Genomic DNA, 72,089 nt, shown 5'->3' with positions numbered 1-72,089 from the left:
GAGAAAAGAAAAAGAAGAAAAAAGGAAAACTAAAAAGAAGAAAAAAAGAAAAAGAAAAAGGAGAAGAAAAAGGAAAAGGAGAAGGAAAAGAAAAAGAGAAAAAAGAAAAAAAGAAAAAGAAAAAGGAGAAGGAGAAGGGAAAGGGAAATGGAAAGGAAAATGTTCCAGGAAAGTTAAGGAGAAAGAAAAGGAGAAAGGAATGGAAAGGAATGGAAAGGAATGGAATGGAAAGGAAAGGAAAGGAAAGGAAAGGAAAGGAAAGGAAAGGAAAGGAAAGGAAAGGAAAGGAAAGGAAAGGAAAGGAAAGGAAAGGAAAGGAAAGGAAAGGAAAGGAAAGGAAAGGAAAGGAAAGGAAAGGGAAAAATTAAAAAAGCAAAGAAATCTACTGTGTGGAGGGAAGGAGGGAGGGGAATGGGAAGGTGGGGGAGAAAAGAGTAAAAAAAAAGCTGTTTATTAGCAGGTAATTAGATTACCCTAGGAATTTCCAGATGTGCTTGGTCTGGTTTCCAAAACAAAGCACCCCAAGTTCCACCAGGAGAAAACAACTCAGGAAAACAGAGAATTAAAACACATAAATTCTGCATTTCAGATTGCTCATATAAGGACCTTAGACCCCTTTGAACTCTGAGGTCCTGCTTACAAGAACACTTGAGCATTTGCAGGAGCAAGGCTCCAGTCCATCCTATTTTTAACTTTATTTCATCTGTAAAGCCAGTAATTACAAACAAAAAGCCTCAGATTCAAAAAGGCCACCTGACCATAAAGTCACACTACTAGAAACCCATTTCCAAACCAGCAACAAAGTAAAAGCTTCTTCTAATTTTTTTATTTTTTTTTTAATGTAGGCCTTTAATGCCCCACCTATCGACCTAAGCATATTGCTTTTTTAATGTTGCTTTTTCATCTGCCTCCATGTTGATGGTGTAAATCATTAAACTATCTCCCAGGGACACATTCCCAGCTGGGTTAATGGGATATGAACCCCATGGCCAGTAAAACTCTGGTAATTTACGTCAGCAGATGCTCTGGCCCTCGCAATATCCTCTGTTTTTCTACTGCAAAAGGAAAATTAGTGGATTCTTTTGCCACACTGAACAGTGATTTAATCTTATTTACTCTCAGCCATCCTTACAGGGCTCTGGCTTTGGAAAGAGGTGCCCAAGAGAAGTGGAATTTCCAAGGCTCACTGTCTTTGTTCAGCCTCCTGAACCTGCCCTCCTTCTCCATAAAGCCATTCCTCCTTCTCCTGTCCCTCCGTGCCCTTGAGGAAAGTCCCTTTCCAGTCCTTCCTTTAAGGGAAACCTGAATTTTTTTATTTTTTTTTTAATTACAAATCTTAAAAATCTGAAATGTAATTATGTAACATAAAAAAAAATGTAACGTAATTATATAATGTGAAAATGTAATGTAATTCAGTACAAATTATTCCCTGCTTTGGCATGAAGGTCACAGTGTCTTTAAAACTTAAAAAAATAATAAAGGCCTGCTTGGAAAGGCACTTGGGAAAACAACAGCAGCTGAGATATCCATCAGCAAATAAAAGAACTGTTCAGTAATGTCTATTAATCTAAATGTTGGATGGGCTCAGGCCCATCAGTGTGGAGGAAGGTGTCCAAAATAACACACAGGGAACAGATCCCACTGAGGATTTAGTGCTTAGTCCCAAGGGTTTGAGGTTTTCCATCAGGTTTTTGAAGAGAACCTTGTTTCCTAGGAAGTTGCACCAATGGAGGTGATAAATTGAGGTTTGTTGTGGTCCCACAGATCTCTTCAGCCACCTCCACTCCCTCCCCAAGGAATAAAACAGGGGTTTATTAAAAGCATCTCCTCCATGGACCCACCTTGGGCAGCACAAGACCCCAGCCAGGGCTGCACCCAAGATGGACCAAAATGGCCCCAAAATGCAAAACTGCTCCTGGGGGTCTCTGCCTTGGATCAGTTCTGCTCCATTTGCACATTGCAGTTCATTGTCCCATTCCAGCTTTAGCCCCTGCAGTCCCACCCTGCTTGTTTTTCTCTCTCCAACCCACAGTGTTTGTGCTCTTGGGGCTGAGATTTGGATCATTTGTCCTTGGTCCCCTGCTACAGAAAGAATTTTTCAACAGATTTGACTGGAACAGAGGTTTGGCACCCCTAGGATGTTAAGCAGCCTAAGACAGATTGGTCATGCTGAGGAGAAGCAAACTATCCTGCAAACTCCTCCAAATACAGGTAGAAATGAAATAAAAAAATTCACATGAGGAGGAATAAAAATGTTTTATAAGCATCTCAACATAGGGAAAAGTTGTGTGCGGGCTCAATGAGAGCCACAAACCCACATGTAAATCGGGTTTTTATTATTTCTGTCACTCAAGGGACTTCCTGGCAGGTACTGTCAGTCAAAACTCCCATAAAGCCAATTCCTACCTGCATTTTTTCCTACATTTTGCCATAAACAACTAAAGCCACCAGTGCTGAGCCAGTGACAAATGACCCAGCTGTCAAAAATTCAGTTTGAGCATCCCACTATCAAAAAAGGTTTCCCAGAGAACTGAAAACTTTCTGAAGGCACCAAACCTTCACCAAGATCCCCACGAAGGCTCTGCTATCACTTGGGCATGGAAAACCCTCCAGCTTTGTATGAAACGTGATGCTCAAAACCTCCATTTAAGCTGAGAAGTCTCACAAAAAGCCCTGTGGTGGTGTTCACAGGGGTCCCAGGACAAGGGAAGAGACACGAATCTTGACTCCATGTTTCAGAAGGCTGATTTATTATTTTCTAATATATATTGTATTAAAAGAAAATGATATATTAATATTATATTAAAAGAATAGAAGAAAGGATTTCATCAGAAGGCTTGAAAGGAATGGAAAGGAATGGGATGATAATAAAATCTTGTGACTGACCAGAGAGTCTGAGCCAGCTGGACTCTGATTGGACATTAATTAAAAACAACGACATGAGACCAATCAAAGATGCACCTGTTGCACTCCACAGCAGCAGATAATCATTGTTTTTCTTTTCCTCTGAGGCCTCTCGGCTTCTCAGGAGAAAAAGAAATATCCTAGCAAAAGGATTTTTCATAAAATGTGTCCGTGACAAAGCCCCACTTTGGCCAAGGTCGCCCAAGTGATGGTTCCTCTTTCAGGGGCAAGAACATATTGTTCCTCATGTGAGAAAGATTTGCATTATGATCACAGGAGACTTGCAGGGATGAGAGGACAACATAACAATGTCCTTTACACTGCCCTGGACCAGCTGATGTGAATCACACCCCCATTTTTACTCTCTTTTTCTTTTCACAAGGCTAGACCACAGTGAGGTGATCTGGGGGGGCACCTGGGTTATTTTGAGCTGGGAGTTTGTGAAAAACATCCTTCTTGCCTCATTACATCACTTACACCCGGCAAGTCACCATGGAGACTCCACTTATTATCAGACTGACTGCTTCAAAGGCGATCTTCAGCACTGGGTCCGGGATGGAAGAGAAGAAAGCAGATCCAAGGTTTTTAATTTGCTAACACAAATCAGAGAGCCGTGCAGAAAACAGGCACCATGGAAACGAGCCGCTGCATGACAGTGTACAAAAGTCTAAAAAGCAGGCACGTTAATTTTCAGCCTCTCAGGTTATTTTCAGGCATCAAAAGGATTGTTTTCAGTCTGCTCAGGCTCAGATTTGGACAGAGAGTGGGCAAGCAGGCACTCGAAATGCAGTGCCTCCATTCAGGGGAACAGCAAAGTGCCCTCTTGGCCAGAATATTTCTTTCCACATCCACTGCAGTAAGACCTGTTCAATTTGGGTTTGTTCAGGACCCTTTTAGCACTCTGAAATGAGCTCAGGGCTGTGCCTGAGACAGCCCAGCCTGTGCCATTAGAAGGGGGACAGGATTGAGAAGCACCTGCTGCTTTCTACCCCTCAGTTTTCTCTCAGATAAAAAGGTGCTGATGGTATGTAGATGATCTATTAATTTCTGGGGAACAGAAAGAAGAGGTACAAACAACAACTGTTAATTTACTGAACTTCCCAGGGGAAAAGGGGTTAAAAGAATCTAAAAGGAAGTTACAATTTGTGGAACCAGAAGTAAAGGATCTAGGCCATATAATTGGGAAAGGATGTAAGAGATTAGGTGCTGACCAAATTCAGGGAATACTGTCATTGCCCGCACCAAAAACAAAAACAGATGTGAGAAAATTACTAGGATTAATTGGGTATTGTAAATTGTGGATAGATGGACACACAGAATTAGTTAAGTTTCTATATGATAAATTAGTTGAAAATGAGCCCATAAGTTGGGATGAAAATGGTGAGAAAAAGTTAGAAGACCTAAAAGAAAAGTTGGCAAATGCTCCAGTACTAACTTTACCAGATTTAAATAGACTGTTTGAACTATTTGTCAATGTAGAAGAAGGAATAGCTTATGGAGTTATTGTACAAGAATGGTGGGGGGGGTCCTTTGAAGTGAAACAGAGTTTTGGGTACCTCTCTTGGTGCTGTCCCATTCCAGAATGGAAATTCCTCCTCCCACCCCCCAACCTGCTCTTAATAGTTCAGACAAATCCTCAGAGAGGCTTCCAGCTGGAGGTTCCTTGTCACGTTGCCATTTATCAGTGAAAAAGGTGCTTTAGTGGCATGGAGAAGGCAGCTCTGCCTTGAAGGATCAGGGGGATATTTTAGCAAGCACATCCCAAGAAGCTAAATGCATTATTTTCATGGATGAAAGGCAGCTTTGACCTTCTGGCTCCTAAAAGTCTTGATAAACAGGACTGATTTACACCTTGTGGTGTGACAGACTGGCTCAGGATAATGAAAGCCTCATTTTCCTTTTCAGGCAGCTGGAATAAGCAAGTTATAAAACATAGAATCCCAAGAAGATGCAACAGAGTCATGGCACATTTTTTAGTGGCGAAAGACTAATTTTGTTGCAAAATTTTCAGTCCCAGCTGTTAAAAGTAGTGGAAGGCGTTTCCACCTCTTTCTAACTTCCAGCCAAAGGTGAAACTTCATAAAAAAGAAAATTAGTTCTCTTTAGAAATGCCAGGGTGCTACTTCCCTCTGAACCACCAGTGTTAAAAGCTGAACTTAGGTACCCCAACAAATTTATCCCAAGAAAGTAAACGAAGCCATCCTACAGATCCATCACAGCTGTCCCAGAGTGGAAGGAAAGAGCAAGAAGCAGGAGACCAACCCCAAGCAGAAGGCAGGAAGAGAAAACACTGGATTTGTGCATCTGCTTTGTTCCACACCCATCAGAATGGCTGGGAAAACCCAACACACTCTGAAAAAGGAGATTTCCCTGCTTCTCCCAGCAGGATGATTTCAGCAGACGATTTTCAGGTGCTCCCTGAGCTCACTGTGAATTTTCTCCAGCAACTCACCCAAGGGACTCCACAGGTTTTCTCTTCAAGGCAAGCCAGGGGTTCAGGTCACTGAAATCTGTTTGGTATTTGAAATATATTGAAATCTGTTTGGTGTATTGATTTATTCTACTCACTTCTTCCCAGCCCTGGAAGGTTGAACAGGATCCCTGAGCTGTATGAAAAATAAGGGCTTTCCAGTCACATTTTCTATTCACTTTAAAAAACTGGGCAATGTTTTTTTTAAAAAAAGCCATGCGATTAAGGGTTTTTTTGGGGGGGACTTTTGCCTCTTGAAAAAATTTCACAAGCACTAATAGATGCTTTTAGCTGGAGGGGGTGAGGTGGGGAAGCAATGTTTTGGAAATAAACAAATGGGCAGCTGCTTCCACAACAATAAAGGACGTCAGAAAATTTCACAGTAAATAATCCAGGGCATCTATTTTATATGCCAGCTCAGAAAATCCCTCTGTCCAATTCATCATTGGATAAGTCACCTAACTCTTTCTGATTCTGCAAATTCTTTTCTTTGCCTATCAGAACCTAAGGAAGAAATAAATTTAGGCCTAATTTAATTTGTCATGACACCACTGATGGATTTTTAAAGAAGTAACAATGTCAGACAAGTTTGCTTTGTTAATTTCTATAGGTCTGCTTAAAAAATGAGGAGAAGGTGGCAGAATTCAGTATTCAAATGGTGTTTAGGCAGCTTCCACACTTCAAAAAAAGAAAAAAAAAACAAAAGAAAGGGCAGGATATGGAAATTGAGGCCAAGCTTAAGATAGAAGATAAATCCCCACCGGAATGGTAAAGCTGCATGACAAAAATAATTAATTTTGAGGACCTGGATCAGCCAGGGACTTCTGTAGATCTTCATTTATCCTGAGTGAGCCACAGGATTAAATCAGAGCACTCTGGGCTTCAACCAGGCTGGACCTGGAAAGCTCCAAAGGTGGAGACAGCACAACCTGCTCCAATACGTGACTCCAATCTCATTTCATCCTATTAATAACAATGTCCTCCATTACTCAGAAAAGCTGAGACACCACTGAAACTTGGGAAAAAAAAAAAAAAAATCTGTGTGAACAGTGCATCCCCCGCCCCTGCCAGGCTGACCATCAGAAAAACCTAATCAGATTTAATCAGATTCCACCCTTTTGTGGTTCACAGGTGACGGTCAGGGCCGCACAGCCTTTCCACTGCAGCTTAAAGCAGCAGCTAATGACCCTGACAGGACATTGTCCTTCGAGCAGAAGAGAGACAGGATGACACAGACTCTGTCAGGAGCCTTCACAGGCACCTGCTGTCAGCAGAGGACACGGTGCTCCAGACTCTGAGGATCTGTTTCCAGAGTTCAGTGTGCCACAGCCTGGTGATTCGCACCCTGTGATCTGCACAGGCAGCGCCACGAGCTGGGACAAACTGAATTAGGGCATCAATAAAAAATAAAAAAAAAAAAAAAGAAGAAAAAAAATTAGCATCGGCCAAAAGTGAGGAAAAAATGATATTATTAGCAATGGCACTGATGGAGAGCTGAAGTTTTACAAACTTGTAAATGGAGCACCACAGAGTGTCAGCTGCCTTTGTTTTGACTCCAAGTGCCTCAAAAACTGCCTTTTTAACCAAAGCCTGGTGCAATATCTGCTCTCTTGCTTTCCAGTGGTCCAACCTCCAAGCCTACAGATTCCACAGGCTCTAAGCTGTCACAGGAGTCAAGAACCACCAGCTCTCCATGCCTACAATAAAGCAGTGCATGAACAGCAAAACCAGGATATCCAGTACAGCTCAGGTAAATTGTGCACACCTGAATGCACAAAAGAAGCATTAACTTGCTACAGGGAAGCTTCCAGATTTGTTGGCTTGGGCACAAGGGATACAGCCAAGACTTTCAGCATCACAGAAACTCTGCCTGGGCACTTAGCACTGGAAACCAAAGAGAAAAAAAAAAATCAACTCTCATAATTTTTCATCTTCCTGGCCCCATGAACAAATGTGGGGGAGAATAGGACCCATATTCAATAACATTGAGATACCTGGAGCCTCTGCTCAGTGAAAGAAAACTGAAATTTGAAAAAGTAATGTATTCTCCTTGCCCTCAATTCTATTTCCCCCAAAACAGTAAAATCGGTTATTATCGGAAACATTAAAAACAAACAAAGTATCAACCCCCCTCCCCAAAAAAAAAAAAAACACCAAAAAAAAAAAAAACAAATCAAACAACACACAACCCCAAAAAAACCCCAAATAACCCCAAACCAAAACAAAATCACAGGCAGACACCAAGCATGGAAAGTTTCCTTCCAGTTCATTTCCAGCTGCAAACTTAGAAAGAACAGATCAAAAAATCTTAGAATAGAGGATGTAAATAAGGTTGTGTTTAGTTCAATAAAATACCAGAATGGGAAATCTTTCCAAAACCTTCATCCTACCACCTTCACAATCTTTGTGACTTTTTCCAAGTGAAATTAGTAGTCCTTAACAGTGTTTAAACTGTTCATATCTGATGAGCAGACCTGTGATCAAGCACAGGTGTGTCACTGTGATATTTTATGAACAATCCCTTTGCCAGGATCTTTTCTCCTGGGAAGATGGGAAGCTTCAGCTTCTCCCTGTTTTGCTGCTCTGGAATGTGATTTGGAGAATTGTTTACCCAGCCTGGGAATTGTTTTTAATTAATGGCCAATCACAGTCCAGCTGTGTTGGTCTCTCTGGTCAGTCACAAGATTTTATTACTCATTCCTTTCTTTGCTAGCCCTCTGATGTCTCCTTTCTCATTCTTTAGTATAGTTCTAATATCATCATCATCATCATCATCATCATCATCATCATCATCAATAATCATATATAATATATTATAATAATATATAATATAATACACTATATTAATATACAGTACATAATTATATATCTAATATAATATATTATATTAATATATTATATTAGATATATAATATGTAATATGTATTATATAGTAATATAAAATATCATATAATATAATAATTATAGATAAGGTTATAGATAATATAATATAATATAATATAATATAATATATTTACTATAATATTTAATATAAAATTAATATATAATGTATAATATAATTATATCTAGTCTATAATAATAATATCTAATATATCATCATTATTATAATAAAATATATCGTATATTTTATTTTAATTTAATATATACCATTATTATATATATTTTTAAATAAATATATTTATTATATACAATTTTCTTTTTTTTCTTTTCATATAATATATACCATTATATATATGGTGTATATATATATAATATGTACCATAAAATAATAAATCAGCCTTCTGAAACATGGAATCAAGATTCTGATCTCTTCCCTCATCCTGGGGACCCTCAAACACCACCACACCCAGGACCAAACTCAGAGGCCTGCCTTTCCCAGCCCTGCACCAGCTCTCTGAGGTGTTTCTTGCCCCCAGGTTTACAAAGTCAGATTTGGGGTAGCAGTCTCCACCAAGATTCTGGCACACTCAAAGTCTGCCTGGCAGAAGTGACACAGATTTGAGTTGAAATTGCTTAAGCCCAACCCTAATATTGCCAGCTACACATATTTTTTGTATATTTATAAACCCCTCAGGGTTTCTTTGGGCATCTCCCTTCTCCAGACACCTCACTGGTGTGGTTCTAAGACTCTCAAACCTGGGATTTCAGCACTACAGCCCCCACAGAACTCCCTGGACTGGCGAGCATTTTCCCTTCTCTTTCCCCAAATGCAGAATTAATCACTTTTCTCCCTTTTTCCCCTCCTTTTTTTTCCCCAGTTTCCTTGACAGCCAACCATGCAAGGTGCCTGGTCAGCTCCGTGTGACCTCTGCCCACACTTCTCTAAATGCTAATTTAATTTGACAACTGAGCTGCTCATTCTCCATCTCCCCTGAGTGTGGCTCAATTCCTGATTACAAAACCTGAGTGTTAAACAGGAGGACAACCAACACCGTGGCTGGGGTCAGAGGTGAAGGGAGAGCAGGGTTAAAACTAAAAAAAAACCTGTATTTCCACCTGAGTAAGGCCAGTGTAAAATGATGACCCTGCTTCTGTTCCCAGAAAAGAAATAAATAAATTGCGGAGCATAGGGGTGTCCACAAACACACAGAGCTGGGAATTAGCAGAATCCAGGGAAAGGTGAGTGTACACAAAACTTAAATTAAGTGTACAAAAACCTTAAATTTGTCTCAGTGTTCTAATTGGCTTTTCTTCTCCTCACTTCCAGAGCTCAGCTCCAGTCAGCAACTTGCTCACTCCCCTGAGCGGGAGAACAGGGGACAGAATCAGAAGGGTAAGAAGCTGCAAAATTCCTGGGTTGGGATAAAAACAGCCTCAGAGGGACAGCAAAATCCACACACACAAACAAAGCAAACCAAGGAATTCCTTCACCACCTCCCATGGGCGGGCAGGCGTTCAGGCATCCCCAGGAAAGCTGGGCTCCATCACTTGGGAAGACAAAACCCTTGAATGTGAGTGTCCCTTGCCCTTCCTTCGTGTCCTTACTGCTTCCTAAGCTGGCCATGATGTCACACAGTCTGGAATGCCCCCTTGGATCCATTGGGATCAGCTGTCCTGGCTGTGTCCCCTCCCAAATCCTTGAGCACCCTCAGCCCCTCGCTGCCAGGGGTGGTGAGAGGAGAAGAGAAAGGCCTCATTGTGCAAACACTGCTCAGCAATAAAATAAATAAAAATAAAAATAATAAAAATAATTTTAAAAAAAATCCCTGTACTATCAACACTGTTTACAGCACAAATCCAAGCTACATCGTCCCACTGTCATCTCTGTCCCAGACAAAACCAGCACACTCATCATAAAGCAAAACAGGGAGAAGAAAAGGGACAGAATTCCAGTGCCTTGCAAAATAACACTAATTGCTCCATGCAAGCTATGATGATGATGATGATGATGTGACAGCCACACAGAGCGAGTTGTTTTTTGTTTTTTTTTTCAGCTGGAACAAGTAATTTGATGACAGGCTTGCAGCTTCTCCACCTACAGACCACAATCATGCAAATAACATCGTACCACTGAGGCACTTATTTGTGTAAGCACAGGCCTAATCACTCACATCCAAGGCATTCAGAAGGTATTATTTGGGCATGATAAGGCTTATTAGGGAATAACACAGCGTTCTAAAGGCACCACAACCTTCAGCTGTGCAGCAAGGAAACAAAACTGCAGCATCGGAGGCTTCACTTTCAAAATCCAAATATAAAAATGGCAGAATTCTGCACTAGAAGCAGCCACATCAGGCAAACCTATTTTTCTTGCCACCCTACCTTCCAACAGGGTGTTTGTCTCCTCTAAAAACACCAGTTTGTATCTGACACCTGACAACATGAACACCACCATGGCTTCAACTCCCAGCCTCATTTGGCATCAGAATGGTTAAATAACAGGTGTGCTGATTTTGCTGTTAAATTCATTATCCAGCACCCCATGTTCTATCTGGTGTTGGGTGACTTTTGTGATAAGGGTGCTTAGATAAAGTGCAGTCCAATATTTAAACATTTACCAATCAGATTAATAGATTAGCAAGCAGTTTTAACCAGTTTTTTTAGTATGGGAAGATTATCAACCCTATTTTTTCTTTATGCTACGGAATTTTATATCAGTGTTGTTAGTAAAGACACTTTACATATTCCTGTCCTCTTGGGAGGAAAGATTCATGCTTAGAAGGAAAGCAATATGTAGTCCATGAATTTTTGGTTTATGTGGACACCATTTTCTTAGTTCCACTTCTTGGATGGAAATAAATGCCCTAACCACAAACTTCTTTCCAATTATTTTTTTTTATTGCACCCAGTGCAATGTGACTTTTGATATAATAAAGACATTTGGTAAATATCTAAATCATGCCAGGGGATTAAAAAAAATACTTGGCCTAACAAAAGGAAGAATCAAGACACAATGGTGTCCTGAGAGAATGATTGCCAGAGCTTATTTTTAGTTTTTGTGACTCTTCCCAAGAACTGCTTTACCCCTTCATCAGGGATCCTGCACTCTTAGCTCCCAGCTACCCTCCCCTTCAAGCAGGGACTCTCAAGTGACAAAGGCCACACTTTGATAAATCTGGAAAGCAACAGGTCATTTCCCAACAACACTGGAGCAAAGGGAATTCTGAACTGGGATCACAAAGCTCCCTCTTGCCAAGAGCCAGTGGATGAATTTGCAAGCCTCTCCCACAGCAAAGAGTTAATTTCAGCAGTAACAGCTCTCCACCCTGCTGCCCCTGCCTGGGAGCAAAATCACCCTTGTTCATGGCAAAATGAGTGCTTCGGGAATGACCCTTTGCCACAGGTTTTGAGGGAAACATAGGCACCCTTCAACTAGATTTGGAAAATGGCTTTTTCTGTATTCTGCCTCCTTTGTTTGCTTACCAGAGAGCCACTTAGTGCAAATCCTGTGAAATGTGAAAAATACAGCTATGTACACATTTAGCAACAATTTCTTACTGCAGCTGAAAAAGAAATTGCAGCTTCCTTGACTTACAGTCATGTTTAATATATTCCAGTATCTTCTCATCTTAACCCTGCTGCTCTTCCAATAATGAATGTTCCCAGGTTTTTTTCAGCTTTCCACGGGTCACATCTCAGATTTTAGGACACTCATGGATCACAAATTACATCCATGCTCAAAAGGCTCAATCCCATCAGGAGCAGTTGTCCAAATGGACTCTGCAGCTTTGCTCCAACAGTGTCCTGCACAGTCCTGCCCTTTGCCAAAGGGAAATTTGGTATTTTAACATGGAGACAGGGGAAGCAAGCAGCATGTTTGTTAATATGAAATGCATGCTTTTAGGCAGATCATTTCTCTCACCTCAAGCAACACAGAGACTCATAGAAACAAAATTTAGATTACTTTTTTTTTCCTCTCCACATTTAAGCAGGAGGACCTCAGTGCAGACTATCCAAGAGTACTGTATCATGTCTGTGAAGTAAATTGCCAAGGTACACACTGGTTTGTTTCTTTTTACTGCTCTCATTGTTTTGTAAACTCTTCATCATCTCCCTCAGAACTGGTTTTAGAACCAAAGCACTACACAAAAAGCTACTGGGTAAGCTACAAGTAATTTCTTTGCCTTTGAAGTGTCCCTATAGATAAGCATTAGTTCCATTCCCAAATGCTCCATCCATCTCTTATTTATACGTCCAGAGTCCCAGCAAAGATTCACTCCTTCTGACTCCCCATTTGGCCCTGTCACACCACTCCATTCTTTTATCACACTTGTAACTCTCCCAGGCATTTCCTTTCACACACACTGCCAATTCCAGGTCCAGAGTCCTCACCTCAACCTCCCTATGGAGATCTCTATCCCAGATGTTCAGCACTTTTATTGTCCTGGTTCATATCCCACCCTGAAGGCTATTTCCTGCCCCTTTTCCTATTCTGAAATACTGTTCTTCCATCCTCCAACAGAAGCTGGTAGTGCTCCCTTTGCAGCTGGCATGATTTCTTCAATAATGAAAAGAAAGTGAAGAAGAAAAAAAAAAAAGAGATTTAGAGTAAAGACAAGGGAGTGGGGGTGGGAACAAGCTTAATTCAAATATATAATTAAAAATACGTGTCTGACTTTGACAAGACTTTGAGCAATTCTACAGATACAGCCACACAGACATGTGGGAGACATTGCCCTTTTTTTTTTTTTTTTTTTTTTTTTAAATCCTTGGCTGCTGCACATTTAAAGTCAAATGCTTCACATTACAAGGACAGCAACCAACCCTTCCCCTGGGGATGGCAAAGAGCTGCCTGCTGGTGTATCTGGTTACTCCTCGTCTATCACATCTAAAATCTCTTATCTCAGGCAACAAGAATTCCAAGGATGTTGCTCCTAGCCCTCAGCCCCACAGAGTCCTCACATTTATGTGTGGAGCCATATAAAAATAGAGAGAAATCTATTTTGAAGGACACTTTGCACTCCAGGTCTCTGAGGCATAACTGCGTGGAGCACACACACAACACAAAACCTTAAGGACTGTTTTTAGTGCCAGACCTTCAGCAGGTGGAGGCACACAGCAGATAATGCTTTGTAACAGCTCACCAATTTTCCATTTGGAAAATTGCAAAGCAAAGGGGTGACGTGGAGGGAAGATCTTCAGACTCTACAACTATTAAGTTATTCCAGACTACTACCATTATTGAAGAGCAGGTATTTATCTTTATTTTAGTTTCACTGCAGTTTGGACAGGAAATGCCAGATATGCTGGTGTCCTCATGAAAATGTGCTTTGATTAGAAATGGAGTTAAATTGTGCGTGTTTAACATTTATTTCTCTTGCACAGAAGGAAAGAAATTGTGTCCTGATAAAAACCCAAGAAGTTCCATGACCTTTTTTTTTCCTCCCCCTCCTTCCTATATTCTATGAAGAATTATATAATACAAAACTGGCACTTGACAATTACAAGTCAGCAACATCAGCTGCAGTCATGCCTTCAGTAGTAACTGAATACTTAAGTTTTCCCCATACATCACTTAATCACAGGTGGAATAAGCCTGCTTTTCTGGATGGTTTAGTGAAGACACAAAATTTTGTAAATTGTGGCTTCATAACTACATAGTGGTGGTTGTAGCTGTGTCAAAATAATGTTTTCAAAGGATGGTGTGTTGAACACTATTGGCATCCCAAACCAGGCAGGGGAAAACTAAAAAGGTTACTGACAAAGCTGTTCTCCCTACTCCCACCTTATTGTTTCCATTGAATTAGAGAGTATTTTCAAATTCTAGGTTAGTTTTGTGCACAGAGCTGCATTTAAGAGAAATCTGAAAAAAAAAAGAAAGATGTGGCTGCCTCCAAAACTCTATAAAACCAAATGAAATTTCCAATGAAACCACGGGTGACAAATCTGCATGCGTTATTTGAGGACTTGGCTTTGTGTCTCTGCTTGATTCATTCATGCACGTTCTTGAAGTGAAGCTCAACCCAGCACTCCAAAATCAGTCACAATCTGGCTTCAGGAGTGATTATCTCACATTCCTAAAAAGTTCTGTTAGTGTGGGGTAAGAACAGGGCATTTAATCAGTAAAATTGCTTGGGTTTTAGCTGGATTCATCAGGCAGCTCTGGACGAGGTAAATGAACCACAGCATCAAAATGCAGCTGTAGAGAGGACTTAAGAACAGACAACTACAGAATTAATATGACTTCAGAGTAACTTTTTAATCCCAATTAAAAGTGCATCATAAATAGCTTTTGTCTAAGCAGATATTCAGAAGTTTTACAACAAAGGTAAGGACTACAGTACCAAAACTTAGGAAGAAATACTTTTATTTTCTCAGCTACTGTTCAGAAAGCCCTGAGGAAACTGATCCCCAAATCCCTAAGAGATCTGCAGCAGAGAAGCTGAGAAGCACTCTGTGCAGACAGCTCCCGGTAGTACTTGGTAGAAAACGAGGCACAACATACCTAGGCAGCTTGCTCAGGTCACACCTCCTCAACACCACATGAATTCCATGTATTCTTCCCTTTTGGCAGCTACTACAAAGAGAGACATGATTCTCCCTGGCAAGTATCCCGCTATTGGACAGGTAACAGTTTTTGCTAGCATGTAAGGTCAGACACCTGTTGTTCATCAGAAGTCACAAAAACACTGTTTCACTGCTGGAGAAAAACGGGAACAGCATGACTAGTAAGGCTTCAAACACAGCAGCCATAAATCCCTCAGTCACTCAGCATACAAAGTTACAAATGAACAAAGCTACTAGCTTTTTTTTTTTTTTTTTGCCTTATTTTTTTTTACAAAGAACAAGCTCAACAGACTTTAATTCAAATACATTTATAATAAGTAAACATTTCAAAATCAAAATTGGAGGGAGTGGACTGAAACACCCAGACATTCTTGCTTTACTCTCTACCCTCCTAGAGAAGGAATGGTTATTTCTCAGAGCAGTTTGATCAGTACAGAAGACTCCCACAAACTAAAAGCTTTTGTCTTAGTTAGGTATCAGCTATGTAGTAAAAGTACATTCAAGAAGTCCTTGTATCAATTTGGTGTTTTTCAAGTACCTGACAGCTGGTCCTTTTACAGATAACAAACAGCCCCTTTTGGCATGCAGTGTTAAACCAAAATCCATCTCTCCCAGTTCACAGACAAACTGAGAATCCTATTTAGATGATGTTTACTAGCTGACTCAGGTGTTTATGTTAACTTCTTTAAAATGAAAACATTATGAAAGACTTATTTCCTATTTAGCAGTATCACATCTCCTATTGATAGATTTGGGTTGTGCTACTGATCATTTAGACGACATTCACCTCAGAAATTTTAAAAGAATAAAATCTGAATAATTAAAATACACACTATCTGGAAAAATATCACAGATGTATAACAATAGAAAAAAAAAAGTAAAAGGCTTTAATACATTTCATTGTTTTGTGCAGATATTTTTACAGACTATGGCCAATCAATGAAGAAATGAAATACAAATTTTTCAGTCTTTTTAGCTCGTTTTTCAAGACACTTGACTTGTACTTTGAGCTTAAGTAGTAGCTAAGTAGTTAATCCACTGATAAACAAACTCAGCAGAAAATAATTTTTTAGTTGTACCACTAAATCATTAAAATCATTAATATCATTAGTAGTACAGGAATTCAGTGCTGTACCACTAATAATATTTTTTCCTGGTTACTGTAGAGGTAAATTTGTAATCCAGGTAATTGGACTACAACAGTAGAAAAATCAAACTATCCCCATGTTGTGTTCAGGTAACGTTGCACAGAACAGCTTTAGATTAAATTTACATTTGTTTTTATTCGTAGTATTGCAATGATGGGCAAAATTACCTCTAAAAGTAAACATGTATAAAAAAAAAAGTTGTTAACATTTTATGATGACTAAACAAAATAAATGATAAGTAGGTATGGAGAAGTAAGATTCAAAACTCTGTAACCAGAGTTTTATTTTCAATATAAAGTTTCGAGTGTCAATTTTTTTTTACATTGGAATAAATTCATAGTTTGCTTGATATATCAAGTTTTGAACTTCTCATCCTTATAAAGTGAATAAATCCCCAAAAGTCCTTACTTAACAGAAATAGCTTGAACACTACAATCTACTCAAGAGCAACAGAACACTTATAGCTGTACTATAAAAGCTGGTTCAACAGAGTTGGGAAGGTGAAATTTGATTTGATAAATTCTCATTGCAGCAGACAAAAATGAAGCTTGCATTTTGTTTGCTGGCAGAAAAAGAATATTCAACTCACTAGAGTGCATATAACAAAACCAAACATGCAATCTATTGCTTTTAAAACTTTTACTGCAAGATAACATTAAAAGAACAGTAATTAGGTATCTATATTTTTTTTTTTCCCAAAGAGAAAATATGTAAACAGGATAATAATTTTTTTCTGTATGTATATAGTTTCTCAGATCATTTCAGGGGGACAAAGGAGGGGGTGGTGTTTCTCAATAATCAGGACACTTTTAAATGTAATGGGTTTTCATTGCAAAAAAAAAAAGAAAAAAGCCAACACTGTTCTAATTCAGCATTAGACAAAAATACTGTGTTTCTTGCACTACTTTAACACAGCTGAAGAAAAAAAACCCGAATACCCCTATTTTGGCATTCAGGATTACATTTGCTCAGATCTTTTAGATTTCACAAAGCTGCTATCCAGTGTTGCCATGAAATACAGACTGTAAAATCTACGTAGCACAGGCTACTTCCAATGTCAATACTAAGTGGAAAGGAACATGAAGCAGTGCATTACACTACATTTCTGGAACTAGTACAGTAAGAGTGAAAACCTAGAAAAAGTTAACCTACAGTTTACAGAAGGAACTAATTATCTGCAGAAGCTGATTTTTTGGTTGTATATATATATTTTTTTTACACTGTGCGATTTTCTGCTAATTTAAAACAGACATTGAAAACTTGTTGCTTTCTTTGCTTTGTTTCCTATGTTCTCCCTTCCACCCACCCCCTATATTCCATACACCAAGCATTATGAATGTAAGCCCAAATATCCTAGACAATCCAGTGAACAGAGTTAGTGTAATGCACTGGTGTGAGGTGTGAAATAGAAAAAAAAAAAAAAATTTTCTCTCAGTCTTCGTCGAAGTTCTGCTGTAGAAGAAAGTTGGCAGCCAGGTTTTCATTCTTCTCACAAGCGAAATATGCCTGTATCACGAGTCCTTCAGGAAATCCCAATGCCTTTAACTGAAGAAAAGAAACATATTTAGGAAGTGCATTTTGCATGTTAGGCTTCTTTGTATGTCTTTGTGTCTTGAGATGTCACTTAAGCAATTACTGCCTTCTTGAAAATAACACTGCTGCCTAGCTCAATGCAGATTTTAGCAAGTAAAAAATAAGGTGCTGCCTCTGCCTTTAGGATCCTCACTTGAAAAAGTGATTGGATTAAGTCTGATGAACCACCATAAAAACTTGTCACTTCTTTAGAGACACAGTAAGCCTAAAGCAGACCTGGGTCACAGTATTGCCATGAAGTAAAGGCAAGTTGCACTGCTGCAGGGGAAAAAAAAAAAAAAACAACTTCAAACAATGCTCACTTTAAGCAATTATACAAAGCTCCAAAGGACTTTTAACAAAAAATTGCCTGGAACAAAAGCTCCCAGCCTGTGATCTTTAGTAGGCTGTCCAGCACATCACATTAGGCCATATTTTGAATTGTTTATCTTAAAAAATTAACTACACACTGCAGCCAAGACAAGTAAGCTGAGAGCAATCTGGTTTTCAGAAGTCAAGGAATTAATTAACGTCTGGAACACTGCAACAAGAGGGCATGAGAACATCAGAGAAGAACTTATTACTGTGCCAAGGGTTTAGCCAGCACTTGGAGGCACTCAGCAAATGAATTCTTGTTTTAGCCAAAGGCAAATACAGTCCACTATTTGGAGATTTTCTTAAAATCCTCACAGCACCTGCAAGGCATTTCATGTATGGGGCAGATCAAATAACTATGAGAAAAACTGCATCCTATTATCCCTCACAAGCCATTCTTAGATTTTACTTCCAACCCACAGACAACATGAAGGCATCAGCTGCAATACCAAGACACTTAAATTTTGAGGTTTGTCTTTCATGAGAAAGACAAAGAGAAAGAAGCGTACGGATCTCTGCTGGGCTTCAGAAGAGACAGTAGAGGTAATAATAAAGTTCTACTGCATAAAATGACTTTAAAAGGAAATGCAACAGACTAAAGATGATGACCTGTGAATAAGTACATGGACAAATAGTTTTATTAGACTAATTTTATTATTTGCCAATTTCCTCAAGATCTAGAGAACTGACACCTATATTCAAATAGGCATCTTCTAATGATCCTTACTTAAACTTTTGTTTTGCTAGATGAAAAAACATTGTCTTTGGAGTACCAAACCACTACCACAGTATGATAAAACTCGTGCAATCTGTCCTGAAAAAAATCTCAGAGGCATTGCCATCTATGCAAAACCATATTTGGTCAGTTACACAGTATTTATTAATGTAATATACTACCTCAGAGTATATTTTCATGCTTACCAGTACTTTTAGAAAATGGTAAATAACTAATTGTCATGGACAGACAACTGAGCAAAGTTTTGACTTCAACTAATCTACTTAACTATGAGTGTTCTTACTTTCCAACTACTTTGCAAACAGTGCTCAAGCAGCCAGGTCTTTGTACCTGGAGACCTGTCATGGCCTGATCTAGAACAGCACTGGCTGAGGCTTCTGCAAGAGGGATTACTTCCTGAATAATTCCTGAGGGAAACCCATTTCCATCATCAATTATCACAGGATGGTCTCAGATCACTTAAAATGCTCTGGCTCTTCTCGGTAAGACAGATTTAAGATATTTTAGACTCAACTGCTATAAAGCAAGAAAAGATATGATTTGAAACAAGGCTACAACAGCTGTGAAACGCCAAGTATGAAAAAACCAAACATGATGCAAGAACTACTGAGCTCAACAAAGTTTAAGTTAGGTAGGTCTTAAGCATGCACTGGCGTCAACACCCAACAGCAACAAGAATTTCAAAGAAGAAAGGCTCACCCTTTCTATAGCTTCCTTTTCCTGAGGTGTTACTTGAATGTAGTTCATATGAGCATTCCCAACATCTCCTATTCCTCCAGTGCTGGCACCATCATCACTGCCACTTAAACCTTGGCGAGACTCTAGAACTGGCTCATTCAACATGTGAATAAAATGTTCCTGGTGCTGGCTTATTTGCTGTGATGCACAGAACAGTAAAAGAAACACGTATGTTTAAGTAACTGAAGTTTAAGCGTGCCAAGAGACAAGTAAAAATATTTATTTTCAGAGAATTAAGAAGTCAAAGGGACGTGCAAGAAGTGCAGAGAAAAAAATTGTTATATCTGGCTATAAAAAGTGCAATTTTAATGTTTCAATTCAACTGCAGTGATCCTTCCCGCTTCCTCACCCCCCTCTGCACCTCTTATGAAGTCTCAAATTTGTATCCAATGTCACAGAAAATACATTCTGTACAGCAACAACCGCTGAAAAGCCAGCAATAGAATGTTGTAACTGCTAGTAACATATTATCCCAGACAACATCAACATATGACACTCTTGCAAAAGCTAAATCAGAATTAGTGAGCATTATTTTCTTGTTTTAAGGTCCACCTGCAGTAGTTGGGGGTTTTCCCTTCCAATTTGCTGTAGCAATGCTGGCAACAGAGAAGGATTTTGCTGGATAATTTGTCTCATCTGCTGGAACTGAGGCTGATTTCGTAAAAACTCAAGTGGGTGTCCTGAAAAAAAGATCAGTGAAATAACATGTTTTTTTAAAAAGTTATGAGAATCTTAATAAAATGCATACCTACACTGCAATTTTAGATAGAAACAGGACATGAAAGTGGATAACACACCACTCATTGAAGCATAAAAGAATTTGCTTCCTCAGTCTAGCTTTAAGGAAAACTTCTTTATTCTAAGATTAAACAATGCCTTTCCTTTTCACCCAGTCTTCTTTTAAGATCCAATAGCCTGGTCCTTATCTCCAACACTTTCCTCTGGATATCTCATCTCTGGTTCATCTCAATCAGACATCTACCCAATCCACTGCCTTGTCTCCTGTATCTTCAGCACCATTTCCAGACAGACCTTTCCTACCCCTTCATTAGGCTCCTTTCATGTATTTATCCATCTCCCTTTAAGAGGGAGATAAATACATGATAAATACCCTTCTCTTCAGCAGGCACCAGCCACTGTCAAAGTGCTGCACTGCTGAGTGAGGAGTCCTAGGTCATATATAGGTCTCTCCAGTGCTACACTTCATGGCTTAATTTCAGGTTTCTCCCTTGAAATCCCAGCTTCTGTGTGGGAAATATATTAATGCAGTCACAGTGGACAGTCCCCAGTCACTCAACGAGTAGAAAATCAGAGTTTAAGTGAGAGAAAACACAATCTGTGTTTTCTCATCTGTGGTCTTGCACTTCAGAATCCTGAATACTGAATTAAAGAAATTGTGCAAGTTCACTGCATTTTTAGAAAACTCTGCACATGACATACAAGAAGCCACCTCTCCCAAGAAAGTACCCACACCTGGAATTACCGCGTTAACAGCTCTTACCCAATTCCCTTCTGAAGAGCTCACAAGCACCTGGAACTTAAAAACTTACTGAAAAATAGATTGGTTAAGGGCACATTGTTTATCTCATCTTCTCCAATACAGCCTCTCTTACCTCCTAGTGAACTAGTAGTCGTGGGTATGGTTGCTACTGCTGCTGCCACTGCTGAAGACTGAGATGCACCAGTGCTTGGTGGTTGAGGGGGGTCAGCCACAGCCTGATTATCTCCAGGTATCCCCTAAAGCCACAGTTCACATGAGAATTACCCACAGAATGCTGACAGACACGTTTCAACTGCATGCAGTATTTGGGTTTCAGAATGAAGGGAAAAAAATAAAGAACTTAATGCTTTCACTACAAATACAAGGCAAGATTCCTGTGAGTTATGCATTTGTAACTGATAGAAAACACAGTGAAAAGATTAATTTTATTTTTTTGCAGGAAAAATGTGTGGTTTGTATAAAAAGGCAGAAAAGCATGCCCTACATCATTTTAAAACACACTTTGCCTGATTAAAAATACTTGCTTTGAATCCTGTTTAAAGATATTTGATGTGAATGAAAAAGTCAAACTAAATACACTGTTATACTATGCTATATTGTTGTGCAAAAGTGACATTACAGCAACAAACTGCAGTATAAAATGCTAACTAAGATTAACAATTCCATACAACTGGCAAGGAACTGAGAAGACATAGAACACAGCTCTTGGGACCTTTTTCCTCAATGAAAACCTGTAATTCATTATATCTTAAAGGTGAAAAGGTCTGTATATCACCCAACTTTAGGAAGTTTTAAAAAAATAGTTAACTTTTGCTTTTTGTTTATTTTTTATGTGCAAGCAACTTTATATAGGAACTGACTGCTCAGAGGCCTGAAATGGACAAAGCTAAAACACAATATTACAATAAACTAGAATGCTGGCTATACAACAATGATACCTCACTCTGCTACTTTTCTCCTGCATGGAAATCCTTCCTACCCTAATCCTGCCTTCCTCACTGGCACTGAACTCCTGTACCAAGTTTGTCCTTTTAATCTACCTTTCTGAAGCCTGGAAACTTACTCATGGGACAGACACAAAGAATATTATAACAAACCCTGTTGGAACAGCCCAGAGAAGTTACCCAAATGAGTGTCACCCAGTTGTGTTGGGGAACCACAAAATGTAAGGAACTGGGTGGGTGAAAATATTACAGAGCTACAGGGTAACCAGACAATGAAGAGGTTTGTCAAGCCTACCATAAAAATCACTGGTAGGTAATGTAGATTAAAAGTTCTGCTGTAACATGATCTTCACATGGTATGTTCATCATTACACCTGAACAGAAAGGATAAATATACAGGTAATATAGAGGGCACATCTGGAAAGGGAGAGTTGGACAGTGCTCCAAGCAATGCTCTTTGCCTTACCTGTTAATTAAGAAGCACATCAAGGTATAAATCACCTGATCATCAAGTGCACATTTAAGCCACTCAGGGGCATAAAAGCAAGATTTCCCTGTCATACACTTCATTACCTTCACATGGCTCAGTAAGCTCAGCACACATCCCTCCCTCTTCTGAGGGGGAGGAGGATTCCATTCATGGTATAATTCTGATGTAACCCTCCCTTATCAGTGGCTTACAGAGCACTGATTAAATACTTTTCCCATCAAAACAGTCATTTCTGGCAATCCAAGTATAATGTAACAATTTGGGTTAATCTTATGAAATTACTAGTTGATTTCACCTATTCACAGGCACACGTCATCACTGCAATCTCTGTCCAGATCAAACAACATGTGCTTGTTTAAACTCCTAAGTTTGCTCTTGAATGGAAGGACTGTGTAAACTAGTTCAAACAAATTTACTTAGAAATTATTTGTCATCTTGAACATCATCTTAACTCTTGAACACAAGCTTGAAGTACCCCTCTCCAAATAACAGAGACTGTGTACAGTTGCAATCAGACAATGCCAGTGAAGCATATGGACCTTGCTCACACGGCCACACAACAGAATAAAGCATGGCATTAAACCACACACAAGCCACTCTGAATGCAAACTCTGCTTGGACAGCAAAAAAGGCCACTGTTGCCTTATGGTGGATGAGACAATTGTTTACTGTTTAATGGAGCAGTACAGCGGTTTTTAGCTGACATTGCTCTCTGCAGGGCAATAATCACATCAGATCCAGCTTCTGCACAGAAAAGAGAACAAAATAGTTCCAGTTGGGAGGTACTTAAAATGATCATCTAGTCTCACTGACTGACCAATTCATGGCTGACCAAAAGTTAAAACCTTAAAGGGCATTGTCTAAGTGCCGCTGAAACACTGACAGATACAGGACGTTGACCACGTCTCTAGGAATTATGTTAAATATTTGACTATACTCACACTAAAGAAATGTTCCCTAAAAATAACCAAATAAGGTTACTGAAGAGATGACAAAACTCCTTCTTAACCAGAGGTTAGTAAATCCTTGGCCAAAAGAGAGATCTGAATGGAAATATCCCCAAAGATGAATCTGGTGCATAGAAAAAAAAAAAGATAATCTTTTGCAAGTCCTTCCACAAATGTAAGGATTACACCTATAATCCTCAGTGATCACGCCATGAAAACTGAAGAACTTGCCATCTGAATCATGGACAACAAGTGGACTCTTCAGGGCTCACTTGAGGAACAGCTGTGCTTTAATTAAGGTTTAAGCCCTTTCCAACACCTTACCCTCGCTGTACCCAGGTTCTTTAAACCTGGACAGTGTTGCTACACTTACAGATCTCAATGTCTTAATCCTAATCTGCAGATTATCTAAAAGATAGTGCTCATGGTAGTTTGGATGCAAGTAATGTAGAGAGAGGGTCAGAGAACAGTGTCCTCAACAGATCAGATCAATAGTAGCTAAAAAGAAACGTTTTGTGAAGCAGCAGGAGAGTAAGGAACATCTTCAGACCCCAGCAGATCCAGGGCAGTTATAAAGATCATTTACAGCAAAAGGATTCTTCTAGAAGGACAGCAAAAAGTCTGCCATCTAATACAGTCTCCAAGAGCAAGACCATTCCTCCCTACTCCCTTTTCCAGCAGGAGGAAGAAAAAAGAAAAGGTGTTTTCCAGGGAAGGATAACATGACACATAAAGGGACATCTTATATAACACAAGGACCCACTTTAGATACAGGACCTACTGAAGGACTAAAACTTAAGGAGTTAATTATAAGGGTATTATAATAAGGATAAAAATGCAAGGACTGCTCATAGGAGTCAATGCATTTGGCAGATATGCCATGTAGCTCCATCATGGGGATACTCTATCTCTATTCTGGAGCTCCTGAACAGAAATAAACAGAAATAAACTAGAGGAGGGGAATGCCAGAAACTGAGTGCACAAGAACTGCACGCTGTGTAGGACTACCACACACACAGCAGGCCAAACACTTAGGGGAGGCACTGAATTCGTGGTGTATTTACAGACCAGATGAACAGTAAACCCAACATTTCTACAACATGAAAAACAAATGTTTGAACTTGAGGACTTATGACAGAGAGTTGGGAGCTATTGCATTCACCCTTGTTTGGCCTAATGCTAGTTGGGAATTAAACTTTTCCTATCTTGAACTGAAAACATTTGTTGTCAATTTAAAATCTGAAGATTACAGTCTTGGGAACATTAACATAAGTAGGAAGCATGCCAGGGACTTGAAATTGTAACTACTGAAGGAAAACTTCATTAACAAAATTGAAGTTTTATAATTGGAGGGTAAAGATGCCAAATTTCTCATCGATCAATCAGAAATTCAATCCACATGTATTTTGCAAGGATTAGGTCAAGATACCTGGTTGCCAGATTTTAATAAAGTTCAGATCTGCTAAAAGGAAAAATCTCATCAGGGGAAAAATGGTGTGCCAGAGCAAAAATTAAATGTACCGGAAATACTGATTAAGCAACAAAATTAGACAGATTCTACGTGGTTACAATTCATCTGTCAGATTAAGGTATACAATAAGAAAAAATCCAAAAAGTCCAGGGTTTTCATTGAAGTGAAACTACACTTTTATTTCCTCTCTTGCCCATGAAGTTTGTTTAACCCTTCAAGCTTTATTTATCAAATGAAAATTCTTTATTTTCTAAAACACTGCTGAAATGAAAATGCCAGTTAAATTAAGCACAGTTCAAAAAAAAACCCTCTCAAACCTTTCTGTTTGTGAAGTATATTAAGAACACTGCATCATTAACAAAAACAGTGAACTGGAACCTAAGAATGGTGATGATATAGATACAAAAGTACAACTAATCAACTAATGCTGTCACTAAGAGGTGACACAAAACCATTGGCAGTTAAATCTATGTAACTGGACATACTTTACAGACATATCCATATCGATCAACAAAAAATGAAAGCAAAGTGGTAGAGGTGGTTAGGGATTACTTCAGTGTTTTCTATGACACACCACGTCTGTCAAAATGTCAATGTCATCTTTCCAGATGGCAAATGTCACAGTCAGTGACTGAGCAACGTTCAAAATAACACCAAAATCAAAGTGAAAGGTATTAAGTGGAAAAACAAAGGCACAGGTAAGGTAAGTGCTCACCATCAGAAGGTATTCCACTGCTCTGTCAGGGTTGTTGAAGCTGGCCCGCAGTGCTGCAATCACCTGCTCCCGCTCGTAGCCCATGGACATGATCTCAGTCACCATGTTCTCATAGGACTGACCAGTCACTAGAAGTCACAGGACCACCATTTTAAGGGAATAAGATGAAAATAATCACACACACACACAAAAAAAAAGTTTCAATGAGCAAGTGTAATTTCCACCTGAATTTCAGTTGTTCATTGAAAAGAGTACTTCATATTAAACAAGCCTTGGTTCTGTGGCTTTAATTCCAAATATATTCAGTGGTTTCATTATGAATTTGATTGGAAATAGTGAAGGGTAATGAAGATAATGTAAACTTCTACTGACAAAAGCAGTACTTGTGATACTTCTGTACTTGTAATTGAAATAATGTTCTCTCTTCAAGTTTTCATTTAAGGTCAAGGGCATCCTCACAGCTAATATTCAATTCCTGATGTAATCAAGATAAGTCTCCTGCAGCTCACATTTGGAAATGTATTAATTTGAAATCTGCCTGTCAAATTATTAGCCATTGAGGATTTTCCAAATAAAGACTTTCTGCTATGCTGTTGTTAGATAGATGACAATTAGTGATTAGATATTGCTATATATTGCTACATGTTGGTGATGATGATCACAGTAATTTAATCAACTTAATATGGACCAACTCAAATCATGCAGAAGACTTAAAAGTTGTATCTAGGAAACTCACTCAGGACTTCAATGGGGGTTCAGGAAATCAAGTTATCTCATTTAATTTTTCTCACTCAATTTAACATTTGACTAGACATCCATCACATCAAATCCCCCACCTCTTACAGCAAAAATGGATGAAAACTGTCCCACACCTGCAGCAATCAAGACAAAAGGCACACACACAATATATGGAACTATTTAAGGGCAAATGTTCACTACACTAATGTCACCGTAAGGACAATCAATATCTCTTTTCATAATCCCTTTAATATTCCTGCCACAAATGCAGACAGCAAATAGTACAATTACACCAAAAAAAAGTAGCTATTCTACCATACATTGTAATTGGGCAAATCATCAAGGTTATCTTCCTGGCAGGAAAAAAGCCACAAACAAACCTAGGCATTAAAATACCATCTCCTTCCTTGGATAAAGGTATTCCTGATCTCAGTGAAATCCTACTACTGACTGACTCTGCAACTAGCAAGTTAGTGACAGGAAAGCTAAACAATTAACAGCCATCATAAAAAACAACTAATTAATAATAATATTTAAAAAAAAAAACAGAGGAAATAAATACAAGAGCTACTCTGTTAAAGCAAGTAAGTTTTAATTAAAAGAACCAAAGAAAACATGATATTTTATTCCCTTAGGGAGAAGGTGTTTAACTCAAGCCAACATTAAAACAGACCCACTGTCTATTTCTTAACATGTGCTTCTAAACACTCAGTGGGTGTATGACTTAGGGCAGTATGCTCAAGAACAAGCAATAAAAACAGCCCTAGCCCAAGGGTACTTGTGCATTATCCATAAATAAAGGCTTTAAAAGCCTTGACTAATTTGACTATTTATTATTTGGGCTTCCAAGTAATAGTGCCAACCTGAGTTTAAGGAATGGTAAGTTCTTCATGTCTTCATAGAGAACTACAAGATCATTCATTTCACATCTACCTGCACTTTTTCAAATGTGAAATAAAAAAATCACCTAAACTTTTCTCTTAAGATACATACTTCTATACTTCTATCTTCAGGGAAGCAAAAAAGCCAAGCCAATAATTGTCCCAACACAATGATTTTGCTACTTTTGCTCACATTCTTCCTTACACAGCACTAGTTTACCCTTACTACTCCTAAAAAACTAACCAAGCAGACAGAACACCTGTTGATCTAATTAGTTACTACTTGAACACTTCTGTATTGCTTTTTCAATATAAGCATGGTAGAGGCTAGAAGATTTGACACAGGAGAAAGATGCAAAAAGGCTGGCTAGCTCCTGTAGCACAGGCTGCTACATAAGGCATAATTAAAAGCCAAAGGAGGAAAACAGAATTACTGAAAATGTAGGTGCATGTACTCCATACAGTCTACTTCATAAGCTGTGCAAGAGCGAGACCAAGAATAATAATTCAGAAGTTGCACACCAGCAATGTCATGATACAGAGTCAGGCCTATCTGTCCCTAGTGCTAGTGGAAATGTTTGAGGTCAATGCTGAATTGATTCTGCTCTTTCCTTTTATCTTTCAAGCAACGTTTTAAAGCTGGATTAACTCTCAAATCCAGTTCATCACACTCCCCACAATAATTCTCGTCCTATGCCCTAAAGAAATCTTAGGCTGCTCCTGTGAAAGATGTGGTTGCACAAGGACTGCAAGACATGCAGATCTTCATGGAGCACACAAAGCCACATCACTTTTCAGCATTTAACTGAAAACAACAGCAAATCATAGAAAACAATCCCTGTTTTTAAAGCAGAGTCAATTAATTTCAGACAATGTAATTGAGAAGCCACAGTTAGAATATGTGTCGGATCCAACTTAGGATGTGAAAACATACTCCATCAATTTGTGCAAGCAAATTCCCTTCAGGACAGTTTTTAAAGAAAAAGAACAACGGAGTTCATGCCTATTGTCCTTGAAAATTTATTGGTTGACAACACTCACAGTATGCTTACCCAGAAAATCACACTCAATACCTCTTATTCCCAAACACGTTAGGTACACATGGGTTTACTCCATCAGACACCAACCAAAGAACTCCAATACAAAATGGATCATGAGGTGATGCTCTTGAAATATTTTGGGTTTCTTTTCCCCAACTTTGAAGAGATTTTAATCAAGACCACCAGCTTCATTTAACTTGCTGATCAACACTGTTAACATGAGTGTTGGTGATGACATCATCTTGGCCACTAAGATAATATGAATGGTTAAGGAACCATCTTTGGGAACACCAATCACTTCAGCCAGTTTAGTTTTAGTGTTACATTTTTGTCTCCTGTCTCCTCTATCAGCTATTTTGGATCATGCAATTTAAAACAGTATGTCACACCTAAGATCTAAGCTGCAGCTGGACAGACTAAATCTAGTAGCTACCACTAAGTCATGTAAAATATTACTGCTGCTTCTAAATCACCCTGAGCTGCTTAATTTACAGCACCTGCCTCCAATATATCCACATGAAAATGTAAGTGAAACTCTTTACTTGGTTTCACTCTTTGTACCAAATTGGAGCTTCATATTTAAAGACAAAAGACAGAATAAAAACCCCACCTCCTCCTTATTTCTGTACCTGAATTTGTTACACTCCAAAACAACCCAAAAATTTCAGTAGGAGTAAGGAGTTGTGGGTTTGCCTAATAATTTCCTAGCTACCCAAATCAGCATAAATGATGGGCAGAGCTTCCTGTTGTCTTTATTCTGTCTATTTCACTGAGAAACAAAGATAATTTAAACTGTCAAAATAAGAGTAAGTTGACTGTAAATACATGGAGGCATGTATTTTATTCTCAGCAGCAGATCTGGTGAATTTATCTAATCTTAATGTGTCAAAAGCAAAGTACTTTCAAAGCTGAAACAAGTGAATAATAAAGGCAGCCATTCTACCAGCCCTGCACGCTGGTGTGCCAAAATGAAAAGCACACACATATTTACATCTAGTCTCCTATTCAAGCTGCTTCTAAGTGAATAGTTAGAAGAGAAATTAAAGCAAAGGGGGGAAAAAAGCAGGAGTGCAAGGATCTTCCTTTTACACAATAAAAATATATAAAGGGAAATATTCTTCAGTAAAGAAGAATATTGAAGCTGGTTCCAAGATATCAACCTCAGGTCTTGAAGCTGGTTCCAAGATATCAACTTCAGGTCTTAGAGAAGAGTACTTTGATTACAACTTTAACAATGACAGATACAGAAGAAAATGTCAACATCTGCTAATCCGTCATGTTTCTGCTGCACCAAAATAATGTCTACATTAAAAAAAAAAAACTCTCCACTTACCAAGTGCACTTATAGCATCCTCAAAAAGATTTGATCGAGATGTATCACCTGTTGTACTGTAAGATGAAGACAAGTGCAATGGTAATTACAAAACTTTGGAAAACTTCCTGTTTTTCAAAAAAAAACAAGAAAAAGAAAAAAAAAAAAAAGCAGCAGCAGCTGTAACTCTAATAGCCCCTTTTGTTTCTAAAAAACCAACAGAGCTTTCCAAAGAGCTCGCTTTTGGTCCTATAGTGAGAATAGATTTTTACAAACTTACAATGCTAGCATTTTTAAAACAAGGCCAACCTTCCCCCGCTACCCCCCAGAAGTTTGGCTCTTGCCCATCTGCTCAGGGATTAGCCATCTGCTTGCTTGAATGCTTTAAAGGGTGGGAGAACAAGGTGGATTTTCAAAAGCACACAGCAGTCTCACTAACTGCTTCCCCACAGCCACCAGCTTGACCTCAATGAGGACCCAAGGAGGCTGGTGGCAAGCACTTATTAAAACCTCAGTATACTGCTTTCTCAGGAATATAAACTGCTAACATTTGCAATTACTCCATCTCAAGTTATCAAAGTTGTAAAATTACGGGATTAAAGGCTCACCTCCATGAACAGCAAGGAACACAGAGGCACAACACTAGGCAGAGGAATACTAATTTTAATCAGCTACAGCCAAAGCTGCCCAGTTCCCAGGGCAGCAAAATTAAAGCATCAGCCCCCTGATCTCAGGGTGACACCCAGGGTGGGTCAGCAGGACTCCTTCAAGGGCATTACAGCCCATAGGGTGGTGCAACTCACTGTGGGGTGCCAGGAAAAAGTGCTGGGGGAAGAAATCCAGAGGAGGAACCAAAGGCAGGGAAAGGAAAGCTTAAGGCACCATGCAGAAGAAAAGGATGGGTCAAGAGAGCAAAAAGAGGAGAAAAAGGGCCAGTCATACATAAGAAACACTTGCCTGGCCGTGCTCTGCACCTCATCACCCACCCATCCTGTCTTTTTATTAAGTTCTGCTTCTAAAAATTTTTCATAGTGTGGGGTGTGTGTGTCTCCATTCTATATGCACGTATGTGGAATTCCAAGTGTTCACAGGGACAGGGAATTGTGAGATAGAGGGATCCAGACACCTGTGGAGCCAGCAACTGCTGAGACCAGTGTGGAAGTCTGAAGGCCAAGGACTGCAGCCAGTTCCTGGGTGAGCTCTCTGTGCGTGTGGGTGTGTGTGTGTGTGCGCATGTGCAGTGGGAATCTGAGTATCAGGGCCTGGAATGGGGTGGCAGGGCTCAGGCAGTCCCCATGCCCTGGTACCAAAAACTTGGCAACCTCTAAGGGGCCAGCTATCAAAAGAGAAATTCATATTTTTCATTTGAGTTTTGTACATTTTCATTTTGCAGTAGTGGGCTTGGCTCTAAACAGCCAGAGGGGGAGAGGATGTGGCTGATGTATCTTGCATGAGTGCTGGGATTTTTCCTGCCTGAGCTGACCTAAGCAGGCAGACATATATTTATAGGTATATCCATATTGTGTGTATATTTTGGGAATACACAGTCTTGATAACATGATAGACTTGAGGACTTGGAGCTGCAGAAGCCTCACATTTATCAGGCTACCAGAGCTGGCAACTCCTACCAGCAAGTGAAAGATCATCAGATTGATCTGAATGTTTTCAGAAGATGCCACTAAAAATCCAGCAAGGAACTTAGCAAGATCTCTGTAAGATCTGTGCAAGAAATAATTTGTTCCAACAAGAATGCTTCATTAGAATCTGTCAGTAGTTAAGATTTACAATCAAAAAAAGATCAAAGACAAAGCAGGACGCCAGCTGGCCTGGCCTTGGGTCAATAAATCTTGCCTTAGTAATTTAGCTTCTAAAGCAAATCAGAAGAAAACAGTATTCACTGTTTCAAGGCAGGTAATAACTTTGATGTCTATGTTAAATTATTTTGTTTCTCCCTGTCAAGTGTGTACACTGAGGGTCCCTTACTGCAGTTTTACAAAACTGCAATCTCTACATGAAAAACACTATTTCAGTACGACAGATTGATCTTTGAACCCACTGGACAAACTGAGCAGGGAAAAAAAAAAAAAGAAAATAACCCCACTCATTAGTATTTTTTAACAACTAAGTTAATTTGACTGATAAATGAAACTTCATTTGCATTCCATTTCTAAGAGATACCCGTTTCTCAGAACTGCAAAATTAAAACATCAATGTCTGTATTTAGTGCAAGAAATTTGTGATCAGTTTTTCAAGACATTAGGCAATTGCAAGTTTTGCTTTGTTATCATCAAATCAGTATTCATTGGTGGTTAAATACAATCACTTTAAAAATACTGTATTGTGCACCAGTATTCCCAGAAAAAACACATAAATAATTAAAAGCCAGAGCATGAAAAATGAAGATTTGATACTATGCAGCACTTCAGGGGCCATTAAATTCCAGTTAACAACATTTTAATCCCACACAGTACTTCAGCAACTTAAGCAAAAAAAGGCAACAGCATACAACAGGGATGAAACCTCTAAATTCCACTTGATTTTCTCAACTGTAGAAAATTGAGGTGATAAGTTTTCCCAGGTTTCACAATTAATTACCTGCAGATGGGTCAAAGAACATTCAGGGGAAAAAAAAAACCCAACCTTGTAGCTTTAAGGCATTACATGATTAAGAGCAATACCACATCCTACATTTTGGAAGAAAAAGCTCTTTGCAAAAATTAAGAGACTCATACAGCAATAAGGAATTTATGGTTTGACTCTGACCAACATCATCAAAAGCACAATCAGGTTATGAGCATGACAGGACACATTTCTCTTCAGAATTCAAGAGCTTTGTGAGCAGTAGACGCCCGCTGCAGGTGAATATCCTCAGCCTGAAAAGAAACTTGCACGATAGCAACTCTGAAATGCCTAACAAGAGCTCAAATCTTGTGTCATTTAACTCTCCCCTCCACAGGTTTGTTCCCAAGACCACACTTCCCACAGAAGGCACAAGCAAGAAGAGGTGCTTCTCACAATCAGTAATATCATACTTGAGTCAGAGACTGAAATTACAGTCAAGAAAGAAGAAAAATTATATAGAATGGAGAGAGTGACTGGCCTAACACCGTAATAAAAACTTAAAATCAAAACTAGAAGCAACAGAAAGAGGAACCCATTTTTGGAGGCTTATCCATACCTGTCAATTGATGATGGACTGAGAGCAGCTGGTGCCTCAGGTGGTTTTTCTTCTGGCTTCTCCTCTTTCGGAGCACTCACAGGTGCTGGTTCACAAGCCACTGCATCTGGTACTGGTGATGGAGGGACAGGAGCTGGCACAGGGGCAGGAACAGGGATTGGTGCAGCAACTGCTGTGGGAGCTGCAGTTGTTGAGCCAACAGTGGAAGTGGCATTTGACGGCTGAGTCACTCCAGCTGCTGCTTTGGGCTACAGGAGGACAAAAGAGTTCAGGCACAGAACAAAGATCATAAATCCACGGCTCTCTGAGTTCTGCTAAGACCATTTGTGTTTGCTGTCGCTGCCTCAACATCAAGCACAACATTAAAATGTTGCAAGACATTAATTCTCTCTCGCCCTTCACTGTGTTTAAACAAGCAACTGAGAGCGTCACTGAGGTACTCACACACCTGAGCGCTCACACTCTGAGGATAAAGTGAAATGCAAAGATCTAAATATTTACAGGCAACAATATTTTAAATACAAAAACAATCCTGTGTTTTACAAAAGCACATTTTCCAGAAGAAACCAAGAGAGTTGCCAAAAAACATCTGCAGAACAAGCATAAGCTTTTCTCACCACTCAGATGTGGAAAAAAGTGATTAGGACAGAAATCACATTTCATTATGTTTGCTGGAACACAAGATGAGAAAAAAAATTAAACTTCACCTGCAACATGTTTCGGTTATGCAATCTTTGCATTCAGAGCACTAAAATAACATCTCAAATACTTCAGTTCATGAAGTAAGCATCAAGGATACAGCAGAATGAAGGACTACCAAATTTACAGCAGAATATTTGGAGTGAATAATACTTGTATGCAATTGTGAAATAATCTTCACATCTCTAATGGCAACCTGAATTTTTCTTGGATGCAGTATTAATCCCATTATACAGAAATAGCCCCAAGGGCTTACAAAGCTGACCCCAATCTTTGCCTTTCCAAGAGAAATAGCTGAACTTTAACAAAACTACTTATTCAAGGTGCACCACCACTTTCAGACATTGCCTGCTTGAAGAAGAAAACATTTACTTCCTCCTTTTGTCTGCAAGGAGAGGTAAAGCTCAAGAATTAATAGCTTCCAACATGATGGGCAGAGCAAATAACATTTTAATAGGCACTCAGAGAAAAACACTGACACAGTAGGAATGCAAGGGGGGTTATTTTCTGCTGGATTCCTAAACCCTTAATGCAACAACGCCTGAGCATCAGACAAAGTTAGCAATCTCTGCCTACATGACTGGGCATGTCTTACCCACAACAGAATCAGGAAAGGGCAATTGAGCTCCAAGACTAGCAAAAAGATTGTAAGACTGAAGAAATGCCCAAAGTACAGGTCCTTTATTATCAGAATATACTGAATTTAGCAGTTCTTCACAGAGATCTGCCTTTAGAATCATAGAATTGTTGAGGAGACCTCTAAAATGATTGAAACTAACCCAGTACTGCCACACACACCACTAAACAGTGTCCCTAAGTATCACAGCCACACATTTTGTGAACACTTCCAGGAGTGGCAGTTGCACAACTTCTCTTCTGGAGCCTTCTGCTATCAAGAAAATGAAAAACTGGACTCTGACAACTCATCTGCACCTGTTTTCTTGTACTGATAAATGTCCCTGCAGCAAACCACAAATTAGGAAGCTGTTCATTCAGGAAGACAGCAACAACAGTTATTTTTAACAAGCCCACTGGTTTAATTATGTTTACTATTACTAGATAGAAATAAGGGCCATCAGAAAACATGTTTTCGTTGTTAGGAGGAGGAACTCGAGCTTCAAAATTAATTTAATATTCCAAAACACAAATGAAGCCAGTTTGATTCAGATCGCAATGGTCTGGAATGCCTGGAAAAGCAGTGGCTTGATTCCTGGAAGCAGCCTGACAAGTGGTTCAGAAAAGAAATACTTCAAACACGTGTCACAGTCATTCCCTATAAATTGCACTTGCAGGCTTTCAAAACCCACAGGTTTGTTTACTGCCAGATGTATCCTGTCTCTACTGGTTTATGCTGTTGAGTTTGACAGGAGAAAAAGCCATGAACTAAGAAAAGCAACATGGCAAGGCTGGAAGAGCTCCATACAGAAGATTCAACCACAAACTACCTAGGTTGCCTTCGTCCTTTTAATAATAAAAGGGAAAAAAATAACAGAGAGACATGAAAGAATAAACAGTAAAATGAACCATTGGCAATTTTTTTCTTTAATACAAACATTCAGCTCAGAGCAAAAGTAAAAATCAGCCTAGGCAAACCAAGACTATGAAGCAATATTTTTTATCTATTCACACAAGCTTTTTACTGTTGATCTGAATTTGCTTATGATGAAATTCCACTGGTTTTTAGAATGGATATATACAACTACTCATCACAAGAAAAAATTAGAATTAAATTAATGAAGATTCCTACTCAAAAGAAGTGATTACTCACTTTTGTCACCATAACCACCACAAAGTTCTTCTCATCTATCTTGTATTCTTTAAGAGCAGTTTCATCATTAAGGATTTTACCTGGGAAATTAAACAGGCAGAAATTAAGAAGCTGTTTAACAAATCAATAAATGATCTTGGGATTCCCTCAAGAAAACATGTTTTATGCAGATTACAAATAACTGTTAATTCAACGAAAAGCAGTGTGGCCATTAAGCTTTGGCAGCAGAGCTACAGTTTTCCTCATGTGATGTACAGAGTAGTGGATAGCTTGAGGGCTGCTGCCCTAAGTGTTGCAGATGCTTTAAAGCCATTTAAAATAAAAGCATGAAGTCTGGAAAGATTCACTGGAATCTGGAAAGATCTGTAACAAAGATACACGTAATACAGAGGAAAAGCATTAACAGACAAAAAGCTTAACCAAGTAACTTATGTCTGCTTACACAGTAAGGGAAATTCCTTTCTACTTATCTTCCATTTGCTCTTCAGATAAGAGCATTACCGGCAATAACAAGTGTGTGACCTTGCAACTTTAACAATTTGCAAGGCTAAAACATTAGAAAAAGCTAGAACCATTCCATAACTTGCCACCTGGACAGAAGGATGAAAAAGTTATCAGACAAACCCAGAAACTTCTGTTATACTACGACTTTTGATGTTTCCTACGCAGAGGTGGTACTGTGACAAAATAGATTTGCATCACTTCTACAAGAACTTAGGAACACAGTCAACCACACACTCTTTGCCTTTTCTTAGAATAAGCTGACTTAGAGATAGCACCACAAATCAGAAAAGCAAGTCTGTATTTCAGTGAGTTTTATAGCACTGATTTCTACTACAGAATTTTCAGGGAATATTTTACAATTTAAACTGATTAATTTTCTGAAGATGTGCCACAGACTACTTCCATTTCATAACCTCTCTGGTGGACTGCAACCAGAAGGACACATCCTGATGATTGCAGGGAAATCAAGCAACACATACACTTTATGGCACTCAGAACACAAACGACTGGTTCCACCAGTCTTGCAGGTCAAATATTCAAGGAAGTATTACACATAGTGCAGTAATAGCAATACCTGTAGCATCTGACTCAGAACCTACAAGGGTTTACTCACAATTTTTATAGGCACTTCAGGGAAGGCTTTAATGAATGTGTTTGCAATATAATATATATATACTTTATGAAAATATATATACAGACATCCTGTCTTCTCAGAACCCACCACTCTCAGGATTTCTAGAGCTCACCCTAATTCAGATGTCAACACAATGGACAATCAGAGCCCCTCTAATCAAAGTCAGCTGGGGGTATCACTTTGCTTTACCAAACTATGAAAATTCTACAGTTCATTTTAATAAAAGTAAAAATGTCATCAATATACCCTCGTATCTCTTGTCCAAGAAAAAGAAAAAAAAGAGAATCTGTCTTTGTATAATGTTATATTCTCAATCTTATTTCCTATATTTCCTACTGCTTGTGAGGGTTATTCAATGCTGCAGGTACATTCTGACTTCACAAAACACTCGAGTCATGTCACAGAATCTTATGCAATCTCTGATTTTTGCAATCACAGTAACACAATATTAAGACTGCCACGCAGTCACACACATTGCACAAAGCCTTCTGCCTGGTTCACATTTCTTGGTTGTGCATGAGACTTCCACGTTCATGCTCCTGGCATGCACTGCCCCCACTGAAGTACCAGGGACATAAAACTTGCTATGAGATGTGGTCCAGAGGAGCTATACAAACACAGAGACTCACAACTTCTCTCCCATCAGCATCTCTCCACTGTTAACAGTGGCTTTGGCTTATCACAAGTGAAAGAGACAACACTTGTTACACAGCAGTACATGACAAAAGTGAAAAGTCCACCAAAGCTTCTTTCAAACCCGGTTTTAGAGAAAAAAAAAACACCAGACGGGGTACTGGAATAGCACCAAAGTTCTGACATGAAGTAAGAACAAAAAAAATGGATTTCTGTATTAGCACCAGAATGAACAAGGCAAGTAAAATAAAGCTCAAATAAAGTTAATTTCATGTTTTTAACTGACATTAGCCTGCTTTTTGCTAGTACATAATGCACATTTCTAGTGACAGAGCTTAAAACTATTGAAAGTACCTTTGTACAGCAAGGATTTGGTGGTGGGTTTGTTTTGTCAATCCAAAAGAAATAATCTAGTTTTTGATTCTCTGTGGTATATACAGCAATGCTTCAGCTATACACAGTATAAATTGAAAAATAAAAGAATTAAACCAGAACAGCAGCTTTTACCTGCTTAAATCCTGAATTTTTGTAAAAAAAAAGCTATTTCTTCTTCACCCAGCATATCCCTAAGACATCATGTTACAAGAGAAAAGATGACACACATGCATTAAAACCTAAAAAATTCTAATTCAAAATCAAGAGTTCCCTTTGAGTTAATTTTTGTGTTAGTGAGGTTTTTTATCCTGTCTGTACTTCAGTTCTTAGAATTCTTAGAAGACTTAACATTCACATCCAAGTCAAACAACAACATAAAATAAAGCATGTTCAGATAAGTTATCTTCAGAATATTCATTACCTGCATAAATTAGTTTTTGGCCAGCTACTGGAAAGGCATCTTTCCCCCTTTCTGATTCAATCTTCTCTTTCAGTGCCTTCACCTAAAGCACAAAAACAGTCTTAATGAAAACAAAGTTCACAGTACAAACCTAATTAAGTATACTTCAAGTTTTAAATACTGAAGAGTAGTTTCAATCATGCCTTGATTATGTCAAGTTTATCAGCCTTCAGAATGTCACTGTAACCACTTTGCAGAGCAACATGCCCCTTTCCCAAATAGTCTCCTGTGCAGAATCAAATCAGCTAATTAATTCTTCCATGTGAAGTTATTTGTATGAGTGTACAACACAGTGAAAAAGTAAATTAAGAAATTTGGGGAGCAAAAATGTTTTCATCTCTTGACCCATTTGCCCTGTTCTTTCCCTGAATGCAGAGGATACAGCTGCTACAAACAGAGAGGAAGGTTTTCATCATCATAACCACTCTTCAGGGAATGCCTGGGTTGTTTTTTTTTTTTTTTTTTTTTTGTAAGATCACCATGACATCCAACCTTGAACTCCCCATATGCAAAGACTTGTGCAAAATGTTCAGAAGCTTATCTTACATAAATTGTTTTCAACTCCTTCCTCTCCACCACAATTTCTGGAGCTTCACACAGCAATTCTAAGCCTATACATTTACTTGCTTGCACTGATGCATCACCCACACTTTCACAGCACCAATAGCTCAAGTGGCCCTGCTAGTTGCTGTCATACATGAGAATGGTCTCAGTTCTCCAGGAAGGCTCTGTAATGCTACCCTGAGGAGGTAAAGCAAGCTCCTGTAAGAGCATTCCTGCACTGACACATCTGCAGTCATGTTTTAAGACAAACTACCTGCACACACAGTCAATTCTTCTTGCTTTTTTTGCAGACACTCCCAGCACAGAGAAAACAAAGACAACCAATCTGCTATGAGCTTATTACTACAAGCTAACACCACCTTCCAAAGGTTGGGTTTGGTTTTTTTTCCTGAACGTTCAAAAAATCTATTTCATAAAGCTCTTCAAGGATACAGAATGCAACATATTGCTTCCCTCTATGGTACTAAACAAAAATAGGGAGCCAGCTCTTTTTCCCCAGCAGATGAAGAAAGGATGCTTTTGGTATTTTGTACCATGCATGCCATCCCAGCACCTGCCAAATGCTTTGGAATTAGTCTCCAACCAGGCAGTTGCTCTCCCACAGCAAAACTGAGAGCAGCTCACTGCCACCCATAAGTCCTGAGGATAATCAAACTTGACAGTAGTTTGCTGAAATAATCAGCATTCTCACGCACTTACTTTACAACAATCTGTCCCATCCTTGGATTTACATTTATTTTTAAAGCATATTTTCTTGAAAATTAAAAATATGAGCTTGTTAATTCCTCCCCAGTTTTAAGGATGGAAGTGACTCACGCTGCTACTGAACAATCTCCTTCACCACAGATAAGCCATCAAGGATTTTTTCCCTAAACTTTAATAATGTCTAATACTTCACATAACTTCAGTTAAAGTCCTGCATGCACTAGGGCAAATCCCTTGAATCATGTTAAAAGCCTGTTATGTGTGCAAATGTCTACTTTTTAACACTCTCCTTATGTATTCTTATGCTCTTATACCAATCACTTAAAGATAATGACTCCAGACTACTTCTTTTATACCCAGGTACCAGGTTTGCCATAGATTTGTAAGAAATATTGCAATGTGACTAACGTGCATAATCTATTTTCAGGGAGAAAATTAAAGTTTGTTTCATGTCCACTGCATAAATCAAGGTACTGGCTTCAAATGTCTAGTTAGTCTCCTTTGTTTTCTATTGTTTTATTCCAGACAACAGTCTTTTTCCCACAGAGAACAAAACCAAGATGTGTTCTTTCAAACATAAATGTTTGAACAGCAAACAGTCCAGGTCAGGATACACTGAATACACACGTTGATTTACTACACAATAATTGGATCCATGAAAAGGAGTTAAGATATTTACTGTAGGAGGATCCAACAATTTATTTGCCTTTGCTGACCACCTGCATGTAGCATTTCCCCTTGTTATTACTGTGCTGTGATTGATGTACTGCAAGCGACCTGAGGCACTGCCCTCTTCCAAAACCTCCCAAAACATCCCCCCTTCCTTAAAGTCTGCAACAAACAGGACTATGCTTTCATCCCTCTGGCAGGTGGCATTCATCTCCAGACATAGGCAAACTTCCATTTACACCATAGAGCCAAGGGAAATGAGAAAAAAAAAAAATTTCTGGGAATCTGTTCCAGTGTTTCACCATCCTCACTGTACAAAATTCCTTCCTTACATCTACTCTTAACAGGCCTGCTAAGAAGTCTGTTCCCATCTTTCTTATAAAGAACCTTCTGTTTGGCACTGGCAGGTTCTCCAAGATCTCCCCAGAGCCTTCCCTTCTCCAGCCCGGACAAGCACAGCTCTCTCAGCCTGTCTCCATAGAAGAGGTGTTCCACCCTCTGAAGACCTTCATGGCCTCCTCTGGACCTAAAGGTCCACATCCTTCATGTGCTGAGCACCACCAAGAGCACACAGTCCCATAATATCCCACAGGATTACACCTAGGAAAACTAACTCAGCACCCACGGGCAGTTTTAGCCTTGTTGGATATTCAGGTGGCTGTGCTTCAGCTGTACAGGCCCCTTCCACAACCCAAAAACCCTCTCTGCATACTAATACTGACATAATTTTTATTATTGTGGTGGTCTAGGTCAGGACAGACTAAAGACATGTGCTAATTACTATGCAGTAACTGAATCCACGTGAAGGAGTTTGGTATTTATTGCCTCAGAGAAATGGTTATCAATGCAAATAACACCATGAGGTTACAGAACCACAGTGGTTCTGAACATAAAAACAGACTAGAGATTTTCTCCTAGAGAACAGATATAATCTTTGGCTAAAGCTTGCCAATACAGGGGCCACCATTAACTTCTTAATTCTTGAAAAGACTGGAAATCCTGAGGAGAAAAGTCTGTTACAGTTTTCAGTGCTGGTCTTTATTCTCTGCCTGTATTCTTGCCACATGCATCAATCAGTTTAAGAACAGATTATATCCTAAATTACTTCTGTTCTCTGGCTGACAGCTTACAGAAATCTAAAAGAAATTTAAGCTTAACATAACTGAGCCAATTTACAGTATTTTGCCATCTATGCCCAGGGACACTGCCATTTGCAAAGGGGAAGATCATTTACATGGGTCTCTCATTTAAATGGACATTCACTCTACTGTGAACTTTTGCCATCCAAAGATACTCAATATCTTATGGTGACTGACAGTACTCTACCATGGGCTCCTAATCACAAATTTAAAATTCTGTCATGTCATTCAAGTTGCTCCTTTAAAACTGAAAATACCATCAAATAGTCAAGTAATTTCAAGATTACATTCAAAAACATTTCAGAGCATTGCTTAACTGCTTTATAAAGAACAGTGATTTAGATAAGGGAATCTGTCCTGTCTCAAATGAATACAATTAACTGATTGGATCACAACTATTCAAAGGAACAAACAAAAGGACTTAAACCAACTCTTAACTACTAGAGCCTGAACCTGCAAGAAAATACAGTCAGCTGCAGACTTCATCATTCTCCTATTAGAGACAGGTTCAAGAAAACACTCGGGCTAAAATAATGCTTTCCTATCTTCTGGCTTTCATCACTGCCTAGCCTAGGAGGCCAGAAACACATCATTTGCAGAGGATACAATACTAATTCTCAGGGAAAAAAGAAAGGAATAGATAAGATCAGATACATCAATTTTAGCAGTAACATTCCAGTGGCAGAGAATTTCCCCTTGCAGTTCCAACTGGAGTGATTAAAGGCATAGTGAGAAATAACTGTGCCATTAATTCTGCTAAGAGAGGAAAATGCGTAACGGTGCAGCAACCTGTATGTCAGACAGTAGTATGATCCACTTTAATTTAGATTTAAACTATAGATGCCCCATTTTCAAGGAGGAATTAAAAAACAGAGAGAAAGAGAGAGAGAGAGGCCCTCTCAATGCTTTTCAGAAAATACAACTGCATCTTCCAGCTGCTGGTGCAGTGAAAGGCTGAAAAAAGTAACATCCTAAACTTTGCCTCTAGCAAATTAGGTTGCTGAGAACCTAACTCCAGCACCACCATTGGTTATTAAGTGAAAATTAATTTTGGGGAAGCACACCCAGCACACTGATCCATCAAACTGAGAAATAATTCATAGATTATGATTTATTTTACTCATAAATACAGATCCATAAACCAAACCTTCAGGCTTTGTAGCTTTAGTCAACCTGATTAGGGTTCAAAATGTATTTCAGACCTCACCAAATCCCATTTTTCCTCTACGCTTATAAAATTTCACAGCACAATAAACAGAGCCTCTACTTCATGGCAATAACTTTAAGAATGAGCATCAATTCATCTACAAACACTTTACCCAGAAGATTCAGAAACAGCACACTTACAAGCCAAGATGACTTTCTTCTGTCCCCCTACGAACTCAGAGGTGAAACTCTCCCTACTACTCAGAAACTGAACGCAACGTCCCCGAGAATCCATTATGCCCTGCAATCTGTTTAATAAAGAGCTAGAGCTGACTGACTCCTAACTGAAAAACTGAGGTCTTCCAAAGAAATACCAGTCATCAACTGCATCTAAAAATGGGTTTCTTCATGAAATCACCAGTGCTGAGTTTCCCAGTTGCTCTTTGCAGTCACTTTTTGCCAGCTAAGCAAGCAGGGCATGCTGGGTTCCACCCAGGCAAGCAGCTCCCATTGATCACACACCCTCCCCCCTTCCCTCTCACACACCGATTTTCATTTCTCCCACCTCATTTAAATGCTAACACAGAAGAGGCAAGAATCATCAGTTTATTCAGAGACTCATTTCATAAATCCTAATGAAAGGGTGAACAGTGTACTTTCATCAGTTTTAATGTATAATTACACGGGCAAGACAAATTGCTGAATTTCTTGAGATGTTGGGAGAAACTGAATATAAAGCTGGAATGGATCTCTTTTGACATCAAGCCACAAACCCATCTTCCACACCATGATCTCCATCAGGAATCTGATGCACCCACAGACAAGGTTGCCTGCTACCTCTACCACGAGGCTGCTACAAAGTTTACTCTGATATTGGAAGTCTTTTGCTAGATTCCACCCCAAGTTAACTCATAGACTATTAATACTGATTTGTTCTTGTCGTGATGATATCATTCAAGCATGAGTAGCCTTCCCACATCCACTGATGCTTGCCAGTGTAAAACATTTACATAATTTCACCAAAACTTTGAGCTAAACCAAGCAGGTCTATTTAGTTTCATGTCAGAGTCACAGTTTTCCACAGGCTCCAGGCACCTCTTTCCAAAGGTAGAAATTCACTGTCCTTGGGAACAGGTGGCCAGCACACTTGAAGAAGAGCATCACTACTCTCCCTGGATGTTTCGGGATCTATGATCTTCAGGGCTTCACCTTTTAATGAACCAAATTACAATTAATCCATGCTGCTCATTTGAGAGCTGTTTACCAAAGTCTGACCCTCAATTAGGCAGACCAATAGGTACCAATATTCAACCTTGTGTTTTTCAGTGACATCATGCTTCTGTTAATTTGTAATCAAATTCTCATCAAATGAATTGAAGAACTGTGAAGAGACCAACTCTGAAAGAACCTCACTGCCAACCTAGCTCTGCTGAACTGCTTCTCTTGGAGAACAAATGCTGCTCAGAGGGTTTGTTTTCAAATCTGCATTATAATTCTGTACCACTCTTCATCTTTTCTGTAGCAAGCTAACGTGTTTCTCCCAGGCTTTGAGAAAAGTCATAGTTAGACAAGGACAAAAGATTTTGCTCCAAAGGGCTTGCTCTTTTCCTCCTCCCTGAGGGAGGGCATCATAGTCCGAAAAATTGTTTAGAATTTAAGCTTAATATTCCTGAATTTTCTCCTCCTACTGCCCTTGCAAATATATTTACCACATGCTATACTGCTACATAGATACTGCTCAAAGTCAGGCGAGGACAATGCAGCTGTATCAGACAATAAACCTGCTAATGAAGCAACAAAATGACCAGTGCAACAGGTTTTACTACCCTTAATCAAACTCCATGATCAGCAACTGATTAATGACAAATACTGTGCCTACTACTGAAAACACGAAGAGGATAAGAAATTACCAAGCTCGTAAGTCAATGCTTTACAGTTCTTTTTCTGGTAAGAATCTATTTGGTTCCAGCTACTTCTTTCTACAAATCATAAAAGCAGGCTTTTCGGGCACAAAACTCCATTTACAGTGTTCTCTTATATTTTCTTTCTAAACAGGACAGTCATATTTAGTCAGAAGGCAATAATAATGGTGGTTACATGAAAAGATCACTGCCCTATTTCAGGCCTCAAAGGCATAACAGATACAGTAATTGGGAAGAACCACAGGAGAGGAAGAGCCTTGTGAATCCAGTCAGGCTTATGAGCTTAGTAAGTGCCTGGGAAAAAAAAAAAAAAAAAACAGTTGTACTCAAATAAACAAGGCATCTAGAATTACTCCAGCATTTAAAAACAGACAGGATAAAGCATTCATATGCTCCTTTATTTACTGCTGCTGAAGTTCGCATACAAAGAAAGAAGCAGCATCCTCTGAAGAAAAATAATCTGGAATTGTCAAGGTAAAAATCCAAATTTTGCCCTGAAATTTACTTTCTCTGCAATTACCTCTACCTTTCTATTTTCCTCTACAAAATTGAGCTCATCTACACACAAGTGAAATTTTTAAGTCTAGTAATCATTATGCACTGACCAGAGATCAAGAGAAATCATTTCTGATTTCAAAGCTGGCCTCCAGGCCTCCACACACTTCTGCCCTGCATTTCAAAATTGATGTATGCCCTGTCTGAAAGAGGAGACACTGGGGCCAGTTCTCTGATGCAAAAAGGTGACTAAAAGCAGCTTTGTACTAACAGAGGAACACAAATGTCAACCTAAAGCAGAGCTTCCAGCTATCTGCAGCTTGAAGAAAAATAGCAAGATGGACAGTCCTGCCTCTGAAGCCACAAAGGCTTGTTTTAGGAAGAAAGCTTACATTCTGAGTGGTGACTCTTGCACGGTCTTGTTGATTAGCACAAAAAAAAAAAAAATCCTCCTGAAGATTTGGGCACACAGTTTTTACAATAGGCATATTCCCCACAAGCCAATTTACAAGTATAAAAGTGACCACAGTTGTTTGAGTATGAAGAAAACTGACAAGCCACTTCGATCAATGTTAAAAAGACACCTAAAAAAAAAACCCCTTTTCCAACACTGCATGCCTCTGACACAAAAACACAGGGAAAGACAAGGAGGGGGAGAACCAGAGCCGGTGTGCAGACAACGCTCTGTGTGCTCACAGCCGCGGCAAGCCCTTCCCTCTCCTTTTCCCGTTCCTTTGGTGCTCCCTGCAGGGCAGCACGCAGAGGGACAGCCACCCTCACAGGCTCTAGGTAAGACATGCTGCACATCACCACGTCCTGAGAAACACAGGGAGATTTGTTCCACTGAGCCCACTCCACCCACGGGAACCTTGACCAAAGACACAAACCTTGGTAGGAGAAAACATTGCCAGCCGTACCCCTCGGCGCTTAAAGTTTACACCCCCCTACCTCACACCTACAGATAACCTTTTCTGTGTTTCAGGAATTCAAAGAAAATGTTTTCGAAAGGTTTGTCAGTAAATACAGATATTCACACACAAGGGCAGCAATGGGACTCCAGCCAGCAGCAGGATCATCTGCTCATATTTATTATTCTTAATTAAAACATACTCTCCTTATTCACCAGCTTTCAAAGGGAACACCTTCCAGCCTGTTGTTATCCATGTCAAGGACAGATACCCTATGCTTTCCAGTCATAACTGCAAAACAGACCTTAAATATATGTATAGAACCATCTTTAAGTGTGTACAATCTCTATATTTAACTTCTCAGTGTACTGGCCACCTTGGGAAGTTTAGATTTTGAGAAATACAGCACATAACACTGCCAAATTATTAAAAGTACAAAGCTAACTTTTCTTTGCTGACAGCTAACCTAGATAAGAACATCCTCAATAAAGTAGTTGAAAAAATATGGGCAGAGCCATAGCATTTGAAAAATGGGCAACATGCAAAAACATATTCCAATATGAATAAAATAATTTTAGTTGTATTAAGTAATTTATGCTATCTTATCCTTTCCCTTATTAAATTTTAAAAAAATGTGTCATCCTGCCCAAAGTTCTTTGGAAATTTTATTTAAAACACTCACTAGAATTTCAGGAAAATATTCCTGTACTTGTGAAAGCTTAGCCTTCTTCAGCCAAGAATCAGAACAACCTCCTTTCTTGAAAATCCTAAGTCTAATCAGGAAAAAGAAAAGGACTATCCACCAAAGAAAAGAAGTAGCAAAAAGCCCCTAGAGAGTTAATTAAACAATCATAAATTGTAACAGACCAAAACTCCAAAATGCTATAGTCTGTGAAGAAGATATGAAAACAATGGGGGAGAAATGGAGCTCTACTCTAGTGATCTCTGAAGTTACAATTTTGCAGAGTCATGTATCAAACCACAAGCAGCAAGTACAAGCCCTTCAAACTCACACTTCCTCTGCCTGTGCAAGCACACACACACACACAATAATAAAATGCTAAAGAGAGGCAAGAACAACGAAACAATCCTCCAGAAGAGGAGAAAGATACCTACTGTACAACCCAAAGAGTAATTTAAAAAAAGAATACCAAGACCTGAAAAACATCTTTAACCTGGAAGGGTACCTCTGGATTTTGAACTGAGCACTTTCCTCTAACCATAAAATGATGAAACTCCCAGGGAAATAGAAAAACAACCCTCTTACCCACAACTGCTGTAGGATTAACTGAAACACATGTAGGAAGGAGGTTTTTAAGGGCTTGTTCACGCTCATTCACAAGTTACAAGCCCAGGAACCAGCTTTCACCATTTCACTCAGCAGCAGCCCGATTTTTTTTCCAGAACTGCTACAAAGTTAATTCTTCTGACACAGTAACGTTAGCGTCCCGAAACCTCCACATAAAGCGCACACATGCTAAGGACACACCAGAACACGGCAGAAGCCCGGACTTCCACAGCTGAGCGTTCTGCTGACACGGTGTTAAACAAGCTGGCTTTGCCTGGGTGTTCAAGGGCTGTGGGGGAACAGCGAAATGTGAAAGCCCATATTGTGTGACACACAGGCTGCAGCCAAAAGACTGCTGACATCCTGAATATTCCTTGCACTTCTCTGCATTTTGACAATCAGGTTTTTAGGTTAACAGCGCAGGGGGAGCTGAAAACAAAACGGGACAGACTTAAACTTTTGCCACTCTCCAAGTTAAGAACGTCTGTTGGAGATTTTTAAAACCCTGCTTCGTGTCTACACAGTGGTAACTACAAGAGAAGTGCCACATTTAAAACCCTACAGTGTCACCTCAGACAAGAGATGTGGCCACACAGGGCTGCACCAGTGTCAGACAGCGCTTATTATTTGCTCCTAACACAATGTTTAACATGTTTACTTTCTCACAGAGAGCCAACAAAAAGAAGCAGCAGCTTGTGCAGATGGATACATGCTTTCGTTTACCCTGGTTAAATCGAAATGCTCAAGCCCTGAGTGGCCCCACTTGGAACACCACAAGGGGGTAAATCCACCCCTGTGCGGAGCTTGATGGACCCATAACAAAACTTAAGGGAAAAACAACCAGGTTTGCAAAAATTCAATTTGATAACAGGCCTTCCCCAATAATAGGGCCTGAGGCTAAATATTTTCATCCTCTTTAGTCAGTCAGGGTACCTGAGAGTATCTTTGCCAAGCAAGGTAATAGCTTCAAGCAGAGTTTTCACTCACTCAAAATACTCACTTGGCCAAAGTTTTAAAACACAACCAAACCAAAACTAGTCACACTACTGAAGGAAAGTTTAAAATTCGACTGTGTATTTAATAGGGGACAAAAAAAAAAGACCAGTTGCTTGTGCACAGAGCTAATTAGCAAGGCTAATGAGTTATTGGGAAGTATGTTGCTTCAAATTATTACTGGAGGTTGGTTTAAATATTCCTATCAACGACAGCTCTCAGTTACAAGCATTAAACCTTGCTGCCTTGCACAGTAACATCAAGTCTCTCCTGATTAAACTGGGTACTGAGAGTAAGGGGAGAAATTGCTAGGAGCACAAAAGCAATTTTACAGAACCAGAACCCAGCTTTGGAGCAACAGGTTTCCTGTGCCTATCGCAACTACATGAATTTTGGCCTTGTCACAGCACAGGGCAGAAATCCAAGTAAACAAGCCTACCTCTGAGAAACACACACATGGTCCAAAGACTAAAAGTAATGTTTCCCAAACTCCATGAAACACGTTTCAAGGTCCCAGGAAATTAATCTAAGAAACCAGTGTGCTTTCAGCTAAAATCCGTGTATTCCAAAAAAAATCTGACTGAGAACTTCAAAGCACACACTTGTGAGGCGCTTCCTCAACATAGCCTATTTCAAAGTGTTTTCTGATTTTAAGACTCAGTTTGTAAGTGAAGGCTCAAAGCTGAACTTCTCTTTACTAAGTTCTATGATTTTTAGTATTTCCAACAGTTATTTTCTTTGTAATTGTCTAAGAAGTGTGCCACAGAAATTTAAACACATTTTTCACCTCTACAGCTAATACAATAAAATCAAGTCTCTATCCTGTCCTTTTTAAAACAAAGTTCCCCTCAAATTTTACCAGATTTCTTCTGTCTTATCACTCATTCCTGGCCAAAAGCTGAAATTACGCTCATGAGGAACATTTTTATTTTGAGCTACTGTAGCAGCTACATTTATAAACAGAGGGTGCAGTCGCATTTTCCCACAATCCAACTTCCAGTCATTGCATTCTGCTGTCTCATAAACTGGTGAGGGCTTTGACTGGCAACATTCCTTCAGTCCTCTCCTTGAATTTACTTCCCAGGACCTTACTGAATGCAGAGAGCAAGAGGGGGAAAAAAAGAAAGGAAAAAAAAAAAAGAAAAGAGAGTTTTCTCAGTAACAGCAAAGACTTATGTTTTAAACATTTGAAGGTTTCTGAGCCCTGCTTCTCCTAGGGCATTTGCCATGTCCCTCAGTCACAATGGTAACCCAAACGAGCTCTTAGTCCAACTTTGAACTATCATCCTTTATTTTCTTATGAGGGAAGAGGGTGAACCAAGAGCCTTTATAAAAGCAGATACAATGCCCCATAGTATCTAGAGCTTCACTGCCCACCTGTCACAGGAAAGGTGGCTGGAAAGGAAAGCTGCCAGCCTCCCCAGATCTTTCAAACCAAGGCCACAAGTGTGTCTGGACTTGGCTATCAAAACAACCACCTCTGCTCAGGCAAGTGACAAGGCAACTTCCAACCCTGCCAACTCGCTTAGGGCCCTTCCTACTGCCTTTCCCCGAGGATTTTCCAGCGGGCTCCTGTGTGCACCTGGAAGCAAAACACGCCTCCTCCTCGCTCACAGCATCCAAAGGCGCTGGGCAGGGGGAAGGAGGCTGCCGTGAACCCCATCACACTCCCCAGCACCGAGGTCAGCAGAGTCTCTGCTGCGCTCCCTCCCCTCCTAAGTGCACACTGATTAATCACTGCAGCTCGCCCCGTGTGGCCACACAATAAAACCTCCACACACCTGCCCGGGCACACTGTGATGCACCTGGCAGCAAACCCCAGAATCACGCTCCTGCCCCGGCAGAAAAGCCCCACAACCCTCCCAGCCTTTCCCTTGTAGGAATCCATGGAAGGATGGGAAAGTCCACCACGTTTTCCTTCTGCTGGACCCCCAGCCCCACCCCGGCAGAGGGATGCTCCCGCAATATCCCCTCTCCCAGTGCTCCCATTATAAAACTGCGCCCCACTGACTGCTAACCCACGGTACCCCGCTTCCCGAAAGGAGAAACTTTCCTTTCCTACAGAGCTCCTCTCCTTCCCAGGACTACGTGAGATATTTATTCCCCCTCCCACCTCCGGGGCGTTCTCCTCAAAAACAAGGGGGGGAAAAAGTCCTTCCGCCGGAGGTCTGGCCACGGCAGCCCCTTTCCTTCGGCGATGGGAAGTCACTCCTACCCACCAGCATCCCGAGGAAAAGGGGATCCCTCATCACCCCCCTCCCCGCGGCCCTAAATCCCCCAAAATCATCCAGGGCGGACACCGCACCACCCACGCGGCCCTGACCCCTCACTGAATCTCCTGCCACTTCCACAGGAGGAGTCCGTCCCTCCTTTTTCCTGGGGGGCGAGGGCACAGATCCCCGCATCCCTGTCCACGGCCGCGTCCCGGGAATGGTGGTTCGGGTGGGGGAGGGAAATGGCGGGGGTGGGGAGGGAGCCCGGGAATGGCCGCACCGTCTCCTCGGGGTCGATGTCGATGCGGAAGGTCTGCTGCTGCAGCGTCTTCAGCGTGATCTGCATGGCGGCGGGTACGTGCCGCTCTCCGGCCGCCCTCGTCCCTTCCCCGGGAAGAGGTGGCGGGGAAGAGGCCGGGAAAGGGAGGAGGAGGAGGGAGGCGGCGCCGGGCTCGGCGGGAGGGCGGGACGCGCATGCGCCGCCTGAGGCGCCCGGCACGGCGCAGGCGCGGGCGCGCTTGAGGGCGGGGAGAGCGGGAGGTGGGGCGCGGGCAGAGTCGCAGAAATACGAAAATATATATTTATATATAGCGAGAGAGAGAAGGAACAGAGCGATTGCAGCGGAAAAGGTCTGCGAGTCCGGCCTGTGAGCGGACAGCAGCGTGTCAGCCCGGCCGTGGCACTGAGTGATGAGTCCAGTCGTTGCTTTGAGCACCTCCGGGGCAGTGACTCTGCAGTCTCCCTGGGCATCCCGTTCCAATGCCTAGTCACGCTTTCTGTGAAGAAATTTTTCCTAATACCCAGCTAAATCTCCCCTAGACCGGCCAGGAGAGATTACTCCATCATCTCCACTGGGCAGCCTGTGATTTTTTGCTTTTCACCATTTCTGTGAAAAATTTCTTCCTAATACCCAAATTTACCGCCCCCCTGGCCCAGCCTCAGGCCGTTCCCTCCGCTCCCGTCCCTGTTCTCTGGGAGCACAGCCCGACCCCCCCGGCTGTGCCCTCCTGGCAGGAGCCGTGCAGAGCCACAAGGGCCCCCTGAGCCTCCTTTGCTCCAGGCTGAGCCCCTGCCCAGCTCCCTCAGCCTCTCCTGGGGCTCCATTCCCTTCCCCAGCTTTCCTTCCCTGGACACACTCCAGCCTCTCTATGTCCTTCTGGAAATGAGTGGCACAGGACACACCACTTGTGAGTTGTTACACAAGTTTATCAATACACTCTTGCGGGTTTGTAGCACCTCAGTTCTGTCAGTGCTGGTTTTGTGGAATATAAAAGACCCTCTAATCCCAACCCCTCTGCCATGGGCAGGGATACCTCCCACTAAACCAGATTGCTCAAGGTTGCTTTATCCAACCTGTCCCTTGAACACCACCAGGTGTTGGGGCATCCACAGCCTCCCCCAGGTAACCTGTTCCAGTGTCTCACCATCCTCACAGTAAAGAATTTCTTCCCTATATCCAACCTAAATTGTGGATAAATAGGGGTGATTCCCCTAAAAAGGGGAGATGCCCTAAATCTCCCCCCTTTCAGTTTGTACCTATCCCTCCTTGTCCTACCACTACCCTTCCCAACAAAGTCTCCCTCTCTGGCTTCCCTGTAGGCTCCTTCAGATACTGGAAACTTCTCCAGAGTGAACAGCCCCAACTTTCTCAACCTGACTTCACAGGGAAGCTTCTCCTGATGAACTTGGTGGCCTCCTCTGGACTTGCTCCAGCATTTCCATGTCCTTCTAACATCGAGGACCAAGACCTGGATGCAGCACTGCAGGTGAGGGTCTCACAGGAGGAGGAGAGAGGCAGAATTGCCTCCTTTGACCTGCTGCCCGCTCTGCTTTGGGTGCAGCCCAGAATTCATTTGGCTTTCTGGGCTGTGAGTGCACGCTGCTGGCTCATGGTGAGTTTAGTAGTTTGCAGTTCAGTGTTTGAGTAGTTGGTGCGTGCCTTTGATGAGTTATTAACCTGTGTTTGCCCTGGTGCTCCTTTGGTAATATAGGGGGAGAGCTGCCACAAATAAACTTTAAAGTTGAGCCAGCTGTGTTGGTTAAAGAGATCCCTTTCCCCTGCACCTTGTAACCTCTTCCATCTGCAGGTGTGGGATCTCCTGGGGCATTTTCTTTGTATAGAGGCTGTCTTTCTGCAGAAGGGGATACTTGTGTCAGGCTGACTTCATGGCAGTTAAACTCCAAATTTCCTAGCATTTTGTAATGGCCAGAGAATTTCTAGCCTGCCACATTGTCAGCTTGATGTTTGTAATAAGAACCATCTTCTAACTCTTTTTTTTTTTTTTTTTTTTTACAGTAGGCTTGGCTTCCTCACCGTTTCCTCCCAGCAGCGCAGCCAGCAGGCAGCATTGCCAGGCAGAGGGAAAGAGGGAGACCCCTTTGCCTGCAGGAATGAGGGAATGGGGAGGTGCTACACGTACACACAGGGCTGGAGGGGCTGCTTCTGCCAGCGTCCTGCTCATGCTCTGACACACAGACAGCCAGAGCCTCCTGCAGCTTTCGCAACTAAAAAGAAACCGCTGACTGTTGCTAGTAGGAATCCAGCATTCTTGACAGCACAGAGTAACTTGCTTGCTCTGCGTGGAGAGCCATTAAAAAAAAAAAAGAGAGAGAGAGAGAAAAAAAAATATCACTTGCTATTTTTTGCTTAGGTGGTTACCACTTAAAATATGCTGCTTGTTCAGTTTCACTCCTGCCTGATACCTAAGTCTATACTTTGAAGATAGAAGGGATTTTTTTTTTGTTTTTAAACGTTTCATTCAGCAGTCCAGATATATGTAAGTGCTGAGCTTCACATGCAAACTAAAGTACCTCATGCTGAGGGGTTGTGTCAGTTTCACTACTCTTTTCTGCTCAGATTGTGTTAAACTACTCATTCTGACTTCTGTGTTGGCTGGTTAGTGTGTGAAGCAGTTCTGCCCAGGGCTAAGGGTTCATTTGCACAGTGGCTGTTTAGCTCTGCTTGTAAAAGCCCCAGAATAACTGGGAAAAACAACTCCAGAGGCTGTGAACAGCTAAGGATGAAGGGTTTTTTTCCTGACCGTTTTTATTTGAATTTTGAAATAGAATGAGGGGAAATAAAAAAGAAGTCGTGATTTTTTTTTTCTTTCTTCTGAGTGGTTCAAGAACTTATGACAACTCACTATATGGGGAATATAATGAATAAACAGATTCTTGGTATTTCCTCTAGCTCAGCCCATTCAGCTCCATAAAATCTGGCTGGGCTTGGCTCTCCAGTTCTTTCTTGCACTTGCAGAATTGAGGGTTGGAATTTCTTCCCCAGAGCACTCTCATCATTTAGTTTCATAGTGCTTCTCCTTGACAGCCAGTGCTTGGTGGTGTTTTTTTTGGTTTTTTTTCATTCTCTGTCTGAAGTATTTTGGGTAATTGCCCTGTGTACAGACTGAAGCATCACAGTTAGCTGACTTCATTTACAAAGAGCAGTTTAGGGAAGCGAGGAGTGAAACCGTGCTTGCAAGAAAGCAGCACATTCAGTTTCAGACCTTTTGAGGTGGGTGCAGGCTTTTCCAAAACAAAGGAGCACTGACAGAAATGGCTTGAACAAGGCCCTGAAGGTGTAGAAAGCAACTTTTTTAGTCTGTGTTGAACTGGGAGGAGGCATGCAAAGGGCAGTACTCCAGGCAGATGCTTGTCAGCCTGGATAACAGAGGTGATGGAAGGGAGAGGCAAGCTTTTGAGCTGCTGGTAGGGGTTAGGAAGAGTTGTTACACAGGTAGCAGAGCCCCAGAAGGGCAGCACAGCCTGGAGGGGCTTGGGATCAAATAGAGCACATGCTGGTAATGGAGAGGTGAGGGAGGTTAGCACCGTCACTGACAGGCAGTAACATGACCTTACCCTTAATGAAAGGCAGCATTTCACACTTTTTTCACAATAAGTGACCTATCCCTGAAAAATGCTTCAAAAGCAGTCTTTTCCCACTGGTTGTGGACGTGAAATAGAAATTAATTAATGGGAGGTGTCCTAGGCTGTAGTGTTTATTTGCCATTAGGGTGAGATTTTCGATTGAGTTGACTGGTCTCTGCTGTTCCACACTTCTCCATGCAGACCTCTCACTGGCTTTCCCTTTATCACAAATGAGTTGAGAACACCAGTGGACCTTTTGTGGAGGCTGAACCAACTGCAGGCATGTCTCTGGAGCAGGTGAACCTCTACTTAGATTCCAGTTTGCAGTAACTCATTAATTCACCCTCAATCTTATTCCACAGGCACTCTGGAGCTTTATCTTTCTCCGGTTGGCAGCATTGTTTCTTCTGGTACAGGAATAATTTGGGGATTTACTTGTGCTGTGAAACTGCTACCACACTTCCTCAATCATCCTCATTTATTGTGCAGGACTAACACTGAAGCAGGTTCACACTGTTTGTCACAATAGTAAAGAGCAGCTGTGCAGATTAATCAGCTAATTAGACAGCGAGTTGTCAGGCAGTGACCATGGAGGCAGTGGTTACATGCAGCAAGATGGTTGTAACCTCTTCAGCCACTACCAGCTGCAGGAAAAGAGGGTCTGGATCTTGCTTTTCTTTGGATTTATCTGTAATCTCTCGTGTCTGCATGCCTCATGGTCTGAAAAAAAAAAAGGTCAGCAAAAGGTCAGCAAAATCCTTCAGATTTGGAGACATCTCACTTTGAAGCAGTGGTACTGCCTTGGATGAGGGAAGCATGGAAATTCCCATTGGAGTTCCTATCAGCCCTTGGACACCATGGATGTTAGCACTGGAGTCTGCAGAGAAGAACCTACAGTTCAATTTTATTGCACACACTGATGGAATGTTATTATGAGGTCAGAATGAAACCCAGTGGTTACTGATAAAAGGGACTAAAATTTCTTTTATGCAGGGTTCATACTTGAGAGCAATTTTTATTTTTTATTTTGAGAGCAACTGCTTTTCTGTTGTTAGTTTTTTAGCCTGATTGACACTCAAACAGCTGCCAAGAATACTTGGAATTCACTATTAAATAACAGAGTGGCAAGTACATTAGACTATCATCTTGACAGGCTTATATATTTATTATGCTAATTATGTGGGTGTAGTAATTGTATTAGGAATATCAAGATATTTTCCATCAGTAAAATCAGTACCAAGTATGGGGAAACCCGCAAAAGATTTCTCAGCTGACTCTAATCTGCAAATTTTCCTTAAACATATAATAAAAGTTCTCATTCAGCTGCAAAGCCTTTTACTTTAATTTATTTCCTCTATACAGAGATTTAGGAGCGGTAGCTATAGTAAGTATATGAACTTCTTAATTTGAAACTGCTATTAATTTATTTTATACCACTTATTAAGGAAGTAAGGGACAAGGGGTGGGAAGGGGCATCTCAGTCCAGGGTGTGTCTGCAAGGCATGCTGCCTCCAGGAGCTATTCCTGCAGCATAGTCCAGCTTCACAACAGCAGTGGGCTTGCAGTTGGAATCTAACCCCTTTATCTGTTTTATCTGTATCTGTATCTGTTTGTTTGTTTGTTTGTTTGTTTTTTTATATGCTCCCTTGCCATCAGGTCAGTGTCATTTTGCAGCTGCAGGAAATGAGGTTTACCAAGAGAGGCCAAATGGGACTTGAAGTTGAGTACCAGGCTGCATAGTACTTCTTGCCCCAAGCATTTCCGAGAAGAGGTCATCTTCCAGACTTACAACAGCCATGGATAGTGACTCTGGAAGCTTACCCCAGCAGTGTCAGTGTCCTGACTGGCATTGGAATCAAACTCTTTAAATCTCTGTGTGCAGTAACGGCCTTGGAGAGGGAGGTATTGAATTCTGTATGCTTCAAGAGAGTTCATCTGGGAATGAAAAAATATTTTTACCCATGTAAAGTTTCCTTATTTAATCGCTGGTTTATTTGGAGTGCCAGACAGCTAAAAGGGAAGGGAATAAAAATGACTGGGATTTGACAAATGCCTCTGAAGACAGTTATCTGATGTCTGTGTCTATTAGCAGGAAGGGCTGCTGTGGCTCGAGGAGGGGGGGGGTTTACAGTATTTCAGAGTGCAGACTCTTTGCCAACTCTTCTAATATTTAGGCTTTGTTTGAGCTTCTGTCCTGTCTGTGTCCCTGCCTGTCCCGTAATAACAAGGACAAATGGGAGCCGGAAGCTGCACATTGTCCTCCTGTGGTTCTGCAGAGCTGCTGTGGAAAGGCCAGACATCTGAATATTCCAAAGCAAGGCCAATAATTGCATGAGCCATTAGAGTGGCAAATACTGCAGCCAGCCCCTTTCTATTGACTGTTGTCACAGGGTGAGTCTTCCCAGCTTCAGGATGGGACCGAGCAGTTCCAGAGTGGATTGCTGAGTGCTCTATAAAAAGCTTCTAGGAAAATGACGTCAGGAATCATCAGTAATTAATCTGGAACATCGATTCCAAGAATAATATTTATCTGAAAAATAGTGAATCCTGCAGGTCTAGCTGGGCCTACTATGAGTAAATTAGATCAGTTTATTTTTGTATGAGTCATTAATCATATTGCAGTCATCACTGTGGTTATCTGAAAGTATTTTAATTTAATCAAAATGCAGTTAAAACTCATGTAAACAAACTTGGCCTAAGCTGAACAGCCACACAAACAGACCAATCTTTTCCAGTGTGGTGTGAGGAATCAAACACCAAAACAGATTTTTCTACAGAGACCCAACTATGGATTTTTACATTACTTGATTTTGAGCATGCACTTTCCAACACGTTGCTTTCTGTACTGACTGCCAGATCAAAGAGAACAATACACTGTGCTCTGAAGCTTTTGTCACAGTGTTTGTAGCTTGTACAGGCCATCTGCTGTGGAGTAATGTGGCTGCTACAGTACATTGCTTTCCTAGCATATGTGTAACCTGACAGCTGGGGAGTGTGAGCCCTCTGGATTCAACAGGAATTCACTTGGATGTGTAGTTATTCTGTCTACATAAAGCCTCGTGTAAAAGAATACCAACTCCTAGGTCACAGACCAAAAAAGCTTAGTAGTTGGCACAGAAAACTATGGGTAGCTTCTACCCCAGACTTTTTCTTGAGGAGAAGAATGGATTCCAGAATGAATTCAGATCCTGAAGCTCAGAGCTTTGTCCAGCCAGACTTTGAAAACTTCCAGAGATCCCACAGCCTCCTCTGGCTCCTGCTATAGTACATAAAAATTCTCATTTTTTCCCCTTCTAACCATATGCTGAACTTCTCTATATTCTGCTGATGTCACTGTCTTTTGCCCTCCTGCCAGGGAGCGTTCTTCACTGGGAACACCCTGGCCCCATCCACTTGATCTCGTCCCCACGTGCACAAGGGTGTGCTGTGAGATACCCCAAACCATTCTCTGTTCCACGCTGAACCAGCCCCAACCCCACAGACCCTGCTCTCAGGGTGATTATTTCAGTCCCACAGTTCCAGTGGCCTCCCCTGAGCCCTTCTGGTTGCTCAGTTCTGCCTGGGACCCCAAACAGGACACAGTGCCCCAGTGAAGCCTGGTGGGTGCTGAGCAGAGGGGATCACCCTGGCCCACCTCCCTGCGCCATGGATAGAAGAGAAAATACATGCAAGTCTGTGGGGATAGATCCCAGAATCCTGAGGGAATTGGCTGATGTTGCCAAGCCACTCTCCATCACATTTGAAAAGTCATGGCAGTCAAGGGAATATTCTGGCCTGGATAAAAAGAAGCATCACTCCTATTTTTAAAACCGGGAGAAAGGAAGACACAGGGAGCTACAGACCAGTGAGCCTCACCTCTGTGCCTGGGAAAATCATGGACCAGGTCCTTTTGAAGCAATGTTAGGGCACATGGAAGACAAGGAGGTGTTCTAAGCTATCCAGCATGGCTTCACTAAGGGAAAATTGTCCCTGCCCATCTGGTGGCCCTCTGTGACGGAGTGACTGCAATGATCAGCAAGGGAAGACTGACCAACATCATCCACCTGGATTTCTGTGAGGCCTTTGGAGAGACCTGGGTTTGAAGGGTGTAGGATTGAGTGGAGGAGGAGCTGGATGGATGGACACAGCCAGGGAGTTGTGGTCAGTGGTCCAGGATTCCATGTCCAGCTGAGGCCTGGTGATGAGTGGTCTCCCTCAGGGCTTTGTTCTGGGACTGGGAGTCTTCAATACCTTCCTAAGTGAGACAGACAGGGAGAGCAGCTCCTCAGCAGGTGTGCAGCTGGCACCAAGCTGCAGGTACAGTGACACACCTGAAGGATGGGGCCAGCCAGGGGCACCTGGACAAGCTCAAGAAGGGATCCCAAAGAACCCAGTAAGGTTCAGCAAGTCCAAGTGCCAGGTGCTGCACCTGGGGCAATCCCAGACATGAGCACAGACTGGGAGAAGAACTCATTGAGGGAAGGACTTTGGAGTTTTCTGGTGGAATATAAAGGTGGACATGAGCCAGTGGTGTGAGCTGGCAGTCCAGAAGGCCAGCTACACCCTGGGCTGCACCAAAAACAAGGGGGAAGACATGTCAAGGGAAATGATTGTTCCCCTCTACCCTGCCCTCAGGAGACTCCACCTGGAGAGCTGCATCCAGCTCTGGATTCCCCAGAACAAGAAAGATGTGGACCTCTTAGAGCTGGTCCAGAGGAGGCCACAAAGATGCTCAGAAGGCTGGAGCACCTGTGCTAAGGAGAGACAGGCGGAGAGAGTTGAGGTTGTTCATCCTGGAGAGGTGAAGGCCAACCTTAGAGCACTTTCCAGTACCTAAAGGGCCTGCAAGAGACCTGGAAAGGGATATTTTACAAGGGCATGTGATAAAATGTGATAAAACAAAGGGGAATAGCTTTCAGCTGAAAGAGGGCACATATTTGGAGGAAAATCTTAATTCAGATGATAGTGAGGCCCTGACAGCCTTGACCAGAGAAGCTGTGAGTGCTCAGCTGTGAGTATGGAAGTATTCAAGGCCAGGCTATATGGGTCCCAGAGCTATCTGATTTAGTGGATGGCATCCAGCTGCTCTTGGGGATGAAGGGGAGGGATGGAACTAAGTTATCTTAGGGATCTCTTCCAAACTAAACCATTCCAAGGTTCTATGAAAATCTCCTTGTGGGAGGAATCAGGGGAGCCCTAGAGGGCTGGCCAGAAGTGCTGAGATGTGGGAAAAGCCTGTGGAACTTTGCACTGCAGCCTCCCAGGGAGACACGAGGTACTACCCAATGAACCTTCTTACCTCACGTGCCCAGAGTTCACTGCCCCAGACAGAGTGACCTGGTGGAGCCCTGGGAATCACAGGATCATTAGGCACCTTCTGGGTGCACATAAAATCATCAGGGACCTCTCCCAGGCTCAAAAATGTCCTGAGAGTGGCCTCGCTCTGTCATCAGCCACCTCACTCAATCCCCTTCAGACAAATCCCACCCAGGTCAATGGAATTGTATAAGACAAGATTTTCTAGGAGACCCCTGAGCTGAATGGCCTCTACTCCTAGAATCCCTCCTCTTCTTCATCCCTGCCTTTGGGCTAAAACACCTGGGAACGGTGGCAGTGGAAACTGAGAGGAAGAAGGCACCAAGTACCTCATTTTTGCCTGCATTTGCTGTCAATGTACTGCTGAACCCATTTGTCATAATTTCTTTACCTGATTTACTTCTTACATAGCAGCAGAAGCACTTCTGGAACCCTGGCTTAGCTTTGGTTCTTCTGATCACACCTCTGCACACCTCAGCAGAAATAATATCTCTGTCATAACCTCTCCTAATTCCTACTGTGCTTATAATTTTTTTTTTTTTTTGCATTGCTCTCCCATGAATTCTCTTTTCAGCCAAGCCAGCCTCCTAAAATATCTGTTGTGTTTTTTTCCTTGACCATCAGCAAGGACTTTATTTTATTTTTTTTTGTGCTCCTTTGCCCTTCAAACCCCACAAGAGCTGGCTCCCATAAGAACTGTCTCACACCTACCTCTTCCCTGAGTAAGCCACAGCTTTCTGTAGTGAGGGTCAGGGCTATTGGCCTTCCTACTCCTCACCCTGGCCCAGGATCTTGAACTCCCCTGGGTCTGGATCATTGCAGTTATGCCCTGACCAGTTCTTATTTTTAAGTAGCACTTTAAGTAACACATCCAGATCAGCATAGTCCCAGTTGGTACATCTAACGTCTGTGTTATCCCTGACATCCTCTAGAAATCTCCCTAATGGCCTTTCCCTTGCTGCAGGTGCCAGGGATGATGAATCCCTCCAGGAGAACCAATTCTGGGGACCAGAAACTCGACCATGGCAGGAGCACTGTAGTTCTGTCTCCCACACTGTGCTCCATCTCAAATGCAGAATGCAGGAGTATGAGACAGGGCCAGCATATCAAATATGAGTCCCCATTTCCTAGAAATATCTTGAAACATAATAAAAACAGGGATTTTGTTGTAGGCTTTGTGTTGTTGTTCTGTTCAGGGTGTTTTACTCCATGTGACTCTCTTAATTAATTATGATGAGTCAGAAACTGCTTCTCCTGTAACTGAATGTTTTCCTGTCTGCTGTATAATGTGTTTGTGATCAGTTTAAACCTGTTTAGTCTTGGGCCAGCACGACCACTTAGGTTTTCAGCATTCATTTGTATTCAGGATACAGTAATTGTACTACTCTCGGCTTGCATTTTCTGAGACTAAATATGCCAAACTTCTGTAGTTTTGCCTTCTTTCTCATGAATATTTTAGTTGTTATTCTCTGCAATTGTTCTGAGTTGTTTCAATGTTTCTTGAACTTGAGCTGGAGCCTGTGCAGTATCTCACTGGTGTGGTTTGAGCTTCTGGATCTTGCTTTGCACCTGCCCTGTGGAACCGCTTGAGTTTCTCACAGCTTTGTCTTCTTAGTGACATGTTGATACATTTAGGACACAGTTACACACACTTTCCTGTCTCTTTCAGCAGTTTTCAACCTCTGATCTCACAGAAATTCTTACTATGCTGAACGAGAGTCTGGAGTTTATGCTGCTTGCATTTATACACTTTCTCCCAGCTTTCAGAGGAACATCTTTTTCCACACGGACACTGTCTGTAAACTTTGAGCTAATACACCTAAGTTTCAGCAAGGTGTTTCCACATTTTGCAGCACTGTCGTTAAAGGAAACTCACAGTGAGTCCCCAGAGAATTTCTCAAAGATGTTACTCCTGAAATAAGGTCCTCTCTCTGCACCTGCTTTTCCTACTCTTCCTGGAGTCAGCTCCTTACCTGTTGCACCTTGATCACCATTCATGCCAGCAATGCTAATTATTTCTCAGATGACCTTGAGTTACGTGGATAATGTTTTGTCTGTGCAAAGGGCATCAGCAGAATATCCAGTATTTTTTCATGGCTCTTGGTACTCAAGGCTATTTTTATGTTTTGGATTGCTTCAGATGACTTGGGCTGAATGATGCTGTTGTGCCTAGACACTCCTAACACCCAAGCAGATACACACACACACACACACATATCCCTGTTCTGTACTTCCCTTTAACGTTGTCAATGTCATTTTTTAGGAAGGCATCCACAGACATTTGCACACGACTGCCAGAGCAAGTGCTTGAATGCAAATGGGGCAGCAGGCTCACAGGGAAGCATTACTGCCTTGCTTCATTAGGTGGCTGAGGAGCGTGCTGGGTGCTATCTTTAAGAGAGATCTGCCCAGATTCTTAGTTGGCTGCAGTACACATTCCAGTCGAGCACTACTTACCAGCCAAATTTCAAGGTTCAGCAAGCAATTGAGCTAGGGCAGACGGAATAATTACAGAGTTGTGAAAAGGCTGAAGTGTAAAACCGATGAACAGATTGTTCCCTCTACCTGTCAACCTTGGTGGGGGGAAAAAAGTTCAGCTTCTAGGTAGTGGCAGTCTCTTAGCTCAGAGGGGCCTTGCCTCTCTCCCACAGCCCAGAATCATGCTTCAGACTGCAGTGCACACAGCAGTCTCACATCTTTGGTTGTATTTTGTGTTCTGACACCAGCTTTTCACCAGGACTCATGTGCCCAGGCTGCACACACCAGGTCCCTGCAATATACCCTGTCCAAGGGTGCTGTTCCCAAGCAGAGTCTCTCAAGACTGGCCATTTTATATTTAGGGTTGGATATCCTACTGAACCTCTCAAGTAAAGCCTTTTCTAGTGCTAACTGAGCCACCTTTAGCTGATATGCCCTTCTCCATTGCAGCTCTTCTGTCTCTGTCTGCACTGTAGTGAGGGATTGCAGTACACAAGAGGGTACCAGGTTTGGCTCCAGTTTCCCATGGTTACCAGTGAAATCAAATATGAATAAAACAGAGAGTTGATTTCCTTGGGATTTAGTAGCATTTTTTTTTTTTTTGCCTCCTCTTTACTCCCAGCTGGCTAAAATCTTCCCTTCTTTTCTTTTTCTGCAGTTTCCAATTGCAAGTTTAAGAAGTGGTTCAGGGGAGTGGGGAGGATGCCTGACTGGGGGTAAAGAGGCTTGCCTGCTAATCCTGCCCAAAGTAAATGATCAGCTAATGGTTTTGATTTTAGCTGTATGTGGCTCAATCCTCTCCCATCGGGCAGACTCTGCAAAATGCAGAAAATTAGCTTCACTTTTTTTTTTTTTAAATTAAAATGAAAGAGGAAATTAAATTACTGCCAGCGAGAACAGAAGTAACAGTCATTCACTAATTGTTTGTCAGAAAACAGGTTCAGTGAAGGGGAAAATCAAACTTGATCGGTATTGCTGGGTTTGTCTTCATACTTTCTTGGGTAAATGGTGTTTTCTGAGATCAAGGAGAGAGCCAAACAACAGCAATTCTGTTTCAGGATTTATGCAGAGTTCGCTTGCATGTCAGGTTACAAATATTGGTAGTTACAGTGGCACTTCATTTCTGCTACAATTGTCACATACAAATAAGATATTGGAAGTGCAAGAGGCCTGAAAGGGATAATTTGCTTGAGGTAAGAACTTTTAAAAAAAACTAAGCATAAAGTCATTCAAATTGGGTATAAAGGGCAAACATCAGATCAGGCAAAGCAGGCAGACTTTAACCAAGCTTCAGTGAGACCCAGTGGAGAGGTCATGTTGTCCAAGTTAACTGGCACTGAGGAGAGAAATTAGAGTTATCAGGATTATAAATTTATCGGTTATGAATTTTTCTTTCTCCTGAGCAATGCTGTTGCATGGTTGCTGCAAGAGAAATGACTGAAAGGACCCTGCTTCCATAGGAGTGCACACTTAAAAAAAGCAGCAGAAGAGCAGTAATGGGGAAAACAGAAACAACCTGGCAGTGGAGCAACAATAGTACATGTTCAATAGCACTTCGCATTGAGAGGCAAAAGACCCAAATAACCACAACGCTCAGCAGTGTGCTGCTTCTTATAAGGAAGGAGGCTGTCATGTTTCCAGCTGAAGCACCAGAGACAGGCAGCTCACGTGAATCCATGTACAAATGCCACCCAGTGCATCCAGGATGGATTAAACCTCTTCTACCTGCTGGGAACAGGACAGAGGATGTGTCCTGTTCATGGAAACCCAAGTGTTATCAGCCCCAGCTATTCAGCACAGCAGCCATGCACGATTGCTGCAGCTGGTTGCCATGGTTCAGGCCGTTCTGGGATCTCATCAGAGACTTCCAGCTTGGCAGAAGACACTCTCAGTGTCCTGCTGGAGAAAAAAAAAAAAAGACAGGGCAAAGGACCCTCCAAAAGAGCAGAAAGCTCCACAGCCAAGACTGCAGTGGAGATTATTTGGCTTAGCATGAAGATTCAGGTCTGCATTCCCCAAGGAAAACAATTATGTTGTTCACGCCTATACTAAAAATTTAATCGTAGTATGATAAGTGCTGTTTCGTCCAATATGCACATATTGACTGTTTTGGGTTGGGAAAAATAGTTAGCTCATGTCTCAAGATGCACTTTTCAAGTGTCTGATTGCTGCTTCAGGTAGGAGATTCCCAAATCTTACTGTTCACTTACTGCACTGCCTCATTTTTGTCTGCCAAGCGACGTTGCCATTTGCTCCCTGAAGTGGGAGTGCCACAGAAACCTTACTGCTTTGTGAACATGACAGAATGTGTCAGTGTAACAGTCCAAACTTGCACAGCAGAAATCCGGTGTCGTGTAAAATAGACTAGAAATCTCACTTTTGTGGGCCTTCAAAGGACGTAAAGTCCTTTGGAATCTTTTATCCCTGGAGTTTCATTTGTCAGTCTTGGTGCCGTTTACAAATAAGATGTAAATCTTAGACCATCTGTACTTGCAGTTTTGTCGTAGCTTCTTCTCATGTCTCTCATCTTTGAAGTGTAAGTCTTGTTTAAAGGTAAGACTCCTGTCCTAACTTTGGGACCCAAGCAGAGAGGTTACCGTCTTGAAAGGAATCTTGCTGGAGAGACTTTTTCAAAAGCTGTGAAGCTGGTGCCCACTTCCCTCTTTCTTGAAACAGTTATTCCCTCTTTGCATGGAATTGGTGTCAGTTTACTGTTTTGCATCTTTCTTTTATCCCTCTTTTTTTCCCCCGTTGCCTGGAGAGCTGCCCGGTCCCAAGAAGCTTTTGGGGGATGTTTTTTTTTTTCCAATTCTGCTGTCACTTTGCTAGCAATCGGCAGTTGTGGGGCCAGCCCGTGGTCAGTTTTCCATGTGGGAATGGAAAAGTGCTGTGTGGATGTCGGGATCGCTGCACTCTTTTTACCCGGACAGCAGATGGCATCGAAGCTCCAGAAACGTCACCGCTTTCTCGGATCATGACCAGGTTCTTTTTGGCTTCGACATCTTGGTGCAAACATTATTATTTCAATAGGCTTCCATTTGGCCTGCTGTTAACTTAGAAGAGTCTTTTGACAGTAGTATATGTTCACATTTTTAAAATTTGGTGATCTTTCTCCTGAAGCTTAACTTACTTTTCTCCTTCAAGGTACTTAGAGGAAATTTAAGAATTTCTCTTACAATGCTTTTAAGTGAGGATTTATTTTATATCTCATTTTAAGTCTGATTTGTCAAGTTCATTTTTTAGACTAATATTTGTTCTCCAGAAGTTTGGTTATTATGAATGCTGACGTGGGTAAAAGAGCAGATGTGAATCAAATGTATTAAAGTAATATAATTTCTAAATTGTATTGCTTCCTGATGTTAGACTTCACAGTTTATGTATAGCATTCAATAACTTTTGAATACTCAGTGCAAAACTGCTCCTTACATGTCGTGAAAAAAAAAACTAATACCAAAAGCCCATAGTGACTATATAAGATCTAATGAATTCAGTTGCAAAGTGGACTTTGATTTCTATATTTTGTTAGAAGAAAGGAACTTGTAATTATCACTTCAGTTCTCATGAAGAGTAAAGTAAAACCCATTTGCTTTTTCATTTTCAGGATGGGAAGAGACAGCTGACTGTCTGTGTCTAATCCCACACACACCAGTCTTCATGGAAAGTGTCTTGTGCCAGTTTCTTTCCTAGGAAGCACTTTTTATAGGTGCAAACAGAACAAGAAAAAGTATTCAGCTAGTAGGGTTTTTTTCCTGCTGTTCTTCTTTTTAACAAAACCATTTTAGCACTGCCAACAACAGGAATATTAAATTACACATGATGGGAGAGTCCAAATAATTCTCTTAGCTCAACAGAACTTATGTATGGTAGAATATTTTTCTTCAGAAATCCAGAAAATAGTCCTTTAGGGGGAAAAAAGTGTTGAGCCATTTATCTGATTAAAATATTTATGGATGAAATAATTGTAGCTCATCCCTCATAATTTGTGGTACTCGAATATCTTTCTGTGTCTCTCTGATATGAACAATAAAATAGATAAGAGAAGTTTAAAAAGTGAAGTCCATTCGGCCTTAAATAAGATGGGAGGCTAACCTTTTCTGGCAATGGGATTTCTTCTGACTTTCAGAATCATGGATTGCTCAAGATGTATGTAGACATTGGATGAGTAATTTTTGCCTGTTTCCAGTTTATCCATTGTAAATTCAGTTACTGATGTTGGGAAAAGAGCAACATCTGGATCAACAACTTTTTACATCCCTCAGTGGCATAGATTCTGTGATAAAGGTATTTGTTAAGGATTTCTTGAGTATTATTTAGGTTTTGGGTAGTAGATTTTTTAGGTTATACAGGACATACAAGTGTCTTCCTCTGTGATTATTTTCCAAATCATTAAAAATTACAGCTCATATTAATTCTAATTCTACTGTTATTGACTCTACTCTTAAAAACTATGCTAATTCTCTATTCTTAAATTTGTTTCACCAAGGTTACCCATGCTGGTTAACAACAGGTTTTTTTTCAGATATGTAATATGATACAATTTATCACATTCTTAGTAAATAAATAATATGTTGGTTGTTAATAAGATTAATTTAATGCAGATCTGTATGGTTGCATACTTGCATAACATTCCCAACAAGACAAATAATACTCCTTCTTGAATGATGCTTCAAAATAGCTATTTTTATTTATTTAATCACTTAACAGACATAATAACCTAATTGCTACTACACCATTGCAGTAAACAAAAGTAACAACTGTAGAAAACATAATGTGAAATGATGCTTGTTAAATATTGAGTAAGTACTGAGGACTGCCAGGTTAAGTGGCTGACTCAGTATTCTGCTACCAGAAGCCAAAGTTTGCTCTCAGAACAAAATGCAGGTGTGAAAGAGAAGGAATGGCAGGCGGGGGGAATCTGTCTTTACCAGGTTTTGATTCAGGCTGCTGGGCAAGGGCTCAGTGCTAGGATTCGCCGCCAGTGATCTGTGTGAGACCTTGGAGCTCCCAGTGCTGTGTGACCCTGGCTGGGCAGCCCCTGAGCTCCCTGCTTGTCCAGGACACAGCTGCTTTTCCAGGACACAGCTGCTTTTCCAGGTTCCACCAGCTGGCAATGGCCAGACAGGGTGGTGATGTTCCAGGGGTCCCAGGACGAGGGAAGAGACGAGGATCTGGCTCCATGTTTCGGAAGGCTTGATTTATTATTTTATGATATATATTATATTAAAACTATACTAAAAGGATAGAAGAAAGGATTTCATCAGAAGGCTTGAAATTAAAAGAATGGAATGATAATAAAATCTTGTGACTGACCAGAGAGTCCGAGCCAGCTGACTGTGATTGGCCATTAATTAGAAACAACCACATGAGACCAATCACAGATGCACCTGTTCCATCCCACAGCAGCAGATAATCAATATTTACATTTTGTTCCTGAGGCCTCTCAGCTTCTCAGGAGGAAAAATCCTAAGGAAAGGAGTTTTCACAAAATGTGTCTGTGACAAGACAGGTCCATCCTGTTGGAACCCAGGGCACAGGGAATGTCCCCCTGCTGTTTCTGAGAAGTCCTGATCCCCAGGAAAACATTGCTTTTAACCTTAGTCCATGGAGAAAACTTCCAAGACTTTGGGATGAATTGGAATCTATCAGTGTGTGAAATAGATAGTGGTGTAGTTTATCACAGGGTGAAAAACTTAGAGTTTTAGGTTTATAGTATGAAGCTAGATAGAGGACAAGATGGAGGATTTTGGGTGTTGTTTGATCTCCTTCTTGTTCTTCATCTACTCCATTTTCTGCTGTGTTGGGAGCATGGGGTGATTGGTTAGAAAGAGCCACAATGCAAATGTTGCATGAACAGACAAATAATTAATTATTGGCAGAAAGGTAGAAATAAAATACGTTCCCTATACCCTAAATTCCAACACCATCTGAACCCCCAGTGGTGCTGCAGTACAACTGACAAAGGGTTATCTATTGTTCCAGCAGAATTCCTGCTCAGATGAATCTCCATAGAGGCTTGATTTTTTTTTTTTAGGAAATTGAGGGTGGTAATATCCAGACTGCCTGTTCTGCTGGCAGGAGAAAAAACTGGGTTTGTGAGCACATTTTGTCTGCAGGCTCTTTCTCTGCAATCATCAAAGTCAATGGAACGATAGGGAGGGTCAAACAGAGGTGAGGATCACTTGAACTGGTGTCCTCAGTTTCTTTCTTTGTGGTGGAGGCAGTGAGCAGGACTGTAACTGTGCTTAGGAGGCAAGCTTCAGTCAGCTGTCATTGTCTCTATGCCCACTGCAGACAGTAAATGGCAATTAAAAGGCCCTCTCTGATCCTTCAGCAGGTAGCTCAGGTTCTGTTAATTCTATCAGGTTCTAATAATTCTATTCCTCCCTAATTATCTGTGGAAAGGATCTTTTTCCTCTGCACCTTTTGAAGCCTCAGGTGCTCACCCACAGCCATAAATTCGCCTTATGCCTGTCTTACGTATGACCAGCTCTCAGAAGCACCTCTCTGATTCTTTGTTTCTCAGTCTCAACTTATTACAGAAAGGGGTGTACAGGCTCACAGCAAATCCTGCACAGGCAGGACGGGCTCTCTTCTCATGCCTTTGTGCAAGAAAACCACCCTTTGTCAAAAGCAGCTTCATCTGATTATCAGCAACTCACTCAAATGTATATCCTCCGGTTAATTCAGTATTTGCTGGGAAAACAGCACAGTGCTACACCAGCCACCAGCTTTTCTGTGCCCCTTGGAGGGCAAAGAAGCACAGGAGTACTGGAATACTTTCAGTTTCAAGGCATAAAATTGGCCTACATGCTTCATCAGAAAAAGGAACCATCATAACAGGAAAACATCCTGTAAACAGTGAGTTACTGAAGGAGCTCCAATGCAAAAGAGGGATGTGAGAGAGATGGAAAAGGTGAGAATAACACAAAGAAATAGAGAAATAGTGCTCCTGCATGCAGTGATGTTGTTAGCAAAGGAAAAATTCAGGCAGAGCTCAAATTGGCAGATGATGTCAAACACAGAAAATAAAAGGCTGTTATTGCTCTGTAACAGAGTGGAAGCACGACGAAGCTGCAGGTGCGCTGCTGAATGAGGATGGAAGGTTAATTAAAAATGCCCACAGAAAAGACAGAAGTACTCAGTGCCCTCTTCACATCAGTCATCATGGTGAGATCAGCCCCCAGGTCTCCGTGCTGAGAAGCAATGACAAACAAATGTATCAGAGAGCTCATTTAAGGACCATCTCCACAAACTGGACATCTATAGATACCTTCCCCAGTTTCAGGAGGGGAAAAAAATCACCATGAGAGTGATTGGCCAAGGGAGCCAGGAAAGTGGTGGACTTTTCTTGATTAAAGTATTCAAGAGGCGGTTTGACAGAGAATGGAGAACTTAATCTAAGGCACTGTTTTCCATGGAAGTTTGAAGTCCTGTTCAAATCTGGACCTTTATGTTGTTTTTATGACCGCCTCTTGTTTCTGCAGAAGAATTACAATGAATGAAAGAAGTAAGTAGTCTGATTACAAACCTATTGTACATTTCTAGTGGTGACTTTAATAAACACTTGTACATAGCTCATCCCTTCAGTTTAAACTTTATTTCTCTTTTTCTTGCATGTCTGACAGTCCTGTCCCCCTGTACTAAAGATCACAGAAGCAGCTGCAGAGAGAGAGTGTCCCCAAAACACTGAATTTTTTATTCCAAATTATTTGCTCATAATGTTTGAACTTCTGTCATTAGCTCTTAACTTCTGTTTAAGGGTCAGTGGAAAAGCACTTTTTCTTAATGACAAAATTTTGTTTCAATTTCTGGTATTTGCAGCTACTCACCAGGTTATGCCTTACAGAGCAAGATGTGATAATTTTTTCACAGCTCCCACTTGAATAATTTCCACTTTGTTGCTCTGTTGCTTTGGTACACGCCGCTCTGCTTTTTGGAAAGCTTTTGTGCTACCACACAGAAAGAAGGAGGCACAATTTTGTACCTCCATTCCAGGAAATTCTGTCCTCAAAACTATCCCTCAAACGTTTTGGCAGGTCTGATTTTTGAGGTCCTAGTGAGGAACATCTGAATTTCCACCCTGCACCGGAACAATATCCAGCTGACTACTGTGTTTTTTCCAGCAGTGAATAATGTTTACTCCCCTAAGGTGTCCTGGAGACTTTTAGGGCCTCACCTGACAGCAGTGGTGTGAAGAGGAAGAGGCTGTGCTGTCACAAACCTGCAAATACTCACCCAAATATTGCCTTTTGAGTTCCAGTGGGCTGAGTCAACATTGCTGCGACTTCAGGCTCTGTCTCTTGGACACTCCACAGCCTTGGTGGCTGGGGTTTCACAGGCCAGCCTCCCAGCCCTGGTGCTGACATCCAGAGTGCTCTGGCTAATTCCTTCCCCAGCCTGCAGGTCCAAGAGCTCTCTGAGCTTGCCACATGGTTTCCCCAGGACACATATGATTGCCAGCAAGCCTAATTGCTTTTTGGCTGATGCAAGACATTCGGAGGGGGGGAAAAAACAATCACCAAAAAAAGAAAGGGCACATTGTACACATTAGCCTGCCTCTGTGCCCCTGTGGCCATGCAACCTTAAGGTTTGGATTAAAGGCTTTTAAAGAGCCCACCCTTCTTTGTCTCCCTTTTTCCTTCTGAGAGTGGTCTTTTCCTCTCCTTCCAGCAGATGTTTTTCTGCTCTCAGTCTTTCCTCATTTTTTGGCATGACTGAAGAGAGAACACTTCCTGGGTTGTCATTAGTCTCCTTGTCAAGAGGCTCACAGATCAGGCCTGTCAGATGTGCAAAATCTATCACCACCTCATCCACAGTTTACTTGTTACCCTGCCGAGTCTCAGATTGGAATAATTAGTTTGCCTTGAGCCACTGCCAATTATTTTGCTGCTGTATGATTAAATGGACTGTAACTGAATAGCTGGTCACCAAGATTTAATGACTCTCCACTGTTATATCTAGCCAAGTTGAAGGTTTTTTTTTTTTTTTTTCCTTTCTGTCACCTCCCGGAGGACTTCAGCTGAATCTGAAGGCAAAAGGTCACAGGCATGCACAACAATGAGAGCGGAATTTGCAATGTAGAATGGAATAACATAGAGGGTCCCTAGTATCAGACAGAGTTTATAAGCAGGGTGGTTAACAGGTTGTTTTGCATACACACAGAGACAGACACAAATAAGAAAAGTGCAAAATGGACTTATAACAGCTATATCTTTTTTCCTGATTAAGAAAACTCTCTTTTTTAGTATGCAACCCAGCTGGATCAAAGCATACTTTTAAATAGAAAGTTATATGCTCAAGAAAATGGATTCTTCATCTATGACTAAGATTCTTGCAATAAATTAGTGTTTGTTTCCCCAAATTGATCTCCTGGAACTTAGACATTTGTTCTTTAGTTGTAAATTGCCACCTCACTAGAAAAAAAAAAGGCATAGTCTGTTTTTAATGTGTCTATGCCAAGTTTTGATTACTATTATGTAACTCAGTTGTTGAAACTGTAAATCTATTAAAACGAAAGGATTTTGTTTGAGTCTTGGACTGAAATATTGTGGGCAATTAATCTACAGTCTGGACCAGCACATTTGAGCACATCAGCAAAAAGATGTTGATAGTTCTGTGTCTTGCTCAGAAAAGAAATCACAATGTCCCTGTAGAACAATCTGTTAAGCAAGGCTTCCAGCAAATGTGGGTTTGTGGGTGATCAGCAAAAGCACTGATGTGATTTTTGTAGTTGGATATAGATGTGTAGATCTGATCTATTCATTCGATCACGGAGATGCAGGGCAGTGCCTCCTACCATCCCCTGGTGTTGCAAACAGCCAAGCAATGATTTATCAGACCATCATCCTCTTGATGAGAAAACTGAATCATTGAAGTCTTCCTGTACTCACGTCAATGAAGAAAAAGACACTGCCACTCATTCACATTCTTCTGGCAACTGCAAGATGCAGGTACAGCCCCAAACACAACAGGCTTTTCCTTATCCTGGAATGTTCCTGCTGCTCAGCACCACCACCACAGACAGTGAGCTGGCAGCTCTGCCTCCCCAGGAGAGCTTTGGCTGCCTGAACCCCTCTTCTTCAGCTCCCCTTTTCCAGCCAGGACAAAATGCTGAGTGCCTTTCTGACTTGGACAAGGCCAGCTGGCACAGTCTGGTGGCACACATTGGTTCAGTGAGGGAAGAGGCCACTTATTCCTGTCTAGCCAGCCATGGTTCCAGCCATAGGGGAGAAGCTGGCACTTCTGCCAGGAGCATCTGCCTGGGCTGCACCACATGTCTGCTCTTTGTTGCCCTTATCACCACAGAGAAATAGTCCCTGAGCAGAAGGAGCAGTGGATGAACCTTTGGGTGCAAGGCATGGGCTGGCAGCGGGGTGCAATGCCTGCAGGATCCCAGAAGCAGGCAGGGATCCTTGGGGATTCCAGGGTTTAGCCACAGAAATGTTGTGTCTTTGAATTCAAAACAATGTTCTAGCTGTCTGGAGGCTTGGGGCAGGTTGGAAGAAGAGGCAGGGACAGGCAGGATATGCAGGAGGAGCAGCCTGTCCCAACAACCATCTGAGTTGATGGTGATGAAATTTGGGGCTGGAGCAGAACCTAGCCCCAGGAACCCAACAGGGACAGATTTCTCAGATGATTACACTGTCAAAGTCCTGGACCAGCAAGGTAAGCCCAAGACATGCATTTTCAGATTAATGCTGATTTTTGTTGGTTCATAAGTAACTTTGATT

The 72,089-nt window shown here is 41.2% G+C and overlaps 1 protein-coding gene across 1 annotated transcript; it reads right to left on the bottom strand.

Moving 5' to 3' along the window:
- Positions 1 to 14,494: 14,494 nt before the first annotated feature.
- On the bottom strand, positions 14,495 to 50,166 carry RAD23B (RAD23 homolog B, nucleotide excision repair protein). The gene is made up of 10 exons (XM_036402888.2): positions 50,003 to 50,166; positions 37,642 to 37,723; positions 35,075 to 35,154; positions 32,608 to 32,855; positions 29,451 to 29,506; positions 25,459 to 25,586; positions 21,004 to 21,127; positions 19,943 to 20,070; positions 19,352 to 19,528; positions 14,495 to 17,514 (listed from the first exon to the last, which is right to left on the bottom strand). The coding sequence occupies exons 1-10, from the start codon at positions 50,066 to 50,068 to the stop codon at positions 17,401 to 17,403; spliced, it is 1,203 nt and encodes a 400-aa protein (XP_036258781.1). The 5' UTR covers positions 50,069 to 50,166; the 3' UTR covers positions 14,495 to 17,400.
- Positions 50,167 to 72,089: the final 21,923 nt, after the last annotated feature.

This window comes from Molothrus ater, chromosome Z, assembly GCF_012460135.2.
Source record: "Molothrus ater isolate BHLD 08-10-18 breed brown headed cowbird chromosome Z, BPBGC_Mater_1.1, whole genome shotgun sequence".
NCBI classification, from domain to species: domain Eukaryota; kingdom Metazoa; phylum Chordata; class Aves; order Passeriformes; family Icteridae; genus Molothrus; species Molothrus ater.
This window is presented reverse-complemented; position numbering and strand designations above follow the sequence as displayed.

Bases quoted from the DNA above. Each gene is read 5' to 3' on its own strand.
- RAD23B (XM_036402888.2), bottom strand. From the start codon at position 50,068: ATGCAGATCACGCTGAAGACGCTGCAGCAGCAGACCTTCCGCATCGAC. The intron at 21,128-25,458 runs GTGAGCACTTAC...CTGTGGCTTTAG, and splicing joins CAGTGGAATACCTTCTGATG to GGGATACCTGGAGATAATCA. The intron at 19,529-19,942 runs GTGGACCTTAAA...TGTGCATCACAG, and splicing joins AAAACCCCCAACTACTGCAG to CAAATAAGCCAGCACCAGGA.